At 31.7% G+C, this 72,089-nt stretch overlaps 3 protein-coding genes across 3 annotated transcripts; 1 reads left to right on the top strand and 2 right to left on the bottom strand.

Moving 5' to 3' along the window:
• Positions 1-19,489: 19,489 nt before the first annotated feature.
• Positions 19,490-27,722, top strand: LOC130670015 (putative uncharacterized protein DDB_G0286901). Its single transcript, XM_057473186.1, has 4 exons — positions 19,490-19,975; positions 21,776-21,918; positions 26,073-26,952; positions 27,703-27,722. The coding sequence occupies exons 1-4, from the start codon at positions 19,597-19,599 to the stop codon at positions 27,720-27,722; spliced, it is 1,422 nt and encodes a 473-aa protein (XP_057329169.1). The 5' UTR covers positions 19,490-19,596.
• A 6,831-nt stretch (positions 27,723-34,553) lies between these two features.
• LOC130670016 (uncharacterized) lies at positions 34,554-56,864 on the bottom strand. The gene is made up of 4 exons (XM_057473188.1): positions 56,588-56,864; positions 38,339-38,373; positions 38,072-38,224; positions 34,554-35,413 (listed from the first exon to the last, which is right to left on the bottom strand). The coding sequence occupies exons 1-4, from the start codon at positions 56,862-56,864 to the stop codon at positions 34,673-34,675; spliced, it is 1,206 nt and encodes a 401-aa protein (XP_057329171.1). The 3' UTR covers positions 34,554-34,672.
• A 7,522-nt stretch (positions 56,865-64,386) lies between these two features.
• LOC130670017 (cyclin-T-like) lies at positions 64,387-65,490 on the bottom strand. Its single transcript, XM_057473189.1, has one exon. The coding sequence runs from the start codon at positions 65,488-65,490 to the stop codon at positions 64,387-64,389; it is 1,104 nt and encodes a 367-aa protein (XP_057329172.1).
• Positions 65,491-72,089: the final 6,599 nt, after the last annotated feature.

The raw sequence follows: 72,089 nt of genomic DNA on the forward strand, positions 1-72,089 counted from the left end.
GAGCCACTCACAGATGACAAAATTTTTCCTCCACTGCTAAATAAGTTCTCATTGGGTCGCCAATACCGATGCGACTATTATTGTTGTTATTTTTTCAGAACTAACTTCTAACATAAAGGGATTTTTTTTAACAAAATTTTTTAGCCAAAATGAAACACAAACACTAAATAAATATAAAAACACAAAATTAAAACATATCAATAAACTTTGTAAAGTTTGCGAGCAAACGGGTACAAAATAATATAACTTAAGAAACATAAACTATGTAACAACAAACATGTAATAACTAAAATGATAAATAAAGAGAATTTTAAAAGTAAAGTAACTTTTAACAAAATTTCATGTAACTCTTTCACTATTCTTTCTGATTAACCACAACTCAAATTTTACCACCAATTTTCCCACACGGAAAAATTATATATGCGGCATATATTCAGATTTGCCCGAATATATACGGATATATAATTTTTCCGTATGGGTTTCCCGACGGAGATTCGGGAGATCCGAACCCTGGTCCATCTTTACCATACCCGGTAAACTGGCTGCATACACCCCCAATCTTCAAGTCTTTTTAAGTAAAAAATGAACTTAAAAAATTGCCCGTGTAAAAAAGTTGCGGTATTCCACAGGTGATCCGCTGAATATCATGTAGAAGTAATATTTTGACACAAATATATGAATTCCAGATGAATTCCTGATGAATACACAAAGATAGTATAGAAATATAGATTTAGTGATAGATTGTATGAAAAATTTTATTACAAAAAAAATTTTTTTTTACGGGGAATTTGGGAGTTTTTTTAGCGAAGTGATCTCGGAGTGACGTGGATTTTATGTCATTCCCAACTCACTCCTGTCCGGAGTTTCTACATTTCAATGAATTTATATTAAACTGTTAAACACTTCGCGAATTTTTTTTTAGTGTATTGACCTAAAAGAGCTTTAATTGGTAAATTTTTCATAGTATATTGTGAACCAAGGGAAGAAAGTAAGTCATTCCAACCCGCATGAAAATTGTCACCCGAGCCGAAGGCGAGGGTGACAAACATGCGGGTTGAGATGACTTACTTTCTTCTCGTGGTGCACATACTTTTTTTTATCATACCGGGACCGAAAGTTCGTTGATGTAAAGAAACATCAGAAAATGTATGGTTATAATAAAGACAAAAAAAAATTATGATTTCAATTTTTTTTTGGCCCCGGTTAAAAATAATTTCAATAAGTTTGGGCATATGTCAATTTTTTTTCTTTATAATAAAATAATAAATACATGTAGATGTTACCTGGTAACAATCTATAACAATCTTGACATTGTAACAATCGTTACATATGGATCGCGATTTAACCATTTAATTAATTTTTCCAAAATTTTTGACTTTATAAACAAAAAGTACAATGCCACACCCAAAATCTTTGCGTTGAGATCATCTCAGGTACCTATGTAAGTGCATGCACGATGAGTAAGAAAACAGAGATCGACCGATGTGACAATTTACCTTTCTCTTTCTCTCCATCAAAAGGGCAGAGCCTATGCTCAAACCCAACTACGTCATCTAGCCGTATACTCATCTTGCATCCACACTTACCTGCGTACACCTATTCACAACACATTTATAAGAGAGAATGTATGTATGTATGCGTACGGGCGTAGTACCCAAAGTATGTATAGCTGCGACTTAACGGAACACCTGCACGTGTGCACCGGACCTCTAATTGACTCAACGGTCATAAAAATTTTACGACCATCTAATTTACATATTTCGAAATCACTGCATACGTTCCCATGCTATGACTAAACGGATCTACGCACTTAGCCATTTGTTTTTCTATTAGAGCACTTACTCATCCGTTGTTGTTGACAAAACGATATCATCCGATGTCCATATATGGACTTTTCTAAATTTTTAGAAAGTTATTCCCGGAATCATGTACTTACTCATCATGTTAATGAGATGGACCCAATGATTGCACCAAAAATCTATGACTTTTCCTTTAAAACTAGAGTATATAAACTGCCGAAAATCTAACGAAGGCAGTCAATCGCTAATCAGAATTAAACTCTGCCGGATCTCGAGTCGATCAAAAACAATCTCTCCGAAGCTCTCCAGACTTTAATAAAGTACCGATTAGTTCTAACGGCTTAAGTCCGGTTAGTACCGCGAATCAGAGGTAAAATTTTAATCGTTGTCCACGTGACGGTCCACCGCCTAGGCAATCGGACTCCTTGGCCAAATACTTAAATTTTAACACTCGCAAAAATCACGGTCGATTCGACTCACCCAAATCAGGATCATCGGTCTCGTGACGGTCTATAGCCTAGGAATCCAGACTCCTAGATCGAAATCCTAAAACAAATTTCAATATCCGCATTCGTATTCGGTAGATAGGGGAGTGTATCCGCTTGGCACCCCAGTAGCTCCGAGTCCGGATAGTGCAGTAATTCCGCTGAGGTAAAATCACGACGCCACAGTGCAGTGTTCCGGCGAATTAAATAAAACAATTTCGCGATCATAAATTCAAATCGGTGAATTGAGAGAGAGTGTGATCAGCGCAAATTTGTGAACCACCTCCAGCTGAGTGGTAAGTCAAAATATATATATATACATATTGTTAAACCTACAACATACCCAATGTAAACCTTATTATAATATTATACCAGAATATACAGATTCTTTTCTTTTTTTTAATCAAATATATCTTTCTCTTATTTATACCTCTCACTCTAACATTCGTAAGTTAACGGGTACAGTAAGAGACAGACGTAAAGGAACAGGGACTTCTCGAGGGCCCATATTCACCTACCTACTTCCCTCTCGCTTTAAAATCCCTGACCTACCCTAAAGCCACGCAGGTCAACGATCGGGATTGTCTATCGTACTTCCGCTCGGTACGAAATAGACTTATTTAGTATACAAAACTTGCCAAATATTAAACATTCTCACACTAGCCACGTGACGGTCCTATTAGGCTCCTTGGTTGAGTAATAGAATAAATATTTTGGGTAGTTTTACTAAATAATTAATTAAATAAAACCCTTCGCCCGTCGCCTTCACTCTCTCCGATCGTGACAGTCGAAAAATTTGGTGACAGCGGTGGGATACGCTGGTGAATCGTTCTTTTATTAAAAAAATTTTATAAATTTTCATTCGATTCTTATAATTTTAATCAATCAAAAAACAAACGTCCTGCCTTGTTGGAATTTCCGAGTTATATTTCAACTTGTAATTTTTAAGTTTCAATTCTCAAATTTTAATCTTCAAAATTTTAATCTCCAAAAACCTTATAAATTTTATACATTCAATAAATTCTCAAATTTAAAAATTCTATATTTAAAATTTTTAAAATTCATATCAACAATATTTTCTACTTTTCAAAAAGAAATCTCTTTATCAATTTCTTTACAAATTAAACAACTACATTAAACTCTCAAAACAAAATTTTTCTTTTTGACATTTCAAAGTAAAACAAAAACTGATTTAATTTTCTTAACTCAGTCATTAAACTATTTTTCTCAAAATCACAACCAAAAATTATTATTTCAATTTTTAAAATCATTTTTTTTCCATCGCAGAAAATTCAAAAATATTCAACACGTCAAAACTAATTCGAAATCTTTTCAAAATCATAAAATTTTAAAACTTTCAACCTTTACCTGAAACATTCCTTTTTTCTTTATACTAATCTTTATTTTACTCTTTTTTTAATAAAATCCTGGAATAAAATTCCAAATTATTCCCAAGAAACTTTTCTGAATTTCTCTGAAATTAAAATCTTAATTTTTCGATTCTTAAAACTATTTGCGATTTTATTTTTTTTGAAAATCTTCTTTCATTTTTATTTCAAAATAAATCTTTATTTGAGGAAATTTTACACTTTCAGTTTTAATATTTTAAAGATTCCTACAATTTATTGTTACCTACAATTCCATTAGCCACACATATTATTACCACTACACGTTATATGCCTAACTCATCTACACTAAAACGCAATAAACAAACAAAAATAAAATTTCACATAGAAAGATTAATTGCAATCGTAAAAGACGCACCACCGTGCCCTTTTATAACAAAATATTTACACGCTAACAGATCACAGAATTTTATTAATTACAAACTTATACCAGTCGATATACCTAGAAGATTTTTGAAATTTAATTACAAGCTAGCGCCCCTTGACCCGCGTATGCAAATATTAGAAGAAAACTCAATTTATTACCGATAAATTCAATTATTAAACTTAGAGTCAATTTCAGTGAATAAATTTGTGGTTTTTCTAAGGATAAGTCGATTCTTTCATTTCATAGTACTACCGGGTTTTACGTGCAATAAACTCGCTACTTTTTCGCACCCGAAATTGCAAATTATTTTTGGCAAATCTTGGAACATTTATTACTCACTCATTACTCATCTCATTAATCGAGGTTGCTTAGAAGACCGCAGACTTATTGTCGGATTTTATTCAACCTTTCATCGATTGCTTAGAAGACCGCAGACTTCTTGTCGGATTTTATTCAATCTTTCATCGAATCAATTGGGAGACCGCAGACTTCTTGTCGGATTCCAGGCGATTCATTCATTATTCACTCATCCACTCATTTTCAAGAAGCCATAAAAGTTTGTAATATTTCGTAAGATCAGTTATTAAAGTACCTCACTCATTAATTGATCAGTGGAACAATTTTGAAGTGTATCTTGTACGTACAGCCTGGAAATATCTAATGAGAACCAGAAAACGCGCCGGAAGAAAGTATCAGTTACGAAAATTAGTTGCAATATACCATAGGGGAGAATTACCATATACTCCCGTAACAATACCACTATCCTTACAAAATCCAACAAATACTTTACAAAATCAGGAAATAAATCACCCACATTCGGAAAAAAAAAATAATTGCAGTTCTATAAAATAAACTAATTTCACTCTTACTTTTACACACAATTTCAAACACTATCCAATGAAACGTGGCCACCGTGCCGGGAGAAAATTTCAAATACGGAAATTAATAGCTATACTAGAAAAAGGGACAGTGAATCCACATCCAGTAAAAAGAGAAAAATCAAACCATTCAGTACAACTTCAGGAAATAGATAATTCACCTGACAGTAGTATCAATAAAAATCCTGAAACTAAGGATGAACAAACACAAACAGACACAACACTTACATTTGAATAATTAATACATTTTCAACACTAATTACTTTACAATAAACAAATTATAAATTTAATACAAGGCTATCTAAAATTTGGTAACAATTAATTAGTAAATATTTTTCTGTCGGCGCGACCTTTCACTTGCGTCTGACTATTGCAAATCTAGCTTTCCTTGCCAATCCCGTACTACTTACTAGGATTCTCATTCTTACTATTTCTTTTACTCTTATAACCTTTTCCAATTTAAAACAACCAAAATGGCGGACGATGAAAACGCTTTAGACGCACAAGTCCAGAACATAACCCGACATGCGAATATTACGGATCAAATGATCACGTCCCTCGGGGAAAGTATGACATTGCATCAAGCATTAATGCAAGTCCCAAGTTTTGACGGTAAAAACATGCCTTTACAAGCGTTCTTACAAGACGTAGAAAACGGTCTTACAATTGTACCAGAAAATCTTGAAAACACTTATTTTAATGGAGTTAAGTCCAAACTTAAGGAAACAGCTAGAGACGCGATCGCGGATAAAACAATTAACACATTGGGTACTCTCACAGCCGCGCTTAAAGAATATTTTGCCACTAAGAAAACGTATCCACAATATTGCGCGGATATCCAAGCTATCCGACTCAAACAAAACGAATCAATTCTGAGTTACTATACCCGAATAAAGAAAATCCGCGCTAACGCAGTAACCGCCTTGAACGAAAGCTTTAATAACGACGCCGAGGTAACCGCGATGAAGAAAATGCTAGACGGTTTAGCCCTCGAGTCATTTAAACGTGGATTACCAGACGATTTAATATACGGAGTAAGTGTACAAAATCCTGGCACTCTCGATGATGCATATAAGATCGCATTACGGCTTGAGGAAGACCTGAGAGGTAGCTCTCACCGTAATTCTAATTATTTGGCCTACGCGCAATCCGAATCCGCAAATCTTGATCTACCGCGCAGAACTCGAACAGTAAGCTTTCAAGACGAAGAACGTCGAAATACAATACCGTTCAGATTCACTCGCGAAGACCATACTAGATCTTCTAATTCATATAGTAGATCTCCGGTGCGAGATACAACACCACCACGTGACAAACGTAACTATCCTGAGCGTAGCAATTCGCCTTATCGTTCACGAAGTCGATCACCTGGAAGTTATTATCCATACTATCCTCCACCGGGCTACTTCCCTCCAATGCCATACCTACCTCCCATGCCATATCAATACCCACCTCCTGGAGCATATCCACCTCCAGTACCATACAATACGCCATATTATCAAAATTATTCTCCCCAGGATAACAATCAGAACAATTCTAACAATAATTACAGTAATAATAACCCCACTAATTACAATAATCGTAACAACTACGATAACAATAATCAAAGATATGGTAATAATGGTTATAATAATTATAACAGAAATAATTACGGGAATTACAACACCAATAATAACCCGCAAAATCAGCAAAATAATTCGAGACCTACTTCTCCCGCGCCATCTAAAGATTCTTTAAACTCCAACGCAGTTCGACGGAACGACGCGACGTCGAACAGCGCGAACCTCACGGAAACGCGTCCATCATCAATCAGATTTCTGACCGTCGAAGATTCGTAATGTGGTCTGAAGTCCAGGGTAGAGGACCAGTCGTTACTCTAAAAGCCCCGGAGTTGCGAAACGGCAGAGCTCGTTTCTTAGTCGACACGGGTGCTGATATAAATGTAATTAGAAAAGACGCACTGGCCCCTCGCACAGTAATCGATACCTGGGACTCAGTTTCCATAAAGGGAATCACTACTGAACGACTCGACACTTTAGGAACCACCGAAATTACATTCTTCACAAATCCCGAGAAATTTCACGTTCTCGAGACCCCTTTACCCATTCCAACTGATGGAATTATCGGCATAGACTTTCTAACTAAGGAAAAGGTTGAAATATCTTTTCATCACAATACCATAGTCGCAGATTCCGAACCCGTACACCCAATTCCGCTCGAAAATACTAAGGGCGAACCATTTGATACACCTTCGATAACTATGTTTCGGAGTGAAGATGAACCCTCAGTATTTTTGTTAAAAGCCAGAACTCGAACAGTAATACCAATTAATCTTCGTAAGACAGATCTAAAAACCGGATTTTTACCTCGCGTCGAAACCCGCGAAAACATTTTCATTGGTAACGCTTTAGTCACGAATAATGACAGTACTTGTTATGTTTATGCGATTAATGCCTATGAAGACGATATAGAACTCGTCATACCACCACAAGAAATAATTCCCTTTGAATGCGATGGCAGTTCAGAGGATTTCTTCGACGATTCTGAAGATAGTGATGTACCGGAAGATGGTCAAGATAGATTCGAGCGCATATGTGCTAGCCTCCGACTTGATCATTTAAATATGTTGGAAAGGGAGCATGTGCATGAGCTTATCAGGGAATTCCCAATGCTCTTTCACCTTCCTGGAGATGATCTTCCAGCTACAACAATGATGACACACTCCATTCCAACAGTTGACGAAATTCCTATATCAGTGCGTCAGTATCGTTTTCCACCTGTACATAAGGAAGAAATCGCTCGACAAGTAAATAAATTATTAAACGACGGTGTAATAGCTGAATCTGTCTCTCCATATAATTCACCTCTTTGGATAGTCCCAAAGAAGCCAGATTCAAAAGGTAATAAGCGCTGGCGTATGGTAATCGACTTTAGGCAACTAAACGAGAAAACCATAGGCGATGCTTATCCTCTTCCAAATATAGTTGAGATTCTTGATAGACTAGGAGGAGCAAAATATTTTTCAGTTTTTGACTTGGCCAGTGGATTTCATCAAATTAAAATGAATCCAAAAGACCAACCAAAAACTGCATTCAGTACACCAAATGGTCATTATGAATATAACAGAATGCCATTTGGACTGAAAAACGCTCCAGCTACTTTTCAACGACTTATGGACAGAGTTTTGTTAGGTCTACAGGACGTTGAGCTATTTGTATATCTCGACGACGTCGTTATTTTCGCGTCATCACTCGAAGAACACGGCGTACGTGTCCGACGACTCTTCAATCGACTAGAACAAGCCAATCTGGTCTTACAATCAGATAAGTGCGAATTTTTAAACCTTGAAGTTGCATATCTTGGTCATATTATTGGCAATGGCGGTGTACGTCCAGACCCAAAGAAGACCGAAGCCATCGAGAAGTTTCCAAGACCAAAAACAGTCACGAACATCAGACAATTTCTTGGACTAGCTGGATATTATCGTCGCTTCATTGAAAACTTCTCAGGCCGTGCGAAACCATTGACAGAACTATTGAAGAAAGATAACCCATTCAACTGGACCTCAGCTCAACAAGAAAGTTTTGACGATCTACGCAAAGCATTATGTACATCTCCAGTTTTGCAATATCCTGACTTTTCTCAACCATTTATTCTTACTACTGACGCTTCAGACCTCGCTATTGGCGCCGTGTTAAGCCAAGGTAAAATTGGTGAGGACAGACCAATTGCTTACCTATCAAGACTCCTCAAAAACGCAGAGCGAAATTATACAACAACTGAAAAAGAATGTTTAGCAGTTATTTACGGTATTTTACATTTTCGACCGTACCTATATGGACGAAGATTCACTCTCGTCTGTGATCACGAACCTTTAAAATGGATCGACTCTGTCAAGCCACCAGTACAACGGCTAGTTCGATGGAGAACCAGGTTAAGAGAGTACGAATATGTCTTCTATTATAAACCAGGAAGATTGAATGTAAATGCAGACGCATTATCACGAAATCCTGTTGTTATGCCTATAATTCCCACAGGAAAATCTGAAACAGCTGCGAGACAGTCCAGTTCAATTGCCAAACACTTAGAACGACTACGATCATCCGCTATAAAAGCAGCAGAAACAAACGCCAGTACTATAGGTGAGAGAGTGAGGATGCGAAGAATAGCAAGTAATCCCTCGCTAGCACATCCACCTCCTATTAGGCGTGCCAAAACTATTGCTGATATTCCAGTACCAGAAAAACGTAAACCTGGTCGACCTCGAAAACCACCGGACATTGTTCAATCAAGTGATCCGACACCACCGGTACCGCATGCTAGAGATAGTGCTTTTCCAAGCCTCGCTAGTAATCGCGTACCGCCTTCCAAAAATTCTGAAAAACCAGGACCACTATCTACAAAAACCCGACCAGCTGACTATCAATTGACATACGTAAATAATCAGCAAGGCGAAGAAACACCTGCGCTATCTGAACCAATACAAAACCCACCGCCTAGAAATGTTATTGAAGTATCACCTGGACCATCCTCGGGAAATGAAACCTATTACTGGGACCCACGTGCTGAAGATCCGACTTACGAATCGCCCCTTCCAACTAGAAAACCCGAAGCACAATCCCACAGACCATCTAACATAACCTTTCGACACCCTGTAGGACGATCAACCCCTGCAGTTACGTCAGAAGGATCAACAACAGACTCAGAAAGAGATGAAATAATACCACGAGGGACAGCAAGCAGACATTGGGCTAATCTACCTAATCTACCTAATCTACCAACTATCGATGAAATTAATTCAAGTACAGATACAGATGAAGAAGTACAACAACCACAACCGAGACGAAGGAAATCTGTAGCTGATACTGTTCCTTGCGAATTATTTTATCCAGGAATGAAGAATAACGAAAGTAAAATATCCTTACACACAACGAACGAAAATCTGACATACTTCAGAGATAATTACTTGCATTTTATCTCTGCTGACTGTGAACTTACAACCATCACATCACGACTACTGATAGAAACAGACAAGATAGATCTACAAGATCTGAAGTTAAAGAAGCCGAAAATTAACCAAGTACTGATAACACCGCATGGTAAACACAAAATTCTTAGTGCAGTGATAAAGAAAAATCACTTTGATTCATTTTCCATACAAGAACTAAAAGACGTGCTAAAAACCGTCAAAAATGTACTGAACCACTACGGCATTAAAACTTTGCGGATCTCAAAACCAGGAGATATGCTTGAAGGCTTAAGCCAGTCACTTGTCACTGACGTTCTCAAGGAATGCCTAGATGACTGTGAATGTTCACTCACCATTTGCCATGGAAGTGTAACTATACCAGACGAAGATGTCCGCCAAGACATCATCGCGGAATATCACGAGAGCCTAACAGGTGGTCATAAGGGTATCACTAAAACATATCGACGAATTCGTGAACGTTTTTATTGGCCAAATATGAGAGATGATATCACAGAGTTTATTCGTACGTGCAGAAGTTGCCAAGAACAGAAGTTAGTCCGAATCAAGACTAAAGAACCAATGATCATCACAGACACTCCTGCAGAACCCTTCGACAAAATCTCAATAGACACAGTGGGGCCATTACCTCAAACACCATCAGGCAATATGCATATCCTCACTGTGCAAGACAACCTCACAAAGTATTGCATAGCAGTACCAATACCAAACATAAAGGCTGAAACAATTGCAGACGCACTCGCTCGTCATGTGATTATTCAGTTTGGGTCACCTCGCGTAATATTAAGCGATCAAGGTAGATCATTTGTTGGTAAAATATTTCACCACTTAGCCAAACTTTTCAAAATTAAACAAGTAACTACCTCAGGGTACCATCCACAAACTAATGGATCCCTCGAGCGTAGTCACATAGTATTGGCAGAATTTATCAAGCATTACGTGGATAAATATGAAGACTGGGACAAACTCGTCCCCTTTGCAATGTTTTCATATAATATCGCCGTACACGAATCCACTAATTTTACCCCTTTCGAACTTATATACGGTAAAAGAGCGCGCATACCCAGTTCTTTTCCACCTCCTGATAAAACCGAGACTTACGGAACTTACTTACATGACTTAGTCAACCGTATGGATGACATGAGACATTTCGCGGCATCAAATTTAATTAAATCTAAACACCGCTCTAAACGTTACTACGACGCTCACCTGAACCCCAGTACTTTGAATGTTGGAGATCAGGTTTATGCTATAAAAGAACCTCGAAAAGGTAAATTTGATTCACATTATAAAGGCCCGTATATTATAGCTGAATTGTTAGATAATAATACAGCTGTAATAGAAGATGAAAAGGGCAAACGTTCTCTTAAACACATAGATAAGTTGAAAATCTGTAACACTAGAGATTCTACTAACACTGACTCTCAATCTGATTAACATACTATTATTTGTTTTCCTCTTTTCTAATCGTTATTTTTGAGTTTTAAGGTACTATAGGTATTGTAGTGCAACCATTGACGATTGGGCAGTATGGAGTTAAAAAAGTTTATACTTCAGATAGCGTCAACAGTTCCAACAACGACCACTGCATACCAATTAAAATCAATAATAGTAGAAATCGTCAACTTCATTGACATAACCTCAAAATTACAATTTAATCTAACGATGATATTATTTCTTTTCATGATTTACCTACAATAATCACCATAAAAGGAAATAAGACGAATAATCTCAAATTCTGAAAAAGAGAAATCATCAATTTAACAAATGGAATAAATATATAACAATTAAGCTTTTAAATAATATAAAACTGTAGCAACTCAGAAAATGAAATCTGATACCATGCATATATTTGTCTTATTTTATCGTTATAATAATCATATACATACATAGTAATATTGACATAATAATTTCAAACATACACGTAACATATTCAAATACTCATACTTACGACGATACTTGATTAACAACTAACAAATAGTTCAAACAGACAATAGGTCGAAAAATTTGAGATTTATGCGCGAAATAAATAAGTTTGAACCGTTAGTCATTGTTTAAAAATGAGATTCTATTATGTCAATATACATTACAGGTGAAGGGTAATATAAGTAAATGGTAAAAAGGTAATATAAAACAGAAAAAAAAAAAAAAAAAAAATATATATATATATATATTTGTAACAATATAATCATATAATTCACAATTAACGGTAATGGATAGATAAGTAAGAATCATTGCATAAAGCATAATTTAAAACTCGCTACTTGAATTTTCGAATCATAAATGAATAACGCAAGGTACCGAAATAACGCGTTAGGTAGATTGTAAGAGAAACGCATCAGCATAAACCAGAAATATTATGTAACTTACTCTATTATCGTTTCTTTAGATTCAATATTAATTATTTCGATCAATAATTTAGTATGATCCTTCAATCTAATCGAAGTGAAGAACCCTATATTAAACGTAGTCTCGTTACCAATTTCTACGCATATGTAGTACAACGTTTATGTCAAACATATATACATGCACTTATCCATTTTCAAATTAATAATATTCGAGTGAAATGCTTTTAGACTCGAAAGCCAGTAAACAATTTTTTTTATTGTGAATAATAAATCGAATAACCAATAGACCCAAGGATAAGTACATGTGTAAATGCGTGTTGTATAAGAACAATCATATATGTAATTACTATAAAAAGAGAATATATACGTCGTTTATACGAAAAATTGTAAGCAATCATCGATACAAGTGCAACAGAACATCAGCAGCCATTATGAACAGACCCACAATCAAAAGAGTGAATTTTCTAGGGAGACAACCGGTCGTTTTCCTTCCTCAGTGCATGAGAAAAACACCAAACAATTTAAAACGAGAACACATGTTAGTCATTTGTGATATTTCACGTCACAACTGAAAGAGGAATATTGTAAATTCATGACACCACTGAGAACACGATTGCGAATTTAACTTCTTTGACCATTTATCTAAATCTCCAATCGTTCATAACGACTATGAGCCATCAGCTTTGGATTATCTGTTTAACACACCATCTAATCGTCAGAATATTCAAGATGCTGTGCATACTACAGTACATAAGTGACCACGATTGAACACTTAGACTACACCAAAAACAGTAATGTAAAAGATTAACTTCTTTAATGTCTATACAGAACCATAACTGATCTAGAAATAAACAAGCGATACCAGTACTGTTAGTTAACGATTGAAAAACAGACTGTAGACACTACATCAAGGCAGAAAACTACAAACGCATGAAACTGCCTTACACTCTCACAAGTAAGTGACCTATTTGCAAACTCAAAACCTAAATCGTTCCAGCATTGTCACGTAGGATTGAGTAAGATCCAATATGTATACTGGAAGTCCTTAGAATAAAATCAAGGGCTTACATTCCATACCATATCTGAGCTTACTTCAGGTCCATTACCATTGGGAATCTACAGAATATATAAAAATCTCTGGCCTGGGAACCCTGTCCTCTGAAGAATTGGATGTGTTAACCTGGTCAGCTCTGCAGATTCTGATCTGGAAATCCCTCTTTAACCACAACCTACTATTGGACTCAATGCAACGGAATTGTTTAGCAGCAACCACCTGATTTTACGGATGGAGAAATATTCAACCAACGATACATCTAAAAATTTATCCAGGGCAATTCTCATGTTAGATGGAATAGAAGGCAACGACCTAAGTTTACCATGAAAATGTACTCTTCAAATCAAAACAGGGAAATACTCACAGCAGCAACCCAACAAAGAAGACAGAAAGACATCCAACTATTGAACATCTGCCAGACCTCATCAAAATACGTATTGTTAATGTGTTGAAGAAGAATAGTTTTCAATGTAAGTTAAACCGCAATCCATATTGACCAATTACTTCAATTCCTATTTAAGCAAGATTTGCATAAATTGAAGTCATCGAGGGCGATGACGACTCTGGGGGTAGAGGTGTAACAATCGTTACATATGGATCGCGATTTAACCATTTAATTAATTTTTCCAAAATTTTTGACTTTATAAACAAAAAGTACAATGCCACACCCAAAATCTTTGCGTTGAGATCATCTCAGGTACCTATGTAAGTGCATGCACGATGAGTAAGAAAACAGAGATCGACCGATGTGACAATTTACCTTTCTCTTTCTCTCCATCAAAAGGGCAGAGCCTATGCTCAAACCCAACTACGTCATCTAGCCGTATACTCATCTTGCATCCACACTTACCTGCGTACACCTATTCACAACACATTTATAAGAGAGAATGTATGTATGTATGCGTACGGGCGTAGTACCCAAAGTATGTATAGCTGCGACTTAACGGAACACCTGCACGTGTGCACCGGACCTCTAATTGACTCAACGGTCATAAAAATTTTACGACCATCTAATTTACATATTTCGAAATCACTGCATACGTTCCCATGCTATGACTAAACGGATCTACGCACTTAGCCATTTGTTTTTCTATTAGAGCACTTACTCATCCGTTGTTGTTGACAAAACGATATCATCCGATGTCCATATATGGACTTTTCTAAATTTTTAGAAAGTTATTCCCGGAATCATGTACTTACTCATCATGTTAATGAGATGGACCCAATGATTGCACCAAAAATCTATGACTTTTCCTTTAAAACTAGAGTATATAAACTGCCGAAAATCTAACGAAGGCAGTCAATCGCTAATCAGAATTAAACTCTGCCGGATCTCGAGTCGATCAAAAACAATCTCTCCGAAGCTCTCCAGACTTTAATAAAGTACCGATTAGTTCTAACGGCTTAAGTCCGGTTAGTACCGCGAATCAGAGGTAAAATTTTAATCGTTGTCCACGTGACGGTCCACCGCCTAGGCAATCGGACTCCTTGGCCAAATACTTAAATTTTAACACTCGCAAAAATCACGGTCGATTCGACTCACCCAAATCAGGATCATCGGTCTCGTGACGGTCTATAGCCTAGGAATCCAGACTCCTAGATCGAAATCCTAAAACAAATTTCAATATCCGCATTCGTATTCGGTAGATAGGGGAGTGTATCCGCTTGGCACCCCAGTAGCTCCGAGTCCGGATAGTGCAGTAATTCCGCTGAGGTAAAATCACGACGCCACAGTGCAGTGTTCCGGCGAATTAAATAAAACAATTTCGCGATCATAAATTCAAATCGGTGAATTGAGAGAGAGTGTGATCAGCGCAAATTTGTGAACCACCTCCAGCTGAGTGGTAAGTCAAAATATATATATATACATATTGTTAAACCTACAACATACCCAATGTAAACCTTATTATAATATTATACCAGAATATACAGATTCTTTTCTTTTTTTTAATCAAATATATCTTTCTCTTATTTATACCTCTCACTCTAACATTCGTAAGTTAACGGGTACAGTAAGAGACAGACGTAAAGGAACAGGGACTTCTCGAGGGCCCATATTCACCTACCTACTTCCCTCTCGCTTTAAAATCCCTGACCTACCCTAAAGCCACGCAGGTCAACGATCGGGATTGTCTATCGTACTTCCGCTCGGTACGAAATAGACTTATTTAGTATACAAAACTTGCCAAATATTAAACATTCTCACACTAGCCACGTGACGGTCCTATTAGGCTCCTTGGTTGAGTAATAGAATAAATATTTTGGGTAGTTTTACTAAATAATTAATTAAATAAAACCCTTCGCCCGTCGCCTTCACTCTCTCCGATCGTGACAACATTTATTATTTAGCTTGAGAATTTTTACAATTTCAAAAAATTAATTATAATTCGATAAAATATGAATTAAATAATGAAACAGCTCGACAGTGAAAATGTAATGCCGGATGCAATGAAATCAATGATTTCGGGTGACATTGTAAAATTCGAAAAATGTAAAATTGATAATCTTACAATTAATAATTATTATTATTATGTTAAAAAAGACTAGAAAGAATAAGATTATTATGAACTTATTATCGTTGCAATTTTTTTATTTTTATCAATTCATTAAAAGTAACTTAACGTCTAGTGTTTCTTGATTACGTGTTTTACTTATGTTATTGATTATACTTACTTTACTCTAATTAATTAATAAAAATTATAATTCTACTTTTTGTTTTTCGATAAAATAAATAAAGTCTTTAAATGATTATGTTTTAATTTTTAACAGGTATTTTCATTTAAATTTTTAGTTATCAGACTTTTATTTCAATTACAGATAAATTAAAAAGGATCTACATGATAGAAAGTGAGTAAGTCACTCGAATTTACACAGAAAGATTGGAACCCGACTGGTTACTGTCCTGCACCCGACTCAGTATGGTGCTGGAAAAAAATGCTCGATTATGGTGCAGCACCACACTGATTACTGTGCGGAACCTGATTGAGTGATATGTGCACACGACTCATGTTCGATTCCTGGTGAAAGCGATAATTGTTTTTCCTCAATTTGTTTTAAATGCTTAACTTATTGCGAAACTGGCCTATCCCTTATGAATGCTTCTGATGCAGTATTTATTTGCTTCACAGCATTGTTTGTAATATTTAAACAAAAAAACAAAAATTGTTCAATAAAAAAATGAAAAAAAAAAATAAAATTTTTTAGCTCGATAAATTTATTTGCTTAATTAAAAAAATTAATTTTTTGGCTGAATTTTTTTTGTTTGCGACAAAAAAAAACATTTCTTGGCCCAAGAAAGTTTCTTCTTGGTTTAAAAAATTTTTTTTCTTACCACAAAAACTTTCTTTTTTTAGGTCAAGACACTGTTTCTTGACTCGATAAGGTAACAGTCTTGAGACGAGAAAAAAGTTTCTCGAGTTAAGAACAAACTTTCTTGGCCCGAAAAATAATGCTTTAAACCAAGAACAAACTTTCTTGGGCTAAGAAAGTTTGTTATTGGTTTAAAACATTATTTTTCATGGTTCAAAAACTTTTTCGTTTCAGCTCAAGACATTTTTTCTTGACTTAAAAACGTAACAATTTTCAGCCAAAAAAAAAATTTGTTGAATTAAAAAAAAAATCTTCTCGAACCAAAAAAAAAAATTTTTGGGACCAAGAAAGTTTTTTCTTGGTTTAAAGAATGTATGTGTTAGACTAAGAAAGTTATGTCTTCCGCGAAGGAAATAATTTCTTGATCCGAATAATTTTTTTACTTCAATAAAGTGAGAAATTTCGCTTGGTTCAAGAAAAAAATTTCGAAGACATTTTATTTCTTGGTTCAAGATTTCCTTTTTTTCTCTGTGCCGGCGTATCACGGGCTCAACCAGTGAGCCAAGCGATCATCTTAGTCATCGGTTGAATCAGTGAATTTCACTAGTGAATCAGTGAAATTTCATTGGTTCATTTTAAGAGAGCATATTTATTTTTTTAAAATGTATAATATTCAATAATGTTTTCTTCAAAAATTTCAAATATTTATTCTGGAATATTTTATTCCATTATAAATAAATTAAAAATATCATTATGACAAATATACGTATTCTGAAATATCTTTCTCTGAGTAATGAATTAAAAAATTCATCAAAGATATTTTCTAAAGAATCATAAAATATAAACAATAAAAATTGCTAACGAATATCGAAATATGAATATTTTAAAGTAATTAGTATAGACTTAACCGAAAATAGACAAATTGAATATACCAACAAAATTATTATCAAAAGATTTGTTATGGCGCCAGATTAATTCAATAAGAGGATTCTCAATGACGTATGTCTTTAAGTCCATGTAGACTTGACGAAATCCTACGGCGCCTCAAAGATAAAAGGACATAAATCACTCGACAGTAAACACGTGCTATTGTCATTGATCTGTGTGTTGCACCCTGCTGTTAATTCACACTTATAGACTCGACAATAAACGCCGAGTTTTACAATATACTTTAAGTTTTAAGACGTCAGCTAAATAAAACTTCAGCTGCAGTCTATAGTAATTAGACAATTGTAGACGTCGCCTCATTGTATAGACCTTTACGTACATTTAAAATTTTGTCGATAGAATTTTGAAACCGGGTGCACTCAGTTCCTGATAGACACTGCCTATGTAAATCCTTTTTACAAATAAATTAATAGTTAATAATAAACAATATATATTTTAAGCATAAATGCAATAATACATTTGAAAAAAAAAAAATATTCATGCTCACATTTCAAAAACTGAAGATGACGTTCGAGTTCTATCTCAGAAAGAACTAATTTTTTAAAACTTTTTACTATACTAATTGTTAGCTTCCGGTCCCCATACGAAAAAAATATATATCCGGATATATCCGGGCCAATCTGCATATATGAGACATACATTTTTATATATGTCGTTTATATGTAGATTGGCCGGGATATATCTGGGATATATACGGATATATATTTTTTTCGTATGGGTCCCCTATCTAGAAAACAGATTACCCGAATGAAAAAACTTTATATGTGAAAACATAAATGATAGAATATATGAATATTATAATGTGATATATTGTACAATATATAAAATAATATTTATATTTTTGCCGTATTAATATATGATAATATATTGAAAAAAAATATATTGCTAGGATATATTATCAATTTATTTATCAATATATGACTTTTTATGTATGTTTTACATATATATTTTAATATATCTTTTTTATATTGATATATTATAATGAAAGTAGTATATTAATTAATATATAGTATTTTTTATATTTTTTATATATGTTTTCCGATATATTGCAAAATATATGGTTTCCAATATATCGTAAAATATATGGCACTTTTTTTACTTTTCTTAGGTTATTGCCAGTAAATATAAGGTCAATGAAAAGAAGGAGAAAAAATAATAAATTTGACTTTTTTTTGTGGGATTGTGTAGAAATTGAAAAAGTATATTAAAAAATAAAATTTTCAATATATTGCGAAAAATATAAGTTTTGATATACTGGAAAAATATAATTCCAATATACCGCGAACCATATATTTAATCATATAAATTCTTTCATATATAATCAATTATATAGAGACCATATACCACTAATTATATGAGTCAAAATATATGGATATTTATATCAAGTTTATTATATTATACTTATAAATTATATATATACTATCCATATATGATAAGAATATATTGAGCATTATATAAGATAACATATATAGAAAAATACAAAACATTATATACAAGTAAATATATTATGATAAATATATAATCCAATCTATGTAAAAAACATATATTTTTCAATATAGATATTTTTGCCGCTATATATTTATCACATATTCACCATATATTTTTTTGTATACTTTTAACAATATATAGCTTTTCCATGCGGGTTGTTTTGAGTTCAGTAGGAGAATAATTTTCTTAGAATGATTTCAAGTGCACTTGCAACAAATACTTAAATCTTATACCTGACACAGTCTAGACTTTGGTGTCACCAGCCTTTTGTTATAAGTGTGAAAATCTGAAAACTAGACATACAAACTAATACTTAAATTTTGGAGGCGGTCCCAAACCAATAACCTTCTCCGATAGTCCCACCACGTATCTACTTACTTCTGTACAAATCGGCAGACTTGACCAAAGAAAATTCAGTTCTTATAAACCTGTCGTAGAGTGATTTTCGAGTGTTACTTTATTCGGACGGACTTGAAAATAATTTTTCGCTTAAAGTAAAATAATTAGATAAGCACAATAAATTAGAAATGTCTTTCACTGATTTTAATCAGACATGCAAGGAGTCTAACTGGTCGGTAGAGTTGCCAATTTATCCGTCTTCACCTGAGAGCATAAGGACGAGCGAGTCGGAAGAATGGAATTACAACCAACAATTTAATCGTGATGATTCACCTCTTTTTGATGCTAAAAAAACAACTGATGCTGTTGATGCGAATAATATTTTTAAAACAGCCATTTCTAATTCCAAATTATTGAATCGACAATCACTTGAGCATCAACTATTAAAAAAGCCTTTCGTCAACAATGACATAAACGATTTACCCACCGAAGAGCTTCAGCAACAACAAGATCATTGTCTCAGAAATAAATCATCTTTACGGAAAGTGAAGCGAGCTATGACAAAAAGTAAGATCTATTATTTTAAATAAATATTATATATTACTCTTCAATGATTATTCAAGCTTCATGTGTATGGTAGTTTATTCATTCAGGATATAAGAGTTTTAGTATTTAATATTAACTATTAATTAATTAGTCAAGACTTCAATTATAAATTCAAATTATTTTCTAGTTTTTTTTTATTACATCCCGGGTCAAAAAATTAGATCTGTTTTAAAATAAATGATAAATTCAAATATTTTTCCTTTAATTCAAGTTTATAAATCGTATTTATTTTATATAAGAATTTAATCTGTTTTTGCCCGTACTATTCCTTATCTAGGCTAATATCAGACTTATTTTCGTATGATATTTAGTCTGTTTTAAATCGCGTTTAGACTAAAAACAGACTTTTTTATTATAATTATTGGTCTGTGTTCAATTGTTTTTAAGGACAAATACAGGACTTTTTATAAATATAAATAATAATAATAATAATAATAATAATAATCTAGATTTATTGATTTATTTTAATTTTCTTGGTATTCAAAACATGCTAATGCGCTTCCATAATTAGATGTCACACGGAGAAAAATGTTGGCTCGAAACCTACCAATTTTTACAACGATGTCGACTAGACTTGAAACAGGGAGTAAAGCATCCAAAAAATTATCGTGCTCTTACAAAAAATGATTATACTGTATCACATTACTTATTACGCGCGAGAAACTTATCGATGAGCTTCAATATCAATTACTTCCATACATTATAATAATTTTGATGCAGCATAATAATTTTTTACAAGAGCATATAGTAATTTTTTGGATACTTTACTATCTGTTTCAAGTTTGGTCGACAGCATAATAAAAATTGGTAGATTTCGAGCCAACATTTTTCTCTCCGTAGCACAAGAATTTTGATGTTTTCTTATGCCAAAATATTTTCAATTTTATCCAGTAAATAAGAGAAAATTTTTGACATTTTAAGAGTTGTTTTATCACTTTTATTCAATGATATAAATATTCAATGAAGACAACTAAAAAATTAAACTGTCAAATTTTCATTAACTGCCGACATTTTTAAACAAAAGATAGTAAATAAATAGTAAATAAAATATAATCAATTCTGCAACTTAATGTTTTTTCATAAATATTGCCCATAAATAGAAATTTTATAAGTCCATGATTTAATCTAGTTTTGTCCTTGTAAATTTTCAGAACTAAAATTTTTTAATGTTCACGAATTAATCTAATTTAGTCTGCTCGTAACGCGTTTGTTTTTTAAAGCAGCAGGTCGAAAACAGCTTAAAATTTTCATAAAAGATCAAAGTCAGATCAAATAGTCCAATCAGACTAAAATCAGGTCAACTTTTTCAGTCCGGGTAGATCAAAAATAGATTAAAATTTTTATTGAAGTTCAAAAACAGACCAAGTAGTCCAAATACAGTCCAGTTAGACTAAAATCAGATCAAATTTTTCGACCCGGGATTCGTTTATTGAATTACTGACAATTGACTTGATTAAATTTTTTTTTTTTTATGTTCTTTGAAATCCGATTTAATGTCTTTGTACGTTCACTTAATGCTTGTATCAAGTAATCATGCACTAGCGATTATCGCGGGCTATAGTTCTAAAATTAATTAAATATACATGTAGTTTAAATGCTAATTGCATAATATTTTATTGAATAAATATCAGTATAATGTAAGAAAATGTTTTTATGATGATTTTTTCATTTTATACTGTAATTATAAAATTAACTGCGTAAATATTACTTACAAAGAAGTGATAAACAAATGTAATAGTTATTTTTTTTTTCATTTTACAGAAGAGAATAAAACAAGACGAACACGAACTAAATTGACCGACAAACAACATAGTGAGCTGGAAAAATTTTTCCGTCAAAGTAATTACATGTGCTATGCAGAAAGATTTGACATCGCATCTAAATTAGGCATCAGCGAAAAAACGGTAAGAAAATTTGCAATTTTTTTATTATTTATTAGTGACATATTTATAATATATGGTAGAAATTTTTTTTTCTCTTATATTATTTGAAAATGAAATTTTTGTTATTTTAAATCAACATTATGATTTACTATCAGATAAAAAAATTAGTTTTTATTGGGATTGCCTAGATATCGATAAAATTTAAATAATTACACAGAAAAAAGTAAAAATTAAATATATATCCATGATTTATTTCAGTTTCAATCATTAGCAAAGTCTCGCTTCTTCGAAACTGTAAAATTTATATTATTTCTGACGTAGCAATTATTTTAGTTTCATACACTGAAAAAAAAAAACTTTTCCTAAGTATAACTACTTAATTTAAAGAAATATTTACTCGGTACTATACAAACAAATAACATGCTTAATCATAGTAAATATGTACTTGAACCGAGTAATATTTACTTGATTTAAGAATTTCTATATTTATTTAAGAAAATGTACTTGATCGGCCCGCATGAAAAAACTTTATATGTGAAAACATATATGATAGAATATATGAATATTATAATGTGATATATTGTACAATATATAAAATAATATTTATATTTTTGCCGTATTAATATATGATAATATATTGAAAAAAAATATATTGCTAGAATATATTATCAATATATTTATCAATATATGACTTTTTATGTATGTTTTACATATATATTTTAATATATCTTTTTTGTGTTGATATATTATATTGAAAGTAGTATATTAATTAATATATAGTATTTTTTATATTTTTTATATATGTTTTCCAATATATTGCAAAATATATGGTTTCCAATATATTGTAAAATATATGGTACTTTTTTTACTTTTCTTAGGTTATTGCCAGTAAATATAAGGTCAATGAAAAGAAGGAGAAAAAATAATAAATTTGACTTTTTTTTGTGGGATTGTGTAGAAATTGAAAAAGTATATTAAAAAATAAAATTTTCAATATATTGCGAAAAAAATAAGTTTTAATATACTGGAAAAATATAATTCCAATATACCGCGAACCATATATTTAATCATATAAATTCTTTCATATATAATCAATTATATAGAGACCATATACCACTAATTATATGAGTCAAAATATACGGATATATATATCAAGTTTATTATATTATACTTATAAATTATATATATACTATCCATATATGATAAGAATATATTGAGCATTATATGAGATAATATATATAGATAAATACAAAACATTATATACAAGTAAATATATTATGATAAATATATAATCCAATATATGTAAAAAAACACATATTTTCAATATAGATATTTTTGCCGCTATATATTTATCACATATTTACCATATATTCTGTTATATACTTTTAACAATATATAGCTTTTCCATGCGGGGGAGTACATTTTTACTAAGATTAAACAAATATTTACTCGGTAGGATACAAACATTTATATACTTGAAAAAAGTTTTTTTTTCGCTCAGTGTATAGTAAGACTTTTTTCTCAAAATTTTGCATTATTTGCATTATTATTGAGCATTAAATTTTTTTTTACAATATTTTATTTATGAATATAATTTTATTCTATGAGTGTACTATATAAAACTACATAGCTATATATAATTTTTTCCGTTTTTTCTATAAACTATAAATTTTTCAAATAAGAACAGATGAAAAATAATGAGTAACTAACATTTTCAAGTTCCGTTCAACTAAAGATACATTAGAAACTATAAAATTTGGTATTTATAGTTTTGATTACTTTATTATAAGGAGTAGCCTCAATTATTACATTGCAGCTATACCCAGGTAGGAAAGAACAACTGGGCAAGGTTTGGACCAAGCCTTGGCCAAGCGTCACTAGGATTATGCAAGGCTTGGCACGTGCCTTGGCTGAGCATTGGGCCAAGGATTGGTCCAAGCCTTGGATGATAACAATGTCCCCAGCCTTGGGGAACGAAATATCAAGCCTCGGCCGAGTCTTGGGAAACAAAAAATTGAGTCTTGGCCAAGGCTTGGGAACCAAAAAATCAAGCCTCGGCCAAACCTCGGGTAGCAAAAAATCTAAGGCTCACCCAATGCTCGATCTAAAATATTATTATTTAAATTAATAAATATAATTAAAAAAAAGTTTGATCACACTTTTATCGACATTACATTGGAGTGTAATTAACTAATTACTGAATTAATGGGAAATAACGAATAAAATTATTTGGGGGCTACCGTGGTTCGAACTGAGATCCTTCTGATTACTAGGCCGGGACGCTATCCACTGTGCTAAATCTGATGTCCAAATAATCATGATTTTTTTGCTTGTTAATTATTTAAATACAATTTAATTCAAAAATATTAAATCGTAAAGATGAGGTGAACTGTAGTTTTATTTAATGAACAAAATTGTCTGATGAGTAATGACATATTTTTATTAGCACTACTAGGGAAGGGGGGGGGGCAAAAGGGGGTAGGGTAGGCAAAACGGAGTACCCCCAAAATATTAAAAAAAAAAAATGTTTTTTTTCGTCTAATTGCTATAAATCCGATATATTTGCGCATTTTTAGCACTACGCATGACACCTGGGGCAAAATGGATCATCCAAAAATTCTGAATAAATGATTCTTTCATATTTTTATCGTCAAATTAAAAAAAATGTAATATATTAATTCATTTTTCGGCTGATTCTCTATAGCTGTGGCAAATTCGGCCACTAAAAATATTCGAAAATAATATTTTATTTTTTTATTGATAAAATTTTTGAAATAATGCAAAATAATCTGTAGTCTAAAAAATCAAAAAACACGTTTTTTGGGTTCACAATAATGACAAATAAAAAATATGGAATTGTTTTTTTTTATTACATAACAATTAGTAATTAAGCTAATCGAGGGAAAACGATTTATTACACCTAAAAAAATTTTTTTAGAGTATTGTAAAACCAAAAATAATTGTCAAGAGAAAGAAATACATTCTCAATGATGAAAACAATTTAATAAAAAAAAAAATTATCATTTATTGGAGGGGGGCCTCTCTGCCCCACAAAAAAATTTTTTTTTTGCCTTTGTATCCACCAATGATGTGAAATGTAATTTTTCTTTATGTATATTACATATAAAAAATTTGAATTTAATGAAATTTGATCAACTTTCAGAAATTTTTTTTTTCCACTTTTTTAAAGGATACCCCATTTCGCCCGCCGAAAATAAAAATTTCATGTTAACTAAAGTTTTGTACATAGCAATAACTAATTAAATGAAAATTATTGTATATCAAACAATTTTACTTTTTTGAAAATTTCAACTCTTGATATTAATTGTATACTCGGTAGACCGTTATGCCCTGGTCTTTTCTATATACATATATACAGATACATGTAAAGTTGATAATTTTAATATTAAATAAAAATTTAACCCATGCTGAGGCATTGGCCAATGGTCAGCTGCCAAGGCTCGGCTTGACAAAAATTAAACTATCGGACCCAGCCTCGACCGATCCTTGGGCCAATGGTCAGCGGCCAAGGCTCGATTTAACCAAAATTAAACTATCAGGCCTGGCCCTGGCCGAGGCTCGGGCCAATGGTCACTACCCAAGACTCGGCTTAATTAAACGAAACCATTGGACCAAGCCTCGGCCTAGACTTGGGCCAATGGTTAGCTGCCAAGACTTGGCTTAACGTAATCAAACCATTGGGCCAAGCCCTGGCCGAGGCTTGGGCCAATGGTCAGCTGCCGAAGCTTGGCAAGTGACAACAGGGCCAAGGCTCGGCCTATGGTCAGCCTTGGCGATTCCTACCTGGGTAATACTTAAAGACTTTCATCCAAAGGCCCAGTTTTATTTGCACTAGAAACTGTAATTTTTCCACTGCTCTCTTTTGCGTGTAGTTTGAATTTAAACCACGAAATTTATAAACAAACGTTCAAAATAAATTTTGGAATATTTTTTTGAAAAAAATTGAATCTTACATGTAAAATATAGATTGGAAGTGAGACAATTTAAGAACGAGCTGGAAAAAAACAAAGACAAGTAAATTTGTTTCTTTAAGTCAAATGCAAAATATATTTTTGGTTATTCGAAATTAGTAACGAAATCGTGACCATCGGTAGTAATAAAAACATTCATTAATGTTATTTTCTAAAATCATTAAATTTATAATTATTTTACAGGTGAATGCGTGGTTTAACCGTCGTCGAGTAAAGTTGAGGAAAACTATCTCAAATGAAGTAGATACCAAGGACAAAAAAAATTTTAACCCTCCGAAAAATGAAAGAAATCAGTTCATGATTGCCGCAGAAGACATCAATTGTCGAAGAATTAACGCGTCCAGATTAGATGCGACTATACATTACTATCCGTCACCACTAAATCAAGATATGGGTATCAAAAACGACATTACAAACAATTTTACAAATGGTAACTACCAAACAGCATACAGCGGAAGTATGCAAAATGGTAACATTTTCAACAAATCTTCTGACGTTAAAATGTACAACGACAACAATAATTATCATTATCTATCTTGCAGTGGGTCCAATAATAATAATCATAATGATAATAATAATAATAGTAATAATAATAATAATAATAATAATAATAATAATAATAATAATAATAACATTTTCAACAAATCTTCTGTCGTCGAAATGTACAACGACAACAATAATTATCATTATCTATCTCGCAGTGGGTCCAATAATAATAATCATAATGATAATAATGATATTAATAATAATAGTCATAATAATAATAATAATAATAATAATAATAATAATAATAATAATAATAATAATAATAATAATAATGATAATAATAATAATAATAATAATAATAACATATTCAACAAATCTTCTGTCGCCGAAATGTACAACGACAACAATAATTATCATTATCTATCTCGCAGTGGGTCCAATAATAATAATCATAATGATAATAATAATAATAGTCATAATAATAATAATAATAATAATAATAATAATAACATTTTCAACAAATCTTCTGTCGTCGAAATGTACAACGACAACAATAATTATCATTATCTATCTCTCAGTGGGTCCAATAATAATAATAATAATAATAATAATAATAATAATAATAATAACAATAATAATAATAATAATAATAATAATAATATTAATAATAATAATAATAATAATAATAATAATAATAATAATAATAATAATAATAATAATAATAATAATAATAATAATAATAATAATAATAATAATAATAATAATAATAATAATAATAATAATAATAATAATAATAATAATAACAGTTATTATGCAAACCCTGACGAATACGTAGATTATAACTATAAAGAATACAATACTACCACTGACTATCCGGTTAATAACGGTAACTTTTATACGTCCGGAGTAATTCAGAATTCAGATCAACCTATAAACTTACTTCCAGAAATCACATCATCGATTGAGTTAAACAACGAAATGGATGGGTTCAAATTTTTACGCTTTACTCTTATTGACTATCAATTTCAGTAAGAAATGGGATTAAATAGATGTAATTATTTAGTAAGGCTGATATTGTTGTGTTATGTTAAGTCATTAAGCAGGGATCATGTAAATAATGATCAAGTATTCAATTCATGGGCAATAAGTATAAAAATTCAGTGGATAAAATTATAATTGAATAAGTAGTGACGACGTAAAATACGGAATTCAATTGACTTGCTACAATAATATTTGAATACTATTGATAATTTAGGACGTATGTAGTTTTTTCTACTCTTTTGAATTACTTATTGGACTATTTATATTATTTAATTTTTGTTTCTAGAAACTTATAGTGTTAGTTAAAAAGACACCAAATATTATTATTACTGAAATTGTAATAACTTTGATTAATTTATTTTTAATGCTATTACTTGCTTTTTTTTTAAATTACTTAAATGCATAATAGTTAAGCTTTTATACTAAAAATTGAGTATGTTATTCTGCAGGACAAATTGTAAACAATAATTATAATATTTTATTTAAGATTGTAATCACTATGTCTGTATACTTAACAACAAAAGTTATATAGTAAATGAAATGAATTTTTGTTAAGTAATTTTGTTTTTTACTGCAAGCCATTTTACTTTTTATAGATCCCAAATTATTAACTTTAATCCTAACTTATTCCTAATAACCATTTGTTCGAAATTATAATGATAGTCATTAGACTGTGCCAAATGAAATCGATATTTTTTTTTTTTTCGGTCCCATACGAAAATTAGGTTGTCTCACTAAAAAAAAAAATCCTGAAAAAATTTCAGCTCGATATGTCTATTTTTCAGTTAGCGCTCGCGTGAATAAGAATTTTCTAATAAAATTGTTTTTTATTCCAACTTAATATTTAACAACTCATTAAATATAACTGATTAAAAAATGGCCAAGGTGCCATTTTGTAGGAAATTTAATTCTCTACAAAAGGAACTTTTGATCGAATGAAAAACATCAGCCAATTTTTTCTGCAGCCATTTGAACCTAATTTTTTTTCAAAATTTACATTTATATTTACTATTAAACGCTTAGAAAACTATGTTGCTATGTATGAAACTTATTGAATTCAATTTCTCTAGGAACCTTTATGATCCCAAGGAATAGTTTTTATACTTAAAGTAATAAAACTAACATTAAACTATTGATATTATCGATATTTCCAACAAGACTTTTTCTTCGTTTCGACATTTTTCGCATTTAATCTTTCTAGTAATTTTTTTCTGCAGTAGAATATCGTTCGTAATTTTAATTTTGAAATTCTCATACTGCTTATCAAAAATTATTACTTTATTGATAAAAATATACATTGTTTATAATAATAAAATACCCATCAAAATTCAATTAAAGAAAAAATTGATGTTCTAATGTGCAGAAAATTTTCTTTCAATTCTGTTACTAGTTTTTAAGAGTTTATGATATCTCAGGAGACCCTATTGCGAATATAAACTGTACTTGCTCCAAACTAATTAATTAATTAGTTAATTAATCAATAAATAGATAAATTAAACAATTTCTACTACAAGTTGTTGCTGCCCATTGTAGGCAACTTTCAGATTGTTTGCAATAGGTTCTGCTGACAAATCATAAGCTCTTAAAACCTAGTAACAGAATCGATAAAAACTTTTCTGCACAATTAGAACATCACTTTTTCCTTTATTTAAATTTTTATAAGTCTTTTATTATGATAAACAATGTCTATTTTTATCAATATATAACAGGGTATTTCTCAACCTTGCCAAGTTTGGCCCCTTTATTAATTGATTTTAATAAGGGCGCCACTGGAAGATAAGACTCGGCCTTCCAGAACCGGAGAGGTTATAATAGAAATCAGGGTCGTTGAAAAATATAAGAGTGAGGACATTGAGGAATTAAATTTATTTAATACACAATTTTATATCAATATAAGTTTCACTTTTATTTAACAATTCACAATTATGCCCACCGGGCTTATGTTCCTTATAATTATTTTTAACAAAATCGTCCACCGGACTTCTTATTCTTACAATTAATTAACTAAAATTTGGTCCCCTGGACTCTTATATTAAATTGGCCACCGGCCAGATCCCCTGGATCTTTACTTTAAAACGAAATTTGTCCCCTGGACTTTTATAACAAAATGGCCACCGGCCTGATCCCCTGGATCTTTTTAATTAAACAAACGAGTCCCCTGGACTTTTATAATAAAATGGCCACCGGCCTGATCCCCTGGATCATATAAAATATAATATAGTCCCCTGGACTTTTACGATAATGGCCCCCGGCCTGATCCCCTGGATCAAAATTTTATATAAAACAAATTGGCAACTTGCCAGATCCCCAGGATCTATTATTTAAAACCGTTTCCCCAGGAAACTTAAATTTTCTCTCACACACACACACGCTTTACATTCGAGTCCCCAGGACTGTATCACACTCACACACGTTTTCCAATTTATTATTTTACCGATTAATTTCATCCACGCTTTTAATTAATCTCAAATTTTATTTGTTCCGAAACTTTTACTTAGATTTTCATAACTATGATTTTATTCTGTAAAATTTCCACAATAATAAATTTATTTCTTTCAAAATTTTCATACTCAAAATTTTCCACGACAATAATTTTTATTTCTTTCCTCAAAATTTCCCGACTGTAAATTTTATTATTTTATACTTTTATACTTTCAGTTTTTCAAGTATCAAGTTTTGAGTGAAGAAGTTTCTGATACTGAAAAACTGTCGCCCGCGACTGACGCTATCTTTCTCTAACTCGCACCAACAATTTTATTTTTACAATTATGACTGACATCAAATTACTGATAAATTTTATTACTTATTTTTATTTATCTTTTTATCACTAATTCACAACACTTTTACTTTCCTTCAGTCTTTTGAATTTTATAATTGTATAATATTCTTATTAAATAAAATTATTAAATTACTATTAATTTTCCTTAATAACTAGATTTTATTATTAATAATTTCTGGCCCTATTGCCGAGAAATTTGGCTTTTATGTTTAATTTTAATTGTTAATAAATTCTGGCTTTCTTGCCGAGAATTTATCCGACGGACCGCGTGTAAATTAAATTTTGAATTCTGGCCTTCTTGCCGAGAATTCGTAATTTATTTTAATCAAACCGGAAATGGCGACTACCCACGAATCTCTTAATTATTAATTAATTAATAGAGTAATAATTTGTGGCCACCGGCCGACGATTTATTTACCTCTTTGTAATATTCTTTCCTTTATTCAATTGCTCGTGGCTTCCTTTGTTTCTCCAGCCCTTCTGCCGATTCCCGCTGACACGTTCTTTTCCAAATGAATTTTCTCCTCAACTTTATCTTGCCTCAATTTATATAGGTATCTGAATTTTCTGGGTTGCGTCTGATCGCAACGCTGGTCCGTCCAACTGTGTGTGTTTTCACCTCGTGCACGCACTAATAAAAGTGTCAGTTCGTGACCTTTCGGCAATTATCGGGTGTATCCCCATTTGATTAATTCTAATTGGTTCTGGAGGACGATCCTCCAAAATTGGCGCTCCCGGTGACAAGTCGATAAACTAGATCACGGGGTCTATCGGTTATTGGGTCATTGACCAACCGCGGGAAATTTATTCAAATTTAAATTTCAAATTATTGTAATTTATTAAATTTACCCCGTTACAAATAAAGTAATAATTTTTGATAAGCAGTATGAGAATTTCGAAATTAAAATTACGAACGATATTCTAGTGCAGAAAAAAATTACTAGAAAGATTAAATGCGAAAAATGTCGAAACGAAGAAAAAGTCTTGTTAGAAATATCGATAATATCAATAGTTTAATGTTGGTTTTATTACTTTAAGTATAAAAACTATTCCTTGGGATCATAAAGGTTCCTAGAGAAATTGAATTCAATAAGTTTCATACATAGCAACATAGTTTTCTAAGCGTTTAATAGTAAATATAAATGTAAATTTTGAAAAAAAATTATGTTCAAATGGCTGCAGAAAAAAATTGGCTGATGTTTTTCATTCGATCAAAAGTTCCTTTTGTAGAGAATTAAATTCCCTACAAAATGGCACCTTGGCCATTTTTTAATCAGTTATATTTAATGAGTTGTAAAATATTAAGTTGGAATAAAAAACAATTTTATTAGAAAATTCTTATTCACGCGAGCGCTAACTGAAAAATAGACATATCGAGCTGAAATTTTTTCAGGATTTTTTTTTTTAGTGAGACAACCTAATTTTCGTATAAGACCGAAAAAAAAAAATATCGATTTCATTTGGCACAGTCTAATAGTCATAATAATTGTAATTATTGATTTAAATCCTATTGAAAATTAAAATAAATGAAATTAGTTGTTATACTTAAAATCTTATCCTCAATATCTAATACAAAACCTAAATTTTCTCAGTATGAGATCATTAAAGATTGGGCAAATCTGATGCAAAAAAAAAATTTTGAATTTGAAGATTTGAAACTTAGTATATATATAAATGACTAGTTTATTGATGTATTCTCCAAGTTTCAAAACAATTCACTATCTAGTTTCTTAGAAAAAAATTTTTAAAATTGACATGTTCAAAGTTCTTATACACAGGCTTCCATGTGGCTGACAAGTCATGACTAATTCTATTTTTTTTATTATTAATCTCCCAAATTTAATAAACAAAATACCACAAATGATAAACTTGAATATTTTCGAAATCTGATAACATTTCAGTAATCTAGTGTTACCGTTGTAGTTCTTCAAATAATTGAAGTTGATTTTTTAAACTCGATCATCGACGAGGTTAGAAATAAATTTTTCCCCCTTTTAATTTGAATGTCGATGTTTGAGGGGTGCCACAACTTGTGCCTAACGAAGGTTGCACAAAACGCACACTTGCATCAAAAGTAATAGTGTGTAGCGACACGTAAGGTAGGCCGGGGCTAGTTGACCATAGGGGCAAGTTGTGCAATCGAAATATTTTGAGAAATTTTATTCATAAAACATGTTGTCGAAAACCGAATTAGTAAAAATTAGTGAATATTTACCTTTTGCGAATACGGCGAAAACATTTAAGGGATTTCACTTAAAAATATGATTTAAAATTACTACATTCATATTGTAAATTTAGAACGCTATTGAAATTGTATGATTTTTACTATCTTGAGAATTGAATTCTGATTCATATTTAATAATTTTTATTGTTTGCCCATGCCAATAAATATAAACTGCACTAGTAAACTCGACTATATAACTATCCAACATAGTAAATTTCACTATATTAGAATTGAATTAAATAAAATTGAATTTTTATTAGATTTCAAACTTTTTATCATTGTTAGTATTATTATGATTATTGTTATTATTTACGGCAGGTGTATTGCGTTGATGTCAATTTTTATATTTAAAAGTCACACGACTTGACCAAGATTCGTGCCCTGATCTTCTGCGTGCGACTCCTGTCCTTAGTTTGTTGGCCCGATGGCTTCTTTTAGTACTGTAAGCTTCTTCAATAAGGCGACTGGGTTGAGCCTGATTAATTAATGTAACGGGACCTAAGTCCGCCTCCGCCGACCGAAAGCCGTTTCCTCACCCTTTTGGGCATACACGCGCTGCGGGCATCCCCATCTTCTACCCAGTCGACACTCTTAGTCGAAACGACTAAGGTGGTCATTAACCGGAGGTATAATCAAAAATCTTCATTGCGTGTGGTATCTAATCACAGCCACTACGAGTCCTACCTCTCTCGGGCCAAATACTGCTTTCATCTCAGGAAATAAAGAGACTCTGGTCACAGCGGGCTTGGACAGGCCCCCCATTGTACCAGACTCCCAGCTCTGGTCAACATGGTTGTGTAGGATTAGTGGTGGGTTGCAACTTCTTCCCATACGCTATGTAAAGGGCTTCCTCCACGTGTTTCTTTCGAGTTCCCAACAAGCCATTATCCGCTTGTTCATCCCCTGATAGATTTTCTACTTTCCTGAATGAGTTACACTCTAATTATTCAAGCCAAATCACAGTTAAAGTGAGCTCGGGGGACCCTCGCAGATTTGAATCACGGTGGAAACACGGTGGGTTTGTTCCATTGTACCACTGTGATTACGCGGTGGTAACACCGTGGAACCACGGTGGTGAAATAGCACAAAGCTACCGTGGAATCACGGTGGGTACACCGCGTAATCACAGTGGGAACACCATGTATACACAGTGGTCAAGCCACCGTGAAATCACGGTGGACACACCGCGTAATCACAGTGGATACACTGTGTATACCCGGTGGTAAAATGGAACAAACCCACCGTCTAACCACGGTGGATCCACGGTGTTTACACTTCCACGGTGGTTCCACCGTGATTCAAATCTGCGAGGGATATAACTTTTTTTGTAATCTACACGAGTATATTTCGCTTATTTTCGATCTTAAATTCTAATTCCTGAAATTAGCCGATATCTGACATTTTTTAAATACGAAATTATATAACTTTTGAACATGATTTATTTTGAAATTGTTATATTGGTTTATAACTTTAAAATAAACAATCGAAATATTAATTTTCAAATTAAAACGTGAATGTATATTTTTCGTGCAACTAAGAAATTATTCGTTTAAATTACAGAAAAATAAACACGAGTAATTTTTTAGTTATAAAAAAAATCATCTGTTTCAAAAGTTACATAATTTTTAATTTTAAAAACATTAGATGTCGGTTAATTTCAGTTATTAGAATTGAAATTTTAAAAAATGTAAAAATATTTGTGTAGATTTAAAAAAATGTCAAACAAATCGAACAAGCTCTTTATTTATTTATTAATCTATGACCTAGAAATAAATGTTGACAAATTTGATTTTTTAATTAAAACGAAGATAATTATTTTTTTTACTAAACTAGAACAAGGTCTTCAATGATGCATATAAATTTTTAATAAATAATAATGAATTATACTAAGCTTACACTCATTAAAAACTTCAATCGAAACTGTTTGAAAATTTTGGATTGGAAATTTCTGATAGACTTTTAATCAAATTCACTCGGTAAATATCTAAAAAAAAATTTTATTTTCTAATCAAAATTTTTTCAATCAGATTTAATTAGAAAATAATAAAATATATTACGCAATGATATAACAATGAAAATAAGTATAATTTTATTAATTATTTTACAAAATAACATTGTTTTATAGTTGTTTATAATTACATTAATTATTATTATGTTACATTTTTAGTTAAATAAAGTAAAGCGTATTTTACATTAAATAGAATTATTTGTTTTTTGCTATAACTTAAATTACTTGTTACAATGTGGACAAAATCACTCGTTTAAAGGTTCCTCAGTTAGGCCAACGCATCTCCAATGACTCCAAAAAAGGCATCGATCACACTCTACGCTGTAGTCAGTGTTTAAGTTACTTCCACAAATTTTGGACTGCCAATCATCACTGTTGCATTTCATTTTTATTATATTTTTGTAATTTGCATAAGCATCCGGTTCAAAAAATTTTTCGATAATATCGTCAGTGATTATCTCGCTTGCCAAAGCATCACAAATATTGCCAGGCTGCAGATGAATCAAATCGTTGTGATTGATTTTTTTATAGCCTAAGACAATTCGGTTTATTACACTTTTATCTTTTATTATCAATGATAGAATTTCAATTACTTTAGTGGTGTTTTTCAGGTTTTGAAATGAATTGTATTTTGTTGACCTTTGACTTGCAGAAAGCCCAATGACTCGGTTTCTTCTGCCTCTTCCACGTCCACGTGAATGGCTTGAAAATATTGTCAAGCATCCAATATTTGATTGTAGTACAGAATTCGATGTTGCCGGTGGTAAACAGGAGTCATTCATATTCATATCAAGAGATGCCAACATTTTATCCATTTCGATCATTTTTTTTTTTTTCTCTTCATTATTTTGTGTAGTCATGATGTTTACTTGAAGTTTCAATAGTAACGTTTCAAAATTTTCATTAAATATAATCGGAACATCAATACTATGATCGTTAGTAACTGATGTATTGGCAGCTTGTAATTGAGATCCAAGTACTTCAACCTATGCAACATTAAACGATCATTATAACACCGATTTAAAAATTATGAGCGTTATGAGGGACCTGAATTTAGATTTACATATAAAGTCGAATTAATTTTTCTAGACTTAAAATGAGACAATCAAATCAATGGAACTTTGTAATCTAATATTATTTTAAAGGATTATAAATCTAAAGAACATAGATGCAATGAACCTGAATTTTTAATTTCAATTACAATTTAATTTCGTAGAAATATAGGAAAAAAAAAATTGTTTTCCTCATTAATTCAATTATTCTCGGAAAAAATCGGAAAAAAAAATTTTTCACATAGTTATTTACACCATAGAAAACAAATTTTTTACATAGTTATTTATACTATAGAAAAAAAATTTTTTTTCAACATATTTTAAATGGGAAAAAGACCCCCCTGTGCACCAGCTCAATTTTTGAGATACAGAGCTGAGATTTTAGGAGGATTTTGTTTTTCATTAAAGTAACTTTTGAAATATATTTAATTAAAAAAAAAAAACATTTTTTTCGGACACAATCTAGAATACATATTAGGGTGCTACAAAAATCGATATTTCTTCATTCTCTCCGCTGCCGTAAAAATAGTTTCTATCTATCGCAAAAAAAGTTCTGTCAAAAAGACAATTTTTTGTTTCAATTTTAAAAGGTGGAGCTCGCTGTTTGAATTTACCAATGCTAATAGTATGGGAATTTTATTTTTGGAATATCTCCGAACGCACCGTGCCGATCAAGCTCAAGTCTTTACAGCTTGTAGGAATTAATAAGCCGTGTCGAATGTCACCGTGAAGATCAAAATCGGTTGATCCGTTCATGTTATAGAATATTTACATACATACTTTCATACATGTGTACGTCCGTACGGGTTACCTGCGTTAATATCCCCGGACAAAATATCCCCCGACATAATATCCACGCGACAAAATATCCCCGCGACAAAATATCTCCAGTCAAAATATCTCAGGATAAAATATCTTCATGACAAATTATATGTAGACAAAATATCCACGAATATTTACGTTGACCAAAATTTTTAATAAAAGCAATTTAAAATAATAAGAAAGAAATAAGTATAAAACGTTAAAGATTATATTGAACTTCTTTACTAACATTAATAAAAATAATTGAATTGAAATACAAAAAAACGTAAACTTATTGATTAATTTAATTACTGTAAGTAATATAATCTATTATCAACTATTAGTAATTACCAACTATTTAAGGTCACTTTTCATCAATAGTTTTAGTCAAATTTAATATTAATCATAAATATCTGAATGCATCCGTTTGCAATAAAATTGTGCTCTTTTTTCAGAGGTTTTGGGTAAGTGTAATTACAAAAATATATTAACACACATACATACAATAGTACGTGTCCTTTTTTTCAAGCATTTTGTGTGTGTGTAAATACATAAATATTTGAATGCATCCGTTTGCAATAAAATTGTGCCCTTTTTTCAGAGGTTTTGGGTGTGTGTAATCACAAAAATATATGAACACACATACGTGCAATAGGACGTGTCTTTTTTGCAGGTATTTTGTGTGTGTGTAAATACAAAAATATCTTAACGCATCCACTTGTAATAAAATTATGCCCTTTTTTCACAAATTTCTTCATCGATTATTCAACGATAGGGATATTTTGTCAACATATATTTTGTCATGAAGATATTTTATCCTGAGATATTTTGTCTGGAGATATTTTGTCGCGGGGATATTTTGTCGCGTGGATATTATGTCGGGGGATATTTTGTCGTGGATATTTTGTCGGGGATATTTTGTCCGGAGATATTAACGCGTGTCACCGTCCGTACGTACGTACGTAATACACATATACACGCATGCAATCGGGTATCAACTTGAAATCAGTCAGAATAGCTTTCTAGAACCTCAAAACGTCATGATCTGCTAGAAATTTGATTTTAGAAAATCGGACCGAAACCAATAACTTTCTTTTTTTTTTGAAAATTTTTAATGTTCTTAGCGGGAATGTGAAAAAAAATAACATTCCCATGCTAATAGCATGGGAAAATTCAAACAGCGAGTGCCACCTTTCAAAATTGAAATAAAAAATTGTCCTTTTGATATGATTACGATATTTCACGTGCTACAATAATAATTTATCCGAAATAAATAAAAAATAAAAAAAATTAATTTTTGTAAGCTCAAAAACAAATTTCAATTTTGTGAGGAAATCCAAGTACTTAATATAAGTTAGTAACAACAGTTAAATTTGATGTTTATAAACTTCTTTAGAGTTAATTATTCTTGCAGATCGTAAAAACTACTTTCAAAAGTTAATTTAAGTAGTAAGTATCATCTTCGAGACCACAGAGTTTGAGGGATACCCGATTATACTACTTACTTTATTGTTATCCGTTAAATAATCAAGTTATACAGATAAAACTAAAATGAAAAAATTTTCACGTTCAAAATATATTAGAAGCCTTCTTTTAAATGCACTGTAAATGTATTGAAGCTACATAGCTTTATTTTTGAAACAAATTGTCGTATATGGAAGACTAACAATTTTCGATATTGCAACAACAAAAAATATATCTAATTTTATCATTGATACAGTCACCTGTATCAGTAATTAACACTTAACATAAAAAATAAAAAACTAAGCAATTTTATATTTTGAGACGTACATCTATTGAATCTGGATTTTGGTGATCATTTGACTCGACGACTATTGGCTGCAGGTTATTATCTTGTCGATTTATCGATTCATATATTGGTGATGGTTGATCAATTATTTCAACATGAGAAGTGGAGGATGCTGTAGGATAATTTTCACGACTCTCAACAGATAAAAATGTTTAAACGACTGACCCTATTGATTATTAAATATGGCTTACTTCTGCATTCGTATTTTTGCAGTGATTTTGTAAACAACATAAATAATTTTTACTTACTAAATCTTCATTATGTCCAATGTCGTTTTCAACAGCTAAAGTATTGACAATGCTATTATTGATAGTTATATTAACTATTTATTAGTTGCTGAAACATAATAAAATTTATTGGTGCTACCCTAGCGGATTCGAATTACGGTAAATACAGTGATTTACCGTAATTTACCGTAATTTGTCTTAATTTACCGTAATTTACGGTACTTGGCAGAATTACCGTAAATCACGGTAATCTACGGTAAATTACGGTAATCTATGGCAAATTACGGTAAATTGCCGTAATTTACGGCGAAATGCTGCAAATTTACGGCAAATTTGCGGTGAAGCTGCGGTCAATTTGCGGCAATGTTGCGGTGAAAGTACGGTAGTTTACGGTAAAAAGGCCGCATTTTCGCCGTAAAGTTGTGGTAACAGTGCAGTACTTTACCGTAGAAGTTTTGTAAAATTGCGGTATTTCACCACATAATTGCGGTAAATTTGCTGTATTTTACTGTAATGTGAAGCATTTCACTGGAATGTCTGTTGATAATCGGATATTTGACTGTAAACAACTGTCTTCCCTAGCGGATCCGTTTACACGGTGTGTAACGGTGTAAAGTGGGTATAATTGCGTTTACACTCAGTTTTCACCTAAAAAACGATCAATTTGCACGGTGGATTTGTGAAAAATTTAACTGTAGTTTACACTTGTATTACACTGAGTTTTAACACTTGATTAACACCGTATGAACACTGAATTTCTACGGAATATACATTAACACAAGCTAAGCACAAATTTTAAGTTATCGTTGCTATTATTATAGTAAAAAATTTGTTTAACTTCATATGTTCGGAAATCTAATGACACACTTTTCAGTCAAAAATTAAATTTTATGAATCTCACATAATCCAGCAGAATTTTATAAAACTATATTAAACGTTGTATATTTTCAAAATTTATGCAATAAGCAATGATATATCTTCAAATTCAATAACTTTATTGAGCCTGAAAAAAAATATATCTCGACGTTTTTTTTCTTAAAAACGTAATTAATCAATGAGAGAAACAATATTTTCGTTTCACTTCAATCATTTCAATCATTGTCTTTGAATTGAGAGAGGTAATTGAGCTAAAAATTTTTTACTATTTTTTTAACTTCTCGCTAAGAAAATTGAAAATTTTCAAGAATGGGGAAGTTATTGTTTTTACCCCGTTTTTCGAAAATTGAATTACCATCGAAGAGCTTAAAAACTTCGTAGGTGCAATTTTCAGCGCTTAGGTATCAACAGAATTAGCGGGAAGTTGCAGGGATGACCTTCAGGGTCAACCGTTTCCTTATTTTTTTTTTTTTTTTTCCAAAGTAACTTACGACAATCGGAGTGTTACCACGATTAACGATTTAATACAAGATATTTTTTGAGGTCTAGAACCCTGTCGCGGATAAAATATTTATGTTTCGTGCATGTATTTAATTCATAATGGTTGAATACATTTTATATACTCACAACGTACTTGTATAATACTCACATTTGGAGTCAATATGTTTTTTTGATTTTTTAAATGTTACATAATTGTTTAATCTCTTCTAAGTATTTTAGAAACATTTGAGGAAAAGCAATACATAATGTTCACAGCATATTTAATGTCGTGGACTGCAAAATAAAGTACACGTTGTATTATTCGTTCTATTTAGTTCATAAAGGATGTAAAGTTTTAGGAAAATAAGAATAATATTCAAATAATACGCAAAAATGCGTATGGTACTCATTATATAAAAGAAGTGGAAATAAGCAATGATATAAATTTTGTAAACAACTTAAAATTAATTAGGCCAGCTACTCAAATCTGTACAGACATTGGAATCTTTGTTTTTGAACTCCCAAATTGTTGGGAAACTGATTGATAATAAAATGACTAGTTATGGTTTAATTATTATAAAATTGTTAGATAATTAAAGGTAAAAATAGATACAAAAATATTTATTTAAAAGGATATTTTCTAAAATATGAGTAAGTTCAAGAAGCATTAAAAATTTTACTTTTCTAAAATAAATACATTAATTAACACGGTAATAAGACTGAAAATGTACTTTTTAGGTTTTATTTAAATTTCGATAATCATAAAAAAATGTATATCTAATAATACAATTCGTATGAATTATATGAATTTGTATGAATTTTTATCTGTCTACTATTTTATAAGCTATTAAATATTATCATTAGAAAAAATTACTTTTCTCACCTCCGGGCGGAAAGCGTCAACTTTCGTCCCGCTGTGCAAAACAAAGTTGCCGCTTCCCGCCTCCGTCGAGGAGAAAAATAGTATACACTCCTCGGGAAGTAAATAAGAAAGCCTCAGACCACATGTTTGTTGACCTCGGCTTCGCCTCGGCCAACAATTACATGTGATCTGAGACATTTCTTACTTTACTTCCCTAGGTGTGTAATATACTATTACTGTTATACATTAAATTTTAATTAAAATAAAAAATTTTGTAAATATTTCTGAAAATTACAAGTTACCATTATTTGACAGAACGTTTTAAATTCTTCATGGAATTGTATCAAATTTGAATTATTTTCGTACTGAATATAAAATTAGTTGTTTAAAGCATAATTTTATTAACTTTTTATTTTTTTATAAAAATTAAAATGGAACAGATTATAGGTAGTCTTAAGACTTTCTTATTGTTATAACTAAATTAAGTACAAAATCGTGAAGGTAAGCAGGTTTACTTAAAAATTTCCTTACTTTATAAAAGCAATACATTACTTAATTGTTACTTCAAAATAGATCTATTGTTAATCGAATCAGCAAAAAAATATTTCAATTCATACAAAAGTCAATATATTTGAGAAAACTAAAGTGCTGCATCCTGATTTCGGAATATTAAGGGTTATTTCAGTGTAAGTATGGTGTAATACCAGTTTTCTAAAAACATTTACCGCGAGATTCCAGTGTAGATAGGGTGTACACATGCATTTTTAAATTTACGGTAAAATTTCAGTGTAGATACGGTGTAACCCAGGCTGCTTAATTTTAGAGGGGGAACTCGGTGTAATCATCGTGTAAATCAGTTATTTTATATTGCCACTGGACTTACACTAAATTCTCACTGTAACACACCGTGTTACACCAGTGTAAATATGATGTAATTTTTTCACATTTACACGGTGTGACTTCAGTGTTTTCGGTGTAAACGGATCCGCTAGGGTTTACTTGAAATTTCGGTACCGTGTCTTTAAGATTTGGTATTGTGTAGTGCTGGATATTATTCAAATCCCTAGCAGATCCGAATTACGATAAATAACAGCAATTTACCGTAAATTACCGCAACTTACCGTAATTCCGCCAAAAAATCTACGGTATTTTACCGTAAATTACCGTACCTTACTGTACCAGTATTATCACCCGAGCGGTATTGTCTCGCCTTCAGCTCGGGTGACAATACCGCGCGGGTTGAAATATCCCACTTTCCTCCCTAGATGCGTAACATACTATGAATGCAGTCGCATATAAATTTATGTTAATTTCATCAAGTAATTAGTGTTGATTGGTTGAATTTATTAATATTAATCTTAAGCATTACTAAATTTATCATAATCAAGTTATTTATTTGATTTTGTAGTTTTAATAATTATTTCGAATATTTAAATACATAACCTAAAACATTGAAACCGCTAATGACATTTAAAATGCCGCCATTTTGGATTTAGATAATCTCTAGCGAAAATGGCCAGGCTCTAGCCAGTGCCTCGTTTTCATGCTAGCCAGCGCCTTGTTAAACTCTAGCGAAACTGGCGAGGCGCTAGACATTAAGATGTCCAAAGTACGTTAGTGATTGAAACTATAAATTTTTACTGTTTATTATATCGTTAAAGTCAATCTCACGATTTTATTTATTATTATTCATATTGAAGCCTTGATTATGATTGTTGGTTTGGAATTATTAACTACTCGATATTTGCCGGAGTAGTCTCATGTTCATTATTTTTCTTAAAAATGTTGCTTATCATTTTCACGATTTATCCTCTATCTTCTGCTTTCAATTTTTTTCAAAAAAAAATGCGATTTAAAATAGAAAATAATTTAAATAAATTCTAAGATCACATAAACAAATAAAGATAATAATGTAAAAAAAAATATATTTGAATAGTTCAATAATCAGGTAACAAAAAAGCCTTGGAGCATATTTGTCATTACATTATTTGTTTATGAGATATAAGCATTGTAAGAAATTGAAAACGCTGATTTTTATAAATAAATGCGTGTAGTTAGAGAACTATAACAGATAAACGTTAGGTTAAAAATTGATAAGAAAGCTTAACTCATACTGCATAAGAACGACCAAAACGTTGAAAACTGAATCTGCAATAGTTGCAAAGTTACAGCAATTTGATTGTTGACAAATCGAGTCAGTGTTTGGACTTTATCATGCTCCTAAAATCCAAATGTTTTTTAAAAAATTAAAAAAAATTATTTTGCCATATTGTTGCAGAATGCTGTTTTTGTCATTTTTTTATGTTCTAGAAAAAAATTAAAATGAAAATAGTATATTACACTACAAGGGAAGAAAGTTGAAATTCCTGCCCCGAGTGATAAGATGCCCGAGGCGAAGCCGAGGGCATCATGACACACAGGGCAGGGCTTTAAACTATTTTCCCGTGTGGTGTATACGATTTTTCTTTATACCTGGTCGAAAGTACGTTTATTAATTACATTTTTAAATACTATAAACAATACAACCACGTTTTTTTTTTTTTTTTTTTTCCTTCTGGCTATCGTCCCAATTTGGCCACGTGCCAGTTACTATTGTATTAATACAACCACGTTCGGCCTTCAGCTGACAGGTCGGCCATGTTTTTTTTATTTGCTCCCTATTGACGCGTCTCTTTCGGACATACATAAAACTTTAATTTTTTTCTGTCTCTCTTTTGTTTTTTGTTGCGATTTTGATGCCTGTCCCGCGACATTTGAAAGCACGAGTGAAGCGAGTGCGTCTGGTCGGCGGGGGCAGGCATCAATAACAAAACAAAAAAAGACATAATTATACTTATAAAAAATAAAAAATAATTATTTTTTTTCGAAAGAAATAAATTTATGCCTATGAACAAGATTTTTTTTTCTTGCTAATAAAAAATATATAAATGAATACATCACCTTTCAATAATTAACTTCGCCTCTGCATCAAAATCTTTTATCACCTTATCCTCGTCCATAGATTCATCCGATGAAACTTTTTCATTCATCTTATTATTGTAATTACACTGTTTAATTAAAATATTACATACAACGAGACATAAATACTGACGTATATATAAAGCAACGATCTAGGACGTTATCGTGAAAAATTTCATTTCTAAAGTGGTAGACGGTCACTAGATGGCAGCAACCGGCTGTTTCTGTAGGCACAAAAAAATTTTTTGCTCCTGGCGATATAAGTGAGGCGCGTGTAACTCTACCAGTAGAGGGAAATAAGACTTTAGGCCTTAAAATTAGGAAGGGAAGTGCGTACTTTCGACTAAGGTATAAAGAAAAGAAAATTGTTTATAACAAATTTTCAAATAAAGAAATGAGTAAATTGTTGACAAAAAAAAATTTTTTTTTTTTGCCATAATATTTAGAAATGCACATTATGATTTTTAAAATACATACGATTCGTTAATTATTTATTTAAATAATCAAAATATGAAAAAAACGATTATAAACATTAAGATATTGTTTTTGAGAGAAAAAATTTTTTTTTAAATCATTATTTTGCTACGCTAACAATCCCTGATTAAAAATATTGATTGAAAATAATTGAGAAGCAGTCACTCCATGCAAACTGTATATCTATTAGGGTGATCCAAAAAATAACAAATTTTTTTTTTTTCTTCCAAACAGGTTCAAAAGTTTCATTTAGATAAAAAAAGACGCCTGTGAAAATTAGAGCTCTTAATATCAACATTAAGAGGTTCCTCATCGCACTTTTCTATTTCCCATAAGAATAACATGGGAAAAATTTTTTTTACGTCTTCTGATTTTTATAAGTAGCTAACGATGCTTCATAGGAATAAATGGCAGGCATATTTTTGTAGGGAATTGAATGCTCTACAAAAGAAGATTCTTATCATTTTTTGAGGAATCTATTTGTTCAAAAGTTATTTGAGGTTGAAGTCGAATTCATATTAAATTGTGAGATTTTCTACTTTTCCGGCGAAACTATCAGACTTATTACAAAATATCATCAGACCTTTTTTGTAGACAATTTTATTTCCTAAAAGTTATTTCGAATAAAGTTTTTTCGAATTCCGCATTGTTTTCTAGTTATTTTTATTTTAATGTCATGCTCATAAAAAAATAGTCTTCTGATCGATTTTAAGAGCATGACATTAAAATAAAAATAACTAGAAAACAATGCGGAATTCGAAAAAACTTTATTTGAAATAACTTTTAGGGAATAAAATTGTCTACAAAAAAGGTCTGATGATGTTTTGTAATAAGTCTGATAGTTTCGCCGGAAAAGTAGAAAATCTCAAAATTTAATATGAATTCGACTTCAACCTCAAATAACTTTTGAACAAATAGATTCCTCAAAAAATGATAAGAATCTTTTTTTGTAGAGCATTCAATTCCCTACAAAAATGTGCCTGCCATTTATTCCTATGACGCATCGTTAGCTACTTATAAAAATCAGAAGACGTGAAAAAAATTTTTCCCATGTTATTCTTATGGGAAATAGAAAAGTGCGATGAGGAACCTCTTAATGTTGATATTAAGAGCTCTAATTTTCACAGGCGTCTTTTTTTATCTAAATGAAACTTTTGAACCTGTTTGGAAGAAAAAAAAAAAAATTTGTTATTTTTTGGATCACCCTAATATCTATATATACAAACAGAAAAATTGAAATCAATTGAAATTATTAAAAACAATTCGAATTTCATCACTTTTAATTCTTTTCAATCAATATTTTTAAACCTGGATATGGTGACAAAAAAATTTTCAAAAATATCTAATTAATCCATTTAATAATAAAAAATTTATAAACAAATGGCATAAAAAAATTTAAAAAGTAATCATATAATGCCTAACAAGGATATGTAATCAGTACTAGCTTAAAGCAAAAAAAAAAATTATTTAACATACCTTATTTGAATTTTTAATTTTTTTGTTACTTCAAAAATTAATAACTAATGAAATAAAAATAGTTTATAAACTTTTATCACGTCATCTTGTCGAGTATGTTTATAAATAGGGCTCCAAGTCACAAAAAATTCATAGATTGATTATTTAAACTTTTACACCGCCTTTTATGACAACACATACCCGTAAAAAAAATGATCATTAACAATCGAATAACTTTTTTAAAAATTGTGATACAACTTTCAGTACCGTGAAATCATATTCTTTAAAATGTCTAGATGACACCAGATTTTCAAATCTTTTAATTAATATTTAATAGCATAAAAAAATTATTTAACAACTATGCTTACTAGAGCGGCAGAGCGCGCATGCTTCACTTGCCGCGCAAAAGCCGATCGTCAACGTTAAATAAAAATTATAAATATTGGAGCTACAATTCGGGGAACCGAGAACTTTTTTACTCAAATTTCCTGCTCTTTCAGAAACTTTTTTATCATTTGAGCTATCACTTATACTTTTTTTGATTTTGCCAAAAAGCTAGACGGCTAATTTTTTTATTAGTTATATGTTATTAACAATTGTAATTTTCTTTTGCAAAATAAATCCAAAAAAAGTTTTTTTCGGGACGGCATTCCGGATCGTTTAAGCCATTAACCATATTTTTAAGAGACTTGTAACTATTTTTCGCATGTTCTCATCTTCTTGACTAGACTATTATGAGTAATGACTGTATCAGAACATTTTCGGGTAATTTGTCCTTTAAAATAATCCCATTTGTCATTATTGTTGAAAATAAAAATACTCATTAGAGTCTAGACTATGGAGATAATAAACTGGGAATTTTCACACATTAGACTGACTACTTAAAATGATCAACAAGGTCGAATCATTTAGAAGTATTCAATGTTAATTAACTTCTTTGAAGACCGGGACAAAATAGAGTTCTTCTGAGTCAGAATATTGAGACTACTCCTCATGAAAAAAATTGATAAACAATATATATGTTAATATATTGTATTGAAAGCAGTACAGTTATTAATATACAGTATGATGTATATTTTTTATATAAGTGCAGGAATTTTTTTAGAGGACGATTGGTTGTTCAACGAAGCTATCAAAGGCCTCGTTGAAGAAATCATAAATGGTAGCATATCTACGAAGCCGGAAAAAGATTCACCTGCTGGTCCATCTCCCGATAACCATATTTTAGATCAGCCACCGCTGTACCGGTGCCAGTTCAACCCCTGTGAAAAGTGTTTGTACATCGGATTTCTTGGCGTCGCCACTGCATCAGTCATCTTTTAAAAAAATTAAAGTGCACGAAATTTATGTGGCGGTCGCAATCACCAGAATCAAGATTGAGATGCCATCATAAAGCGAAGAAGAAACGATTATTGAACCATTCCTGTGAACCATCCCGAAAAAAAAAGGAAAAAAAAATCCCATTTCTGCATTGATCCTTAAAAATTCAATGACCAACATATAAGAACATTAAAATTTTAGTGATAATTAGCCTTCAAACCCAAACGGCCCTTTTCAGGGCCACCAAATATTTTAAAACGTATGAAACTATTCAAGTAAAGTTAATTTTACTTTAATATCATCATTGTTATTATTATTATTATTATTATAATTATGATTATTCATTGTCAATTACATTAATTTTTTTCCAGCTTGAAATACACAGAAAGAAAATTCCACTAAAATTAAATGTGTTAACATTGAAATTGTGGACTATAATTTTAGTAGCTTCGATTCTCAAGTGTCATTTTTTCTTACAAAAATTTTTTCATTGCTTATAATCGTTTTTTCAATATTTTTATTTATAAACAATTAATTAATAAATTATTTTTTCCTTAAAAATCATAATTGGCACTTCTTCATAGGTTAACAGAAAAAAGTTTTGTTTTCATAAACAATTTTATTGTTTGTTAACTTATCTATGTGTTATTAGCAAATTCTATCAAATGTATTTTTTTCTAGAGCTTGAAAAAATAACAAAATCAGATACTCCTGACTAGAAATTGTCCCAATACATATATTGAGTCCCAATTGAAAATCGCTGTAGCATGGACGGAAGCTCTACCCCAGTCGGAACCCGATCGGGATCTTGTTGGGATATCCCAATGCCATAATTAGTTACCCGACATCAGTTTTTTCTGAGTGGGACCTAATTGGGAACTCACTGGGATATACCAATGCAAAAATAAATGACTTATAAGATCAATTCTAAAAGAATATGAAACGACTAAAAATATATTATTATATTATTTTTTGTAGAGAATTTAATTCCCTGCGAAATTATCCCATATAACAGTCTTGTAAAAGTCTAGCGCAAGCCTGGTCTCAAATCTCCTAGTTGTCTATGTCTTTATATGACCCTATATCTTGCTGCAGACACTGGTCTAAAGATTTATATTTCGAGTCTTGCGCAAGACTTGTTAAAAAACTTTGTGTAATGTTATACTCCAAGAGTTGTACAAGAATCTTGAACATATCTTGCCCAAGATCAATTGATCAAGTTAACTTCGGCAAATCTTACACCAGAAGCTATCTGCAGATGCTTGGGCATATCTTGCGCCAGATCTGCTCAATACGTGTCATATTACACTGTCTGTCTCACTCCTGTCGCTCTCACTTTATCCCCTCTATTGGCACACGTTACCAAAGCTCAGCGGTACTCAATTGAAATTCTATATATATTGAAAACTATATATAGGGCATGTTCAGAAACACACTCTGGAAGAGAAATATTAAACTCCTGCGTTCAGAAATATCCTCTAGTCGAACCATAGATGCGATTAAACATTACAAAGGTACTAATCACACTTGGATAGGTAATTTTTCACCTCCAGAGTGTATTTCTGAACACGCCCATAGTTTTAAAACGGAGAGATTCAATATTTTTGTATTGATTGAACTATATATTTGTTAATAAATTACTTTTTTGCAAGGCGTACTTTTCGATTAGTTAATAAAATTTATTATTGAGTGTAAAATAAACAAAATTATTTAAATTTTCAATTAATTTTTAAAAGAAAACTATCTTTAAATCTCAATTACTGTTTAAAAAATACAAATTTAGGTTCATTAATTAAAGATGTATTATTTTTAAACTTAATAAATCATACTATATCGTTAATGAAAATTAGTTTAAATAAAACTTTTATACTTACAACATTCAGTCAGTTTTTTTTTTTTTGACACGCGGACAATAAAAAGTATTTCTATTTTAACGATTAATTCTTTAGTTGAAGAATTAAACACTTACGTTCAGTAATTTCGTGAGTGTTATACCCCTAATTAGTAATTAAAATAATTTTTTTTTTAAATGCACTCGAATATATTTTGAAAAGACCAATATTATCGATGTTATGGATAATTTTATTATGAGCTTATAAATATGCAAATCGATCTTGAGATTACTTACGGCACTTATTATTTAAAAAATAAACTCCGTATTGAAAAAGGTTTTTCGTCAAATTATAATTTCAATTGAGTACCGCTGAGCTTTGGTAACGTGTTCCAATAGAGGGGATAAAGTGAGAGAGACAGGAGTGAGATAGACAGTGTAATATGACACGTATTGAGCAGATCTGGCGCAAGATATGCCCAAGCATCTGCAGATAGCTTCTGGTGTAAGATTTGCCGAAGTTAACTTGATCAATAGATCTTGGGCAAGATATGTTCAAGATTCTTGTACAACTCTTGGAGTATAACATTACACAAAGTTTTTTAACAAGTCTTGCGCAAGACTCGAAACATAAATCTTTAGACCAGTGTCTGCAGCAAGATATAGGGTCATATAAAGACATAGACAACTAGGGGATTTGAGACCAGGTTTCTGCAGGACTTTTACAGGATTGTCTTATGTACGTCGTCTTGAACAAGCCTATGTAAAATCTATCAGAAGGGTCTTATGAAAAGTATCTTGACCAGCAACTTGTAATGGAAATTTTTACATGGGAATACAATAGTAACTGGCAAGTGGCCAAATTGGGACGATAGCCAAAAGGAAAAAAAAAAAAAAAAAAAACGTGGTTGTATTGTTTATAGTATTCAAAAATGTAATTAATTAACGTACTTTCGACCAGGTATAAAGAAAGATCGTATACACCACACGGGAAAATAGTTCAAAGCCCTGCCATGTGTGTCATGATGCCCTCGGCTTCGCCTCGGGCATCTTATCACTCGGGGCAGGAATTTCAACTTTCTTCCCTTAGTGTGTAATATACTATTTTCATTTCAATTTTTTTCTAGAACATAAAAAAATGACGAAAACAGCATTCTGCAACAATATGGCAAAATAATTTTTTTCAATTTTTTGAAAAACATTTAGATTTTAGGAGCATAGTCGTCTCGCACCTCGGTCCGGTTTCGCGGTCTTCCGGCTGTCGCCAACCGAAGCCGGGTCTGCCTGAGTACGCAGTCGCACACTGGAATACTTCTATCATTACGTCATGATTCGCCGAAAAATTCTTCACAGGATTAAAATATTATTTTTAGGTTCCTATGTCGTACCCACAAAAGAAATCTCATACTCGACAAAGAAATCGATACAAAAAAAAACTTCCTCGAGCAAAATAAAATAAAATTTTAAAATTAAAATAATCAATAACGGAAACAAAATAAATCTCGAAGGGAAAATAAAGTAAAATAAAATAAAATAAAATAAATTCCAAGAATCCAGTAAGACTACTGATCAACAAAATAAATTCGAAACTAAATAAAAAAAAAAAGATTTTAACTGGATCACTGATAAACAAATTAAATGATAACAACAAAAAAAAAAATACGGCTTCTTTTAACTGTGGGCCCCACGTTGGGCACCAATTTGTAACGTAATATTATCTTATACTCAATTAAACCCAATAATTACTCAAAAGTTCTTTACTCAATAAAATTACCCAATAACTCAAAACTCAAATTACTCATAATCGGGCTACGTTACACTTCGTCCACCAATCACCACTCTCATCTCCTCCAGATCCTGACGGGCGCCAGCCGACTTTTATTTCCCCGATAACCGCAACCGGTCTAAACGTACACGAAAATCAAGACCTAAGAACTATACCATTTGGAGATGAAAGACATAACCGGTGGTAGCGGCATGTCGTAATGCGCTCAGTATGCTACGTTGTGGAGAGAGGGTCGCGGTTCTTTTCATGCGAACGAAGCCGATTAATTAATTAATATAAAAGTCATAAAATAGTGAAACAAAACTAAATAAAATTATAATAAAGATGACGCGGAGGGCCAACATACCCGCGGTCCATCACGCAAATAAATACCTGGGTAAGACATCGGGAACCTCTCGATGGCGACGAATCACAAGCTTTATACACTACTAGATAAGATATAAAATAAAATATGAACAAATAATGCGATAATTCACGATAATTAATTAATGCGACAGACGGCTTCAAGAGCACTATACACCGGGCCACAGGCTCCAAAACGACGGGTCTCGGGTAGCAGTCGAGGTCCACCATAGCGAATCTCCGACCCACCCCCGCTTACTCTAAAACTCCAAACTCGACTACTGGGTCGACTCGTACACGAGCGACGCCAGGTCTCAACTTTTCTCCTCAACGGTATTCGCACAACTGTTACACGATAATCTCCCACTCTAACTCACTTACTCCACTCCATCTCTTTCAATCTCACATTCTCGCTTCTCCATCCATTCTTACCTTCACAAACATACAAGCTGTGGACTCACAGGCCTTCCCGTAATGTCACTCCCCGTGATATCTGAAGTTAGCAAATTGTTGGCTTCCTCGAGCATCGCAAACGAGGTCTGCCATCCCCAATAACCGTACACGTACCCCAGTTAACTCCGGATACCACCACGAAGGGGCGGCGACATCTCAGTCGCAACTCCGTGATCACCATGTCAACCCCGAGGGCTAAGCCTGGGCCTAGTCGTCATCACTGGTCGGGAAGCACGTTATCTTGGCCACTATTCGCGACACAGCTAGACCTCCGCCGTTAAATCTACGCTCCATCACACAGACACTCTAAAACATAACCCCATACCGTACACGTACTCTATCACACATTTGTCTTACCATACACATTTATACTCCATATCCTCAACTCATTCTCTACTACACTCATCTCAACACACATACTCACGTAATCTCTCTCTAACACACAGACTCCCACGTACTCCAACTTTCAACTCCACCCCCTCAGCAATGTAACGTCACAACTTATACACTAGATTTGTATTAATTATATAAAAGTAATAACAGTAATAAATATTTAATATTACCAATAATTAGTACTTCATGTATAACGATACTTAAATTTTGATGCTTTTCAATGAAATACTTATAGTAAATAAAACTCCTAGAATTAAGCTATAAAGATAATAAAATTTTTATTTCATAAGCATTTTTTTGACAAGTGTCTTGTAGTTTTTTCAGGTTAAAGTAAGGATTTTAAATAGTCAAGCAGTATATTTCAACGATTGACTGTTAATTATAGCAGTTTAAACATTAAAATCATAATTTTACTAACTGAAACAACATTAGTTATTGATTATAACATAAATAATTACAAGTCGAACTACAATTATTGTCTATAATTTTTTCCGTGCAGAAAATCAACTTCTCGACTAGACTATTACGTCTATAAAAACTTTGTCAATGATGAACAGATGAATGAGACATAATGTCAACCAAATCTTTCAACTTCATGAGGTCTAGATCGGTACCGACAAGCCAATCACAGCTAAGCATGAGTAGAAGAGGTGGCAGCTCATGTCTCATTCGATCTGATTGGAAGTTGATTTGTTGATAACCAATGAAATACGAGCTGCCATCTCTCCTACTCATGCTTAACTGTGATTGGCTCGCTGGTACCTATCCTTGAGCTAATATACCTGACTGATTTGGTTGGCATTAAATAGAATCTATTAGTCACTCATCAGACGTATAGATTGAAGTGTCCAGCGATCTATTTTCTTAAAGTTGCTTTATCAGTATTCCAAACATGGTGAAGGACAGTGAAGAAGTTCAAGAACTTTGCGGAGAAGTATTTATCACTTGCTGCGAGATAGTTCAAGAGCTATTGTCTCCGTGGCATGAGTCATATGCGTGGCCATTTTACAGGGACTTCAATTTTAAATGTTGGGGTCCCGATAATTACAAGGACATTGTAAAAGTTCCTATGGATCTAACGACCATCTTTCGGAAGCTGGACCAACGGCAGTACAAGTCGATCGATGGATTCGTCAACGACGTACGGTTGATTTTTACCAACTGCTATCGTTGTTTCAATGAGGAGGATAAAATTGTCGTTATGGCTCAAAATCTCCAACATGTGTTCGAGATTTTGTTTGCAAAGAAGATTAACGTCTAAGCGTTAAAATTGTCAAGTTGAGAACTTGAGTTAACAACGGCCCTTTTCAGGGCCACCAAATCATTCAAACGTAAATTACTCTCAAGTAATTTTTATTATTTTGGAAATTCTTCTACTCCAAATGCATGTTTTGGAGTCAGTTACTCGAGTTAAAAGTTGAAACAAAAAAAATTTAAACTTCACACTAAGAAAATCAATAATTTCCGAAAAAATCGGGAGATTATTGTTATTACTCCAGAATTCGAAATTCCATCAGGTGTCGACGTATTGAGTTCCTAGGAAGCTATTCTGACTATGTTTAGAATATCATCTGTGTGTGAATGTGCACAGAACAAAAGGAAATCTTGAACCAAAAAATAATACGTCTTTGAAATTTGTTTCTTGAACTAAGCGAAATTTTGTACTTTATTAAAGTAAAAAATTATTTGGATCAAAAAACTATTTCCTTCGTGAAGGACATCATTTCTCAGTCTGAAACTAAAATTCTTTAAGTCAAAAAAAAACTCTTTCCGCCCAAACAATTTTTTTCTTGGTTCGAGAACATTTTTTTTTTAATTTGCAAAATTTTTTTCTTGGCTGAAGATTGTTACATTTTTGAGTCAAGAAAAAATGTATTGACCTAGAACAAGTATAAGTTTTGAACTATGAAAAATGATTCTTTTAACCAAAAACAAACTTTCTTGGGCCAAGAAATAAATTTCTTCAAGTAAGCAAATAAATTTATCGAGCTACCAAAAATTGTTTTTTTTTTGTAATTTTTTTATCGAAACAATTTTTGTATTGTTAAAATATTTTGTGAACAATATTGTAAAGCGAATAAATCTTTTATTAGAAGCATTATTAAGGGATAGGAAAGTTTCGCAATGAGTTAAAAACATAAAACAAATTGAGAAAAATAATTATCGCTTAGTGAAGGAATCGAATCCAGACCGATTCAGCATCGCGCGAAAGCATTACTAACGAAGCCATCCCAGCTTTTGTTAGACTACGTTAACTTTGCCTACATATATTGAGCCACACTGGCCTTATCGTCAGTCACATTTTTAAATCCCAAACACAGAATTTAGATTTTAAATATTATCGCCAATAATTTGGACAAATTTTAGTTCCGACATTTTAGCACAATGCTGGACGGATCATATGAATCCGTTCATTAATGAACTTTGACATAAAAATAAAAAAATTTGTTAATAAATTGAATTCAGGTACAAAAAAAAAAATGAGCAATTATTTAATATTATATAATTGCATTAATTCATTTAAAATAAAATATGGACTTAGTATTCGTTTACTGCGCCAGCACAAAAAAAAAGAGTAAGAAGTATTCGTTTCTTAGGGTGCAAAGGAGAAAGCAACTATGAGTGAATTCAGGACAGAACTTTCCTGGCTGAGACTCAATAATCTTAGTTTGAGATTTTTCGTGTGATTGGTCAGAGAAAGTACACTACTCAAACCAAGAGTTTACATTTTTTAAACCAACTCCCTTCATTTTTAGTTCAAGTTTATATCGTTTATTGTTCCAAAACGTCATAGTTTCTTGGTTCAAGTAAGTAACGTAATACTTAGGTTAAGAAAAATGTTTATTATACTCAGAATTGCAAGCTTTTGAAACGAGTAATTCTATTATTAGACCGAGTATAAAATATATTTCGGCTTAAGAATTTTTTTTTTACTTCAAGATTGACGAAATTGAAGAAATTATTTTACTTCGTTTAAAAAATTTCCGGTTTTCATTCCGCCCGCTGGAAAATATTTTAGTTGAAAACTCTCTACTTCTCTGCTCTTACTCTCTCTTTTATTAGAAGAAATATATCTTACATGTATTTATTAGGCTGGCATTTTAAAAAATAGAGATTGATAGAAAATGTTATACTCTAATTTCTTAAAATAATGAATGTTAAGTCCAGGCGGTGATCACTCAATGCTTTTGTATGGGACTCAATTTTGTCAGCCGACTCAGTTTTTCCATACCAACTTAAAAGTGCTGTCTTACAATTTTTAGAGTTTTTATAGTTATTTATACTAATTGTTGATATCCACAAGGTTACCAAATTAGCGGAATCAATTTTGGGAAAATTCGTTTTGTCAAATTTACTAATTAAACTCGACCAAGTCTGACAAAATTGGGCATGGTGGGGGGCAGAAGTGATCACCGCCTGGTTAAGTCGCGCGGACCATGGAGAGACCACTTTTCAAGCGCGGACCATGGAGAGAGCGCCATTCCTCTCCAGTACTTCAAGTCGTCTCACTGGACAAAACGGCTGTCGATGTTTTTCAATTGGAATGATTTGAGTCAATCGTGAACGGTCATAGTGGTTGAATCGACAGTCATCAGTTGGCATTTTCGCTGGTTTTTATATAAATTCTGTTGATATATCGAATTTCAATTTTGTTGCACCAGATGAACAAGTTTTTTATTATTGAACTAATGGTATCAATGCTTTACTTGGAATAATATTATTTATGTCTTTTATGTAAAAAATCCATGGAAATTTAGCTTTTATCAATAAAAAAAAAACAAATAATCGAAAAAATAAAATTTTCTTGATTGCTTTATGCACGTATTTCATTTTTAAATGCTTTAGATTGTTAATAGAAAGTAAAAAATCCTTATTCTCTTAATAATAATGTTGATAGAGGCGCTTGGGGCACGAAGGCTCCCTTAAGCCCGTTTTTTCTTTTTGTGGCTTTTAACCATTAAATTCGTTTATTTTCCGTCTATTTCAAAAGAATCAGTCGAAATTGTGCAAAAAATCTAAAAAACATTTTTTTTCCGGGACACAAAGGCCCCCCTCCCCAAAAAGAAAAATATAAAATTTTTTTTCATTTTCCGTCAAGTTATGACCTTTATGATGTTTTCATCATACTTTAGGCCAATATGTCATATGTGGAGTAAAATGGACCATTAAAAAAAACAAAAATTGTAACAAAATATTTAACTTGACGGAAAATAAAAAAAAAATATTTTTTTCGTTACAATTTTTTTTTTTCGAGTGATCCATTTTGCCCAACATATCTCATGTTCGCCTAAAATATGATAAAAACATTATAGAGGTCATAACTCGGCGGAAAGTAAAAAACAAATTTTTTATACCTAATTTTTGAGGGGGGGCCTTCGTGCCCCAGGCTCCCCTATTTTTAATTGAATCAACGACATAAGAAAACAAAATATAATAAAATTATATATTGCATGCCTTAAGCGCGAGCGTAGATATGCTCTACTCTCGCCTGAAAATTAAAAAACTGGGTTACGTCAGAGTTTTATTTAAACAAAAATATGATTTTTTTTCTTTTTTTATTAGCATTTTATGCGCATAAATAATTGAAATGGTTTGGAAAAAAAATTGGAGATTGTATCATAAATATATGATAGAAATTTTTCATATTTGAAAAGTAGGCATTAATGTGGGAAAAATATTGGAGGGAAGATTGAGATTAATTATCTTTATTAGGCATTAAATAAATAAATATTAATTTTGGAAGAGTTTTGGTCAAAGGATATGAGTTGAGGTATATATAAGACTTGAGTTAGTTTTTACGTGTAAAAAATTTGGTGGCCCTGAAAAGGGCCGTTGTCAACTCAAAGTTCGGGAACTCGAGTATCTAATTATCTGCATCGTCGCATAGAAGAACAGTCAGCTCTATCTGTAAAATTAGATTTCCGTCCACCAGTAGACGCAATAAGTCGGGGTCACTTCGTTTGAAGAAACTCCCGAGGTATACGTAATTGTCGTAGTCGTGGAAAGGTTGTATTTTTGCAGGCAGTCTCAGTAAATTACCTTCCTCACCCACCACACAGCATTCGAGCTCGAAGCTGATTTCAGAATGCTCCGATTTCAATGGAAGGATCCCCAAGGTGATCCAGTGTTCATCTTCTTCGACGTGGCTAACCTCTACTTTGAAGCTCCAAACGTCGTTGACGTGGAAACCTGAAGCAAACTCTATAAACATCGGACTAACTGTCCCAGCATCGTTGATAAAGAGGAGTTCGTCGAAGTACTCCAGTTCGAAGGAGTGTACAGTTGTGTACGTTGAATTTTGGAAATTACAGTCCATGATGTGTCAAACACTTGATCGTCAATATATAAAGAATGTAACTTGCGAGGCGTACAGTGCAACGTTTCGAGCGTAATAACTGCTACTGACCGTGTGACGTATATGTAAACTTTGACTACCCCCTCCACTAAATTTTAACCAATTACCAGGAAGGTAAAGTTTACCATCACTCCTTGAAAAGAACCAATCACGACGATATTGATTTTCTCCCTCCATTCTTAATTTTAACTAATTCAAATCGAGATATTGCATGACTATATAATATTATCGATGCTCTTTCTCAAATAACTGCACCCTTCAATTTTACCTGTATTGGATAAATCATGTTAGGAGTTGATATGTGTGTGACAGAAAAAAGTTTGTTTCGGAACAAAAAGCCATGTTCTTAAATATCATTTTCAAAAAATTAAAAAAAAATTTTTTTTATTTCTAAAACAAAATAATTCAATAATTTAGAACCGGAAATATTTAATTTTACCTCAAATATACTCAATCATTTTTTTAATTTTTGATTTTGAAAACTACATTTTTTTTCAACAAAAATTTATATTTATTAAAGCGGAAATTTTTAAATTACACCAAACTCACGAATCTAGACCGTAGAAAAATTTTTTTTTGCACACCGCAACAAAAGCGCTGAGAGTACTTTATGATTTATCTATTATTTTCGACTCGTTCACTCGCATTAAGATATGTCTACGCTTGTTTGATTACACAAAAATCGGTTAAATTGTGTACAAGTGCCCAAAAAAAAATCGAACGATTTTTTTTCTAACGTCTTATGGGCTCAATATTACTTTATATTATAAAAAAAATTTTCACCAAATTTCAGCCAGATATCTGTAAAATTGAGCTACCACAGAGAGGGGTCATCCTTCCCATTTAAGATACCCGCGAAAATTTTTAATTTTAGTTTTTCGTTATAAAAATAAGAAAAATTTTTTTTTTCAAATTCCGCCTAGTATACCCATGTAAAAATTTCCATTACAAGTTGCTGGTCAAGATACTTTTCATAAGACCCTTCTGATAGATTTTACATAGGCTTGTTCAAGACGACGTACATAAGACAATCCTGTAAAAGTCCTGCGCAAACCTGGTCTCAAATCTCCTAGTTGTTTATGTCTTTATATGACCCTATATCTTGCTGCAGACACTGGTCTAAAGATTTATATTTCGAGTCTTGCGCAAGACTTGTTAAAAAACTTTGTGTAATGTTATACTCCAAGAGTTGTACAAGAATCTTGAACATATCTTGCCCAAGATCTATTGATCAAGTTAACTTCGGCAAATCTTACACCAGAAGCTATCTGCAGATGCTTGGGCATATCTTGCGCCAGATCTGCTCAATACGTGTCATATTACACTGTCTATCTCACTCCTGTCTCTCTCACTTTATCCCCTCTATTGGCACACGTTACCAAAGCTCAGCGGTACTCAATTGAAATTATAATTTGACGAAAAACCTTTTTCAATATGGAGTTTATTTTTTAAATAATAAGTGCCGTAAGTAATCTCAAGATCGATTTGCATATTTATAAGCTCATAATAAAATTGTCCATAACATCGATAATATTGGTCTTTTCAAACTATATTCGAGTGCATTTAGAAAAAAAATTATTTTAATTACTAATTAGGGGTATAACACTTTCACGAAATTACTGAACGTAAGTGTTTAATTCTTCAACTAAAGAATTAATCGTTAAAATAGAAATACTTTTTATTGTCCGCGTGTCAAAAAAAAAAAAAAAACTGACTGAATGTTGTAAGTATAAAAGTTTTATTTAAACTAATTTTCATTAACGATATAGTATGATTTATTAAGTTTAAAAATAATACATCTTTAATTAATGAACCTAAATTTGTATTTTTTAAACAGCAATTGAGATTTAAAGATAGTTTTCTTTTTAAAATTAATTGAAAATTTAAATAATTTTGTTTATTTTACACTCAATAATAGATTTTATTAACTAATCGAAAAGTACGCCTTGCAAAAAAGTAATTTATTAACAAATATATAGTTCAATCAATACAAAAATATTGAATCTCTCCGTTTTAAAACTATGGGCGTGTTCAGAAATACACTCTGGAGGTGAAAAATTACCTATCCAAGTGTGATTAGTACCTTTGTAATGTTTAATCGCATCTATGGTTCGACTAGAGGATATTTCTAAACGCAGGAGTTTAATATTTCTCTTCCAGTAGTCCATCGGCTGAAGAGGAGGTCCCGTAAACATTTTGTTGGCACCGGGTAAATCCAACTGTACCTTATGTATTTTGGGCCAAGGATCACGAAAATTGGGTCCATTTTGTTCAAAAGTGGTGCAAACAATTGTTTATAACAATTTAATTGTTTAAATCAAAATAACTCCCGAGCAGCTGGTTTGTTGGGGCAGTGTAGGGGAAAAAAAAAGTTCAGAATAAAAAAATACACAAAAAAGGTATCATGTGTTTTTTTTGCATCTCAAATATTTCGCGAGATATAATAAAAAAACGAGCCGGCGCTCGGACCTCTCCCTCGCGCACTAGCGACTGCCTATGCGCGAGCTCTCTCTCCGCCAAATCGCGTCAGATGCTGGATAGGCCGGAATTTTTCTACACACAAAAAAAAAAAATTCTTGACTGAAGGTAAATATTCTTGATTGAAGAAATCTTTTTTGGAGACCTACATTTTCTCAGATAAAGTAGAAATCTTCTCCAACCACGACGAATTCTCTTGGCTCAAGAAAATCTTGACTTGGTTCCCGAAAACGTTTGTCTTCAAAAATATTTTCTTGACTCAAGATAACTTTTTTTTCTGTGTAAGTTTTTTACATTAAAAATCATAGAAAAATAAAAAAAAAATCGATTAATTGTCGATATTACCAATCGACAGCATTTTTTCTGAAACGAATTTCTGTGGTATCGTCTAAAAACGTTTTTTGGTAGTATCGACATTTTTTCGATTTTTTGAACCCATTTCGGACTTTGAAAAAATCCATTTGTTTATAACATTTGTGAACAAAAAAAAAAACGTCTTTTGACGATACGACAAAAATTCGTTTCAGAAAAAATGCTGTCGATTGGTAATATCGACAATTAATCGATTTTTTTTTTATTTTTCTATGATTTTTAATGTAAAAAACTTACACAGAAAAAAAAGTTATCTTGAGTCAAGAAAATATTTTTGAAGACAAACGTTTTCGGGAACCAAGTCAAGATTTTCTTGAGCCAAGAGAATTCGTCTTGGTTGAAGAAGATTTCTACTTTATCTGAGAAAATTTAGGTCTCCAAAAAAGATTTCTTGAATCAAGAATATTTACCTACAGTCAAGAATTTTTTTTTTTTCTGTGTAGAAAAATTCCGGCCTATCCAGCATCTGACGCGATTTGGCGGAGAGAGAGCTCGCGCATAGGCAGTCAGTAGTGCGCGAGGGAGAGGTCCGAGCGCCGGCTCGTTTTTTTATTATATCTCGCGAAATATTTGAGATGCAAAAAATACACATGACACCTTTTTTGTGTATTTTTTTATTCTAAACATTTTTTTTCTTTTACACTGCCCCAACAAACCAGCCGTTCGGGAGTTATTTTGATTTAAACAATTAAATTGTTATAAACAATTGTTTGCACCACTTTCGAACAAAATGGACCCAATTATCGTGATCCTTGGCCCAAAATACATAAGAAACAGTTGGATTTACCCGGTGCCAACAAAATGTTTACGGGACCTCCTCTTCAGCCGATGGACTATAACGAAGTAATAGGGGAACCTGGGGCATGAAGGCCCCCCTCAAAAATTTTGTAAAATTTTTTTTTTTATTTTCGGTCAAATCATGTTATTTTTGATATTTTAAGCTGATCGGCGATATCTGGGGCATAATGGACCACCTGGAAAAAAAAATTTTCTACAAAAATTTTTTTTTTTTTCTAAACTAAAATGAATTTGAAAAATTTACCAATTAAAGCTCTTTTAGGTCAATACACTAAAAAAAAATTCGCGAAGTGTTTAACAGTTTAATATAAATTCATTGAAATGTTGAAACTCCGGACAGGAGTGAGTTGGGAATGACATAAAATCCACGTCACTCCGAGATCACTTCGCTAAAAAAACCCCCAAATTCCCCGTAAAAAAAAATTTTTTTTGTAATAAAATTTTTCATACAATCTATCACTAAAACTATATTTCTATACTATTTTTGTGTATTCATCAGGAATTCATATATTTGTGTCAAAATATTACTTCTACATGATATTCAGCGGATTACCTGTGGAATACCGCAACTTTTTTACACGGGCAATTTTTTAAGTTCATTTTTTACTTAAAAAGACTTGAAGATTGAAGGTGTATGCGGCCAGTTTACCGGGTATGGTGAAGATGGACCAGGGTTCGGATCTCCCGAATCTCCGTCGGGAAACCCACACGGAAAAATTATATATCCGTATATATTCGGGCAAATCTGAATATATGCCGCATATATAAATTTTCCGTGTGGGAAGATTGGTGGTAAAATTTGAGTTGTGGTTAATCAGAAAGAATAGTGAAAGAGTTACATGAAATTTTGTTAAAAGTTACTTTACTTTTAAAATTCTCTTTATTTATCATTTTAGTTATTACATGTTTGTTGTTACATAGTTTATGTTTCTTAAGTTATATTATTTTGTACCCGTTTGCTCGCAAACTTTACAAAGTTTATTGATATGTTTTAATTTTGTGTTTTTATATTTATTTAGTGTTTGTGTTTCATTTTGGCTAAAAAATTTTGTTAAAAAAAATCCCTTTATGTTAGAAGTTAGTTCTGAAAAAAATAACAACAATAATAGTCGCATCGGTATTGGCGACCCAATGAGAACTTATTTAGCAGTGGAGGAAAAATTTTCTCATCTGTGAGCGGCTCGCAGTTACCAATGCAAAATAATCAGAAAAATAACTGCGTCGGTATCTGCAATGCAATGACAATGTAATCAAAGTCACGAGAAAAATTTTGTATAATTTTCGGTGGCCTATAAAAATTATATGGAATTTTTCGGTGATAAAAATTTTGACACTCGATGATTTTCTTTGACATCTTGGGTACTCAAGTGTAATTAATTTACTTACAGGAATAATAAAATAAAATAATTTTAATTTTTCAATCTACACTTGGAGAATTTTACGGTATTTTTCACGTAATATTTTATAGAAAAATTACTATACGTATTGTATAGCATGACGGCATTATAAAATTTGTAATTTTGACAAAGCAACATATTTAAATTTATTTTAAAAATTTTTACTGGCTACATCGCAATTTATTATACTGAATTAGAGTATTGAGTATAAAATGAAAGTAACAAATGAAAAAAAAATCGGTCTGTCAGTTGACCCTGCGGGCCAGCCCCAAAACTTCCCGCTGTTAACGAGCTCAAGAACCTCGAAAACATTATTGTGAATACATTTTCGAGCTCGACAATACGTTTGTATGCTGTTGTTTTCGAAAAAAAAACGTTTTTCAACATTTTTTCTTCAACGATATCTCTCAAACGAATAAACCGATTGAGACGGTTGAGGTGGCAATCGACGCGTTTTATCAAATTCTAAAGCTGATCAAATTTTGAATTCGATTTATCGAGTCGTTTTTGAGATATTTCAAAAAAAACAAAAAAATTTTTTTTTTTAATTCTTTCGACAACGGTTTCTTTTGAACGAATAAACCGATTTTGATGGTTGAGATGGCATTCGACGCTGCTTATAAAGCTCTAGAGCCTAGTTTATTTTGGAATCAATCCATCGAGCACATTAAAAGTTATCCAAAAAAAACATTTTTAAAAAAATTTTATTTTTGGAATATCTCTGAACGAGCCCTACCGATCAAGCTCAATTTTCTCACGGCTTCAAGATATTGACAATCCGCGTCGAATGACACCTTAAAGTTCAAAAGCGGTTCATCCGTTCAAAAGATACAGGTATTTACATACGTACGTACGTACGTACATATATACACTCGGATATGATCTTGAAATTAGTCAGAATAGCTTCCTAGGACCTCAAAACGTCGACATCTGATGGAAATTCGATTTTCGTAAATCGGACCGAAACCAATAACTTCCCGAATTTTTGAAAATTTACAATTTTCTTAGCGGGAAGTTAAAAATTCATAATTTTCAAAATATATTTCGATATTTTTTGTCTGCTTCCACTAATAAACCGATTTTTCTCTTCCCGACCTCAAAATTCAAGAATTTTATATCAATAAAGTTTCTATTCATTTATTTTAATAATTCTAATTTTTAAGAATTATGAAAATCTTAATTTTAAAATTACGGTTTTCTTTTTAGTCCTAAGAGAAAATAATAAAAGACATTTTCTTTTTTTAATTAAATTCTGAACAACTTTTACTCGAAAAATTTGTTTATACGGCCAATATTTTCACCGTAATTCTAAAATTAATATTCATATAAATAATTCAAACTGTTGATAATTGTGGAAATCTTAATTTTGAAATTACGGCTTTCTTTTTAGTCCTAAGAAAAAATAATAAGAGACATTTTTTTTTTTTAATTAAATTTCCTAGGACTTTTGCTTAAAAAATTTTTTTCGACAACCAATATTTTTTCCGTAATTTCAAAAATTTGACACCAGTATTTATTATTGCTTGATTTTAAATTAAAGCGAAAATCTTGGCCCTATTTATGACACTGAAAGTAGCCGACGTCTAATTTTTGAATTTTTTTTTTAAACATGCCATTTTAAAAAATTGCACCTATAGTTTTTTCAATTTTATATATGAGCAATTATTTTTTTTTTAATTAAATTCTTGAAAAATACATTTGAAAATTTTTAACTGTCTGCTAAGTTCAGGATCATATTTTTTTTTTAAATTTTTTATTCAAAGATAATTTGTATTTTTTATAAATAGAAAGTGATATTTTGAATTAAATTTTTGATTTTTATTCTGCATTCATTAAAAAATTTTATAAAAATTTAATTTGGAAAAATTAACTAAGTGTAAGTGCAGTAGACATCCGACAATTTTTTAATTACATCTAAAAAAATTAAATAAGTAAAGTAATAAAATTTTTAAAAAATGCATCTACTGAATTTCGAATTGTCTAAATATGAATTTTTTTTTTTTTATTTTGTAAACATTTTAATTTATTATTTCAAAGTTTAAAAAATTGTCAGATGTTCGCTAACTTTACTGTCATAAAAATTAATTATTACTCTTAAAATGAAATTACTTATATAAAATAATTAATTATATTAAAATCAAAATAAAAAGAGGATTTCGTTTTATTAATATTTTATTTTTCAAAAGACATGATTAAGTCTATGGTGCATTATCATTAATTTTAATTACATTATTATTCAATTATTTACAAAAAATATATTAAACTTATTAAATAAAAAGTAAATTTTTAAAATATAATTTACTATTTTACTATTTACTATTTACATGAAATACTTAATATTTAATTTATGAAAATAATAAAACCTACAATAATATTTTACAATAAAAAATAACTGGATGATAAATAATTATGTACAAAAAATTAAAAAATTATTGAAACTACAAAAGCTTACGTCTCTTAGCAGAACACAAAATACTGCCCATGTCGTAATTATTTTGATGCTTACGGCTGTGGTCCAGATCCGCTTCAGTTGAGGGTACAAGCTGGCAGGTACTTCCAATGGAATTATCCTGAACTTCTACATCAGGAGGTGAAGAAGTCGATGATCCATCTGATTCAGATTTTTTCTTCATCAGTCTATCACGATACTCGTGATAGCTGATTTTTCGTCGAGTTCTTGGCTTCTCGACTTCAGGGTTACCGGAAACAATTTCTGGATCCGATGAACTGGGGGTCGTCGCTATCCGATTCACTGCAGTCACTTTGACCGATGGATTTTTAAATAATCCCATCACCCGGTTTTTTATCCTGGGTGACATTTTATCTAAAACCGCTTTGAACTCCCTGTCCATCTTAATCAGTAAATCGAAGGTCACTTTGGTGTCGAGGAGCCAAAACCATAGATTCCCGTCTATGACTTGGGGAATCTTCCACTGCGATGATTGGATGGTGAAATAAATACAGAATGACGCCACAACTGCCGGTTTATATTTCACGCACATTGACGTCATCTGTAAAGTGTAATTAGCCATCTGCAGGAAAATCTTGCATAGTTCCTTGCAAGCTTTTATTTCCCCACAGAATTTCTTGATGTAATGATGAGGGTGACTAACCCCCATCTTGAATCCAAGTGTTCCCAGAAGAAGTTGCTCATTTGAAGTTAGTGCCTTGACCTTCTCCTGGTTCTCGGCAAAAGTAGTGTCCAGTTGGTGAACTTCGTATTTGTTGAGGCAGACATGAAGAGCGCTGATGACCGCCTGCGATTTTTGTGGCTCTTCTTCCACCTTTGCCGCCAGAAAAATCGCTGCCGTGGCAATTTCATACCGGTGAAACTTGGCTAATGAATGGTGAATAAAAAATCTGTGCATGTACACAATGGCAGTGTGCACACAGACTTCTGACAACTTTAGCCGCTTGCCCAAATCAGTTATAAGGTAAGCGGCTTGTTGTTTGTGATCTTGCTCCTTCTCCGCGCTGATGCCATCCTTGGAACTAGGAGAGTTCTTCAACTCTTCTTTGTTGAAATACCACTTTTGAGCCATTTTTATTCACAATTTTTCACTGTTAATTTAACTTCACTGGAAACTTTCTTACTCTGCACTGGAACAGCTTAAGCACTTTGAAATAACACAATTTGGTTTTTTCCGTAACTTTTGAAATATTCTCAGACGAACTGTTGGGTACGAAGTTCGAGAATAAAGTGAGGAAATATTGACAAGACACTAAAATTTAAGGGATTTTATAACAAAAGAAATTGTCACAACAATGGGTATGGGGGTAATTAAAAAGTAATAGTTTGGGGCTGAAGAAATGTACCTGATGTAATTAGGAAAAGGTAATTAGACTTAGAACTCACAATGTTATGGTCATTAAGGTCTGCATATTCACGTGTGAACGTAATTACTATTCCTGTGAAAGACCAAATGGCAAATAAATAAGTTTGTCATTATATATTTATGCCGAAATCTCAAATAATAGATTTAAAATTTCCTGAAAATTAAAGTATACGGAAATAAATTACCTGTGTACATTAAGAGGCAACAAAGAACATAATGACGGTAATCAGTAAATAGTATCATTTCGAATAGGTATTCTTTCATTTACAATTCAAACGTACATAATTATAAAATAAATATTAAAATTTATTGTCTGTACAGGAAAAATTAATTTTTGGAATTAAAAAATTGTAATTTGAAAATTAAAAATTTATGATGTGTATTATAAAATGTATTCTTTATATTGACATCCAGGTTTCGAGTTTTAATTTTAAACATCACCCGTGTAAAAAATTGCGGAATTTCGCCGGTAATTCACAGGTGATCAGCTGAATATCATGTGTAAGTGATATTTTGACAAAAATATGAATTTCAGATGATTTTCGGATGAATATCAAAAGCTAATATGTAAAAAAAAGTTAGTAATAGATTGTAATGATTTTATTATAAGTTGACACGTAAAATGGGAGATATTTTTTTTTAAATCAGCAGTAATAGTCCATCGGCTGAAGAGGAGGTCCCGTAAACATTTTGTTGGCACCGGGTAAATCCAACTGTTTCTTATGTAGTTTGGGCCAAGGATCACGGAAATCGGGTCTATTTTGTTCAAAAGTGGTGCAAACAATTGTTTGTAACAATTTAATTGTTTAAATCAAAATAACTCCCGAACGGCTGGTTTGTTGGGGCAGTGTAGAGGAAAAAAAATGTTCAGAATAAAAAAATACACAAATAAGGTATCATGTGTTTTTTTTGCATCTCAAATATTTCGCGAGATATAATAAAAAAACGAGCCGGCGCTCGGACCTCTCCCTCGCGCACTAGCGACTGCCTATGCGCGAGCTCTCTCTCCGCCAAATCGCGTCAGATGCTGGATAGGCCGGAATTTTTCTTGACTTGGTTCCCGAAAACGTTTGTCTTCAAAAATATTTTCTTGACTCAAGATAACTTTTTTTTCTGTGTAAGTTTTTTACATTAAAAATCATAGAAAAATAAAAAAAAAATCGATTAATTGTCGATACTACCAATCGACAGCATTTTTTCTGAAACGAATTTTTGTCGTATCGTCAAAAGACGTTTTTTTTTTTTATTCACAAATGTTATAAACAAATGCATTTTTTCTGAAACGAATTTCTGTCGTATCGTCAAAAGACGTTTTTTTTTTTGTTCACAAATGTTATAAACAAATGCATTTTTTCTGAAACGAATTTTTGTCGTATCGTCAAAAGACGTTTTTTTTTTTGTTCACAAATGTTATAAACAAATGCATTTTTTCTGAAACGAATTTTTGTCGTATCGTCAAAAGACGTTTTTTTTTTTTGTTCACAAATGTTATAAACAAATGCATTTTTTCTGAAACGAATTTTTGTCGTATCGTCAAAAGACGTTTTTTTTTTTGTTCACAAATGTTATAAACAAATGCATTTTTTCTGAAACGAATTTTTGTCGTATCGTCAAAAGACGTTTTTTTTTTTTGTTCACAAATGTTATAAACAAATGCATTTTTTCTGAAACGAATTTTTGTCGTATCGTCAAAAGACGTTTTTTTTTTTGTTCACAAATGTTATAAACAAATGGATTTTTTCAAAGTCCGAAATGGGTTCAAAAAATCGAAAAAATGTCGATACTACCAATCGACAGCATTTTTTCTGAAACGAATTTCTGTCGTATCGTCAAAAAACGTTTTTTGGTAGTATCGACATTTTTTCGATTTTTTGAACCCATTTCGGACTTTGAAAAAATCCATTTGTTTATAACATTTGTGAACAAAAAAAAAACGTCTTTTGACGATACGACAAAAATTCGTTTCAGAAAAAATGCTGTCGATTGGTAATATCGACAATTAATCGATTTTTTTTTTATTTTTCTATGATTTTTAATGTAAAAAACTTACACAGAAAAAAAAGTTATCTTGAGTCAAGAAAATATTTTTGAAGACAAACGTTTTCGGGAACCAAGTCAAGAAAAATTCCGGCCTATCCAGCATCTGACGCGATTTGGCGGAGAGAGAGCTCGCGCATAGGCAGTCGCTAGTGCGCGAGGGAGAGGTCCGAGCGCCGGCTCGTTTTTTTATTATATCTCGCGAAATATTTGAGATGCAAAAAAAACACATGATACCTTTTTTGTGTATTTTTTTATTCTAAACATTTTTTTTCTTCTACACTGCCCCAACAAACCAGCCGTTCGGGAGTTATTTTGATTTAAATATTTAAATTGTTATAAACAATTGTTTGCACCACTTTTGAACAAAATGGACCCAATTATCGCGATCCTTGGCCCAAAATACATAAGAAACAGTTGGATTTACCCGGTGCCAACAAAATGTTTACGGGACCTCCTCTTCAGCCGATGGACTACAGAGTGTGTTTCTGAACATGCCCTATATATAGTTTTCAATATATATAGAATTTCAATTGAGTACCGCTGAGCTTTGGTAACGTGTGCCAATAGAGGGGATTAAGTGAGAGAGACAGGAGTGAGATAGACAGTGTAATATGACACGTATTGAGCAGATCTGGCGCAAGATATGCCCAAGCATCTGCAGATAGCTTCTGGTGTAAGATTTGCCGAAGTTAACTTGATCAATAGATCTTGGGCAAGATATGTTCAAGATTCTTGTACAACTCTTGGAGTATAACATTACACAAAGTTTTTTAACGTCTTGCGCAAGACTTGAAATATAAATCTTTAGGCCAGTGTCTGCAGCAAGATATAGGGTCATATAAAGACATAGACAACTAGGAGATTTGAGACCAGGCTTGAGCTAGACTTTTACAAGACTGTTATATGGGAATTAACTTGACGGAAAATAAAAAAAAAAATAATTTATTTTTTTTGAGTGGTCCATTTTGCCCCACATATCTCATATTGGCCTATAGTATGATAAAAACATTATAGAGGTCATAACTCGACGGAAAGTAAAAAACAAATTTTTTACCTAATTTTTGAGGGGGGCCTTCGTGCCCCAGGCTCTCCTATTTTTAATTGAATCAACGACATAAGAAAACAAAATATAATAAAATTATGTATTTTTCATATATTTCAACATATATTTATTTTAATTATTTTCATGGGGGTACACGTACAGACACTTTGACATCATTCTGACGTAATCGCAATTGCTTCCTACGACTTCCGAACGTCAACATCTGATGAAATTTCAATTCTCGGAAATCGAAGTAAAATATATAATGACTTTAGTTACAATTACACGGAAAAAAATGAACTTTAATAATCAGTGTTTGAAATTATAACCCGGAATCCAGGTATCAATATGGGGAATTTGAACATTCTAAATAATAAATTTTATAATACGTGTCGTCAATATTCTCAGTATCAGTCACGATTTTTAGAGCTCAAAATATCGATAGATTAATGATCAGGAGACACGGTAGTGTCTCGCGCCAAGTACACGTTCAAACACATGTATATGTGTGAAGTGTCATGGCGCGAGCCTGCCGTGTATCTATACCGTAGACAAAGTCGTTTTTGGCTCTTTTTAGCTCTCATTTTTAAAAACTTTTTTAAAATAATAAATTTTCAGAAAGTTCCTTCTCTATTCGAAAGATGATTGATTGTTCGTCTTAAAATTATAAAACTTTATTCATTTTAGTTATGAGAACTAATTTAAATAATGAAATTAGGCCAGCATATACTATAGCACCCCCAATTTAGACACTTTTATAAATTTTTTCATGCAAAAAGGGCACTGCCAGAGAATAAAAAGTTGTAAGAAATGCCACACAGAAAAAAAAAAATCTTGACTCAAGAAAATTTTTCTTCAACCAAGAAATTTTTCAACGAGTGGAATGAAAACCGGAAATTTCTTGAACGAAGTGAAATAATTTCTTGAATTTTAAATCTTCAATTAAGAAAAAAAATTCTTAAGCCAATACATATTTCATACTTGGTCCAATAATAGAATTACTTGTTTTAAAAACTTGCAGTTTTTAGTTTAATAATAATTTTTCTTAACCTGAGTATGTTACTTACTTAAACCAAGAAATAAAAATATTAAGTTCGAGAAAGTTATACACTTAATTAAAGAACTATGATGTTTTGAAACAATAAACGGTACAAACTCAAACTAAAAATAAAGGGAGTTGATTCAAGAAATTTAAACTCTTGGTTTGAGTATAGTGTACTTTCTCTGACCAATCACACGAAAAATCTCAAACCAAGATTACTAGAGTCTCAAGCCAAGAAAGTTTTCTCTTGGATTCTCACTCATAGATGCTCCCTCCTTCGCACCCGAAGGAATGAATACTCCCCACTCTCTCTCTTTCTCACACTAGCGCAGCAAATGGATTTTGAGTTCACCTTTTTATTTTAAATAAATTAAAAATTAAATAACCAAATTATATTATTATAATAAATTAATTGATTAATGTAATTAAATAATTTTGAATAATTTCTCAATTTTTTTTGTAATTAAATTTGTTTTTTTTTTATTTTTAACTTTTTTATATTTATGTCGAAATTCATTTATGAACGATTCATACAATCCATCCAGTATTTTGGTAAAATGTCAAAACTAACATTTTTCTAAATTATTGGCGATAACATTTGTAATATTAATTCTGGGTTTAGGATTTAAAAATGTGACTGACCATAAGCCAGCGTGGTTCAGTATATGTGGGCAAAGTAAACGTGGCCTAGCAAAGGCTTGGGTGGCTTAGTTGGTAAAGCTCTCGCGTGACGCCGAATCGATCTGGGTTCGATTCCTCGGTTAAGCGATAATTGTTTTTTCTCAATTTGTTTAAATATTTAACTTATTGCGAAACTTGCCCATCCCTCATGAATGCTTCTGATATAGTATTTATTTGCTTCACAGCATTGTTTGTAATATTTAAACAAAAAAAAAATTCTTCATTGAAAAAATGAAACAAAAAAAAATAAAATTTTTTAGCTCGATAGATTTATTTGCTTAATTGAAGAAATTAATTTCTTGGCTGAAAATTTTTTTTTTGTTTGCGACAAATAAAAAAATTCTTGGCCCAAGAAAGTTTCTCCTTGGTTTAAAAAATTTTTTTTCTTAGTACAAAAACTTTTTTTTTTAGCTCAAGACATTGTTTCTTGACTCGATAAGGTAACAGTCTTTTGACAAGAAACAAATTTCTCGAGTTAAAAACAAACTTTCTTGGCCCGAGAAAATAATGCTTTAAACCAAGAACAAACTTTCTTGGGCCAAGAAAGTTTGTTCTTGGTTTAAAACATTATTTTTCATGGTTCAAAAACTTTTTCGTTTCAGCTCAAGATATGTTTTCTTGACTTAAAAACGTAACAATTTTCAGCCAAAAAAAAAATTTGTCGAATTGAAAAAAAAATCTTCTCGAACCAAAAGAAAAATTTTTGGGACCAAGAAAGTTTTTTCTTGGTTTAAAGAATTTATGTTTTAGACTAAGAAAATTATGTCTTCCGCGAAGGAAATAATTTCTTGATCCAAATAATTTTTTTACTTCAATAAAGTAAGAAATTTCGCTTGGTTCAAGAAAAAAATTTCGAAGACATTTTATTTCTTGTTTCAAGATTTCCTTTTTTTCTGTGCATGATTCAGTAAAACATTGAAATTTTTTTATAGCAATGGTTCATTTTTGCGCCACCAGCGGTGCTTCAGTCTGTATTTTTTACTATAGTTTCATTGAGTTATATAGAAATTCTGATATAAAATTCAAACAATCCGTACTTAAATTATCGATATCATATCAGGAGATGACGATCAATAGAATGTAAGAACGTTTTAGATTTCAATGATACAAATTAGAGGTGGGTAGTTCCGGACCTGTATAGTTCCATGAACTATGTCTTTTGTCGGATACGTATCCGATCGTTCCTTAAAATTCACTTTAGTATACTCACTAGTTCTTTTTTGTCCACCACTGCCGTCATCACCAACAAACAGTAAAGCAGCAGAATAATTTTTGGTTGATGATTTCTTATGAAACTTTGAGTTGAATACCATCATAATTCATTCTCTATTTAGTATAAAATAATGAAGTTCGCCCTGAATGCGCCTTAAACACATGAGTCGCATAGCATAATGTTGTGTATAATAGAATATTTTGTATGTCTACGTTCTAAATACTGAACCTTCATGAGAATTAAAAACGTTAAATAGTTCCACGGATATGATTCCAGGAACTAGTTCC

Source organism: Microplitis mediator, chromosome 6 (assembly GCF_029852145.1).
Source record: "Microplitis mediator isolate UGA2020A chromosome 6, iyMicMedi2.1, whole genome shotgun sequence".
Taxonomy (NCBI): Eukaryota; Metazoa; Arthropoda; class Insecta; order Hymenoptera; family Braconidae; genus Microplitis; species Microplitis mediator.

Coding starts and splice junctions, on each gene's coding strand:
- LOC130670015 (XM_057473186.1), top strand. CDS start 19,597: ATGTCTTTCACTGATTTTAATCAGACATGCAAGGAGTCTAACTGGTCG. Junction 19,976..21,775: donor GAAGCGAGCTATGACAAAAA/GTAAGATCTATT, acceptor TTCATTTTACAG/AAGAGAATAAAACAAGACGA. Junction 26,953..27,702: donor TTATCATTATCTATCTCTCA/GTGGGTCCAATA, acceptor TTTTGTTTCTAG/AAACTTATAGTGTTAGTTAA.
- LOC130670017 (XM_057473189.1), bottom strand. CDS start 65,490: ATGGCTCAAAAGTGGTATTTCAACAAAGAAGAGTTGAAGAACTCTCCT.
- LOC130670016 (XM_057473188.1), bottom strand. CDS start 56,864: ATGGACTGTAATTTCCAAAATTCAACGTACACAACTGTACACTCCTTC. Junction 38,225..38,338: donor TTGGACATAATGAAGATTTA/GTAAGTAAAAAT, acceptor TTATCTGTTGAG/AGTCGTGAAAATTATCCTAC. Junction 35,414..38,071: donor AAAATCCAGATTCAATAGAT/GTACGTCTCAAA, acceptor AATGTTGCATAG/GTTGAAGTACTTGGATCTCA.